Consider the following 72,089-nt stretch of genomic DNA (forward strand, 5'->3'; position numbering starts at 1 on the left):
TTTTTTCAACGGACCTCCAGACCCGGCGCATATTAGAGGCCCGACGCATATTAGAGGCCCGGCGCTTATTCAAATACCCTGTATTTTTAAAAGTGGGGATGAGTACAAAGCCTTCATTCTGTCCATCTGTCCAAAGGTCTATCTATACCCGGCGCTTATTAGAGACCCGGCGCTTATTTCTTAAAGCACTGCTTTATCCCCATCGGTTATTAGAGGCCGGCGCTTAATAGAGGAAATACGGTATTTAGATCTGTCAATATCCCATCAGAAATGCTCGGAATGGGAATATCATCAGACGTTTTTGGCACTCACTTGTACAGTGTAGAAGAAAATTAGTACAACTTTCAGAAAAGTTAAGTACATAAAAACGTCAAAGCCCTTATATACACCAGAGTTCTTCTATCAACGTGATAATAACTATATAATACATTGGCCACAGGAGCTGAGGGTTGAACATATGATTGTGCTATGTTCATTTTATGTTCACTGTTATGTTAATTTTAGATTGTGTAACAAAGAAAACAATGGCACGTGTAATGGATGATCATTATCGCTATAACTGACATAACGCTTTCAGTTCCTGCTTACAAACTCATAATTTCCGGTGGTGGATAAAAGCTGCTTCAGTTGGATGACCATCTCTATCCATCACACTGCTGACACTCGAGTTTTGTCAAGTAAAATGTGTATTCAATCTGAAGCTGTGTTTAGATCAAATTATTAAACCTTTTCAGCCAAGTAAATGAGCATCACGCATACGGGTTGGATTTGAATAATCTTCAGGTAACATGAGATCACATCCCAGGCCTATAGATGACTGTGTAATGGACAGGATGTTTATCTCATGAATAATCTAAGATACAGTTACAGGACAGTGAGCAACTAGAGAATTATATTGGCATTGAGTCACAGGGATATATCAGATGACAATAACATGCACATAGATTTACAAGCATCACAATGCTCAGAATATTCATAAGATACCGTCAGTTGCAGTGGAGTGAGACCATCAATACGTTTTGTGAGTTATGAATGCCTTATTATTTTGATCATACGAAACGCCAAACTACAGTTCCACACTTTGTGTTTGTCAGAGCACTCTAAACTTCAACAGAAATAAAAACGTTGTCGGAAATAATACAACGTCATAATCCATACCTAATAAAATACTGAATCTGATAAATTACTGTAAAGGAAACATAATTTCAACTTTGCTCCAACAAGTAATGCTATATCTGAAATGAAATGTCCCCACTGAGACCAGACAAAAGTGTGAAGCGAGGCGATCTTTTGCAGAAAAATGCATTTAACGATATTTTACACAATATTCTGCGAGCAGGAATCTAGTACCTTTAAAATCAGTAGTCGGGTAAAATCACTGTAATCAAAATATTGTAATGCCAATTGCCCTATGAACCAGTCACAAACGTCAGTCCACGTCTGGTAACTCAAAATTTAAAACTTGGATGTCTTTTCTATATTATCCATAAGCAGACATATGTTTGGAAAGGGAGTAGTTTTGGATTCCCCGTGGTGACTCCATGTTAGATGGGTCCGTGATTCCCCGTGGTGACTCCATGTTAGATGGGCCCTGATTCCCCGTGGTGTCTCCATGTTAGATGGGTCCTGATTCCCAGTGGTGACTTCCTGTTAGATGGGTCCCTGATTCCCCGTGGTGACTCCATGTTAGATGGGCTTTGATTCCCCGTGGTGTCTCCATGTTAGATGGGTCCTGATTCCCAGTGGTGACTTCCTGTTAGATGGGCCCCTGACCCCTATGGCTGTTGTGGTGACCCAGTGTTAGAAGGCCCCTCACCCCTATGCTTGTTGTGGTGACTCCATGTTAGATGGGCCCCTGTCCCCTTTGTCTGTTGTAGTGACTCCTTGTTAGATGGGCCCCTGACCCTTATACTTGTTGTGGTGACTCCATGTTAGATGGGCCCCTGACCCCTATGTCTGTTGTGGTGACTCCATGTTAGATGGGCCCCTGATCCCTATGCTTGTTGTGGTGACTCCATGTTAGATGGGCCCCTGACCCTATGCTTGTTGTGGTGACTCCATGTTAGATGGGCCCCTGACCCCTATGTCTGTTGTGGTGACTCCATGTTAGATGGGTCCGAGACCCTTATGTCTGTTGTGGTGACTCCATGTTAGATGGGCCCCTGACCCCTATGTCTGTTGTGGTGACTCCATGTTAGATGGGCCCCTGACCCTTATCTCCTTGTTAGATGGACCCCCTGACCCTTATATGTTAGACTCCATGTTAGGTGGGTCCCTGACCCCTATGTCTGTTGTGGTGACTCCATGTTAGATGGGCCCCTGACCCCTATGTCTGTTGTGGTGACTCCATGTTAGATGGGCCCCCTATGTCTGTTTGTCTGTTGTGGTGACTCCATGTTAGATGGGCCCCTGACCCTTATGCTTGTTGTGGTGACTCCATGTTAGATGGGCCCGTGACTCCATGTTAGATGGGCCCCTATGTCTGTTGTGGTGACTCCATGTTAGATGGGTCCCTGACCCCTATGTCTGTTGTGGTGACTCCATGTTAGATGGATCCGTGACCCCTACGTCTGTTGTGGTGACTCCATGTTAGATGGGCCCCTGACCCCTTTGTCTGTTGTGGTGACTCCATGTTAGATGGGCCCCTGACCCATTTGTCTGTTGTGGTGACTCCATGTTAGATGGGTCCGAGACCCCTATGTCTGTTGTGGTGACTTCATGTTAGAAGGGGCGGTGGGGTAGCCTAGTGGTTAAAGCGTTGGCTCGTCACGCCGAAGACCCGGGTTCGATTCCCCTGTTGGGCACACTGTGTTAAGCCCATTTCTGGTGTCCCCGCCGTGATATTGCTGGAATATTGCTAAAAGCGGCGTAAAACCCTAAACTCAGTCAGTCAGTCATGTTAGATGGGCCCCTGACCCTTTGTCTGTTGTGGTGACTTATGTTAGATGGGTCCCTGACCCCTATGTCTGTTGGGTGACTCCATGTTAGATGGGCGCCTGACCCCTATGCCTGTTGTGGTGACTCCATGTTAGATGGGTCCGAGACCCTTATGTCTGTTGCGGTGACTCCATGTTAGATGGGCCCCTGACCCCTATGTCTGTTGTGGTGACTCCATGTTAGATGGGCCCCTGACCCCTATGTCTGTTGTGGTGACTCCATGTTAGATGGGCCCCTGATCCTTATGCTTGTTGTGGTGACTCCATGTTAGATGGGCCCCTGACCCCTATGTCTGTTGTGGTGACTCCATGTTAGATGGGTCCCTGACCACAATTTCTGTTGTGGTGACTCCATGTTAGATGGGCCCTTGACCTCTATGTGAGTTGTGGTGACTTCTCCATGTTAGATGGACCCCTGACCCCTATGCCTGTTGTGGTGACTCCATGTTAGATGGGCCACTGACCCCTATGTCTGTTGTGGTGACTCCATGTTAGATGGGTCCGAGACCCTTATGTCTGTTGTGGTGACTCCATGTTAGATGGGCCCCTGACCCCTATGTCTGTTGTGGTGACTCCATGTTAGATGGGCCCCTGATCCCTATGCTTGTTGTGGTGACTCCATGTTAGATGGGCCCCTGACCCCTATGTCTGTTGTGGTGACTCCATGTTAGATGGGTCCGAGACCCCTATGTCTGTTGTGGTGACTCCATGTTAGATGGGCCCGTGACCCCTATGCTTGTTGTGGTGACTCCATGTTAGATGGGCCCCTGACCCCTATGCTTGATGTGGTGACTCCATGTTAGATGGGCCCCTGACCCCTATGTCTGTTGTGGTGACTCCATGTTAGATGGGCCCCTGACCCCTATGTTTGTTGTGGTGACTCCATGTTAGATGGGCCGGGAGCCCTATGCTTGTTTTGGGTGACTCCATGTTAGATGAGCCCCTGGGCCCTACGCTTGTTTTGGTGACTCCATGTTAGATGGGCACCTGACACCTATGCTTGATGTGGTGACTCCATGATGGGTCCTGACTCCTATGTTAGATGGGTGACTCCATGTTAGATGGGCCCCTGACCCCTATGCTTGTTGTGGTGACTCCATGTTAGATTGGTCCTATGTCCCCTGTGGTGACTCCATGTTGATGGTCCGACCCCTATGCAACTCCATTTAGATGGGCCCCTGTCCCCTATGTCTGTTGTAGTGACTCCTTGTTAGATGGCCCCCTGACCCTTATACTTGTTGTGGTGACTCCATGTTAGATGGGCCCCTGACCCCTATGTCTGTTGTGGTGACTCCATGTTAGATGGGCCCCTGACCCCTATATGCTTGTTGTGGTGACTCCATGTTAGATGGGCCCCTGATCCTTATGCTTGTTGTGGTGACTCCATGTTAGATGGGCCCCTGAACCCTATGTCTGTTGTGGTGACTCCATGTTAGATGGGTCCCTGACCCCTATGTCTGTTGTGGTGACTCCATGTTAGATGGGCCCCTGACCCCTATGTCTGTTGTGGTGACTCCATGTTAGATGGGTCCCTGACCCCTATGCCTGTTGTGGTGACTCCATGTTAGATGGGTCCCTGACCCCTATGTCTGTTGTGGTGACTCCATGTTAGATGGGAACCCCTGACCCCTATGTCTGTTGTGGTGACTCCATGTTAGATGGGTTAGATGGGACCCCTATGTCTGTTGTGGTGACTCCATGTTAGATGGGCCCCTGACCCTATGCTTGTTGTGGTGACTCCATGTTAGATGGGCCCCTGACCCCTATGCCTGTTGTGGTGACTCCATGTTAGATGGGCCCCTGACCCCTATGCTTGTTGTGGTGACTCCATGTTAGATGGGTCCCTGACCCCTATGTCTGTTGTGGTGACTCCATGTTAGATGGGCCCCTGACCCCTATGTCTGTTGTGGTGACTCCATGTTAGATGGGCCCCTGACCCCTATGCTTGTTGTGGTGACTCCATGTTAGATGGGTCCGAGACCCTTATGTCTGTTGTGGTGACTCCATGTTAGATGGGCCCCTGACCCCTATGTCTGTTGTGGTGACTCCATGTTAGATGGGCCCCTGACCCCTATGCCTGTTGTGGTGACTCCATGTTAGATGGGTCCGAGACCCCTATGTCTGTTGTGGTGACTCCATGTTAGATGGGCCCGTGACCCCTATGCTTGTTGTGGTGACTCCATGTTAGATGGGCCCCTGACCCCTATGCTTGTTGTGGTGACTCCATGTTAGATGGGCCCCTGACCCCTATGTCTGTTGTGGTGACTCCATGTTAGATGGGCCCCTGACCCCTATGTTTGTTGTGGTGACTGTGACTCCCCTATGTTAGATGGTTAGATGGGCCCCTGACCCCTATGCTTGTTTTGGTGACTCCATGTTAGATGGGCACCTGACCCCCTATGCTTGATGTGGTGACTCAATGTTAGATGGGTCCGAGACCCCTATGTCTGTTGTGGTGACTCCATGTTAGATGGGCCCGTGACCCCTATGCTTGTTATGGTGACTCCATGTTAGATGGGCCCCTGATCCCTATGCCTGTTGTGGTGACTCCATGTTAGATGGGCCCCTGACCCCTATGCTTGTTGTGGTGACTCCATGTTAGATGGGCCCCTGACCCCTATGCTTGTTGTGGTGACTCCATGTTAGATGGGCCCCATGTTAGATGACCCCCCATGCTTGTTGTGGTGACTCCATGTTAGATGGGCCCCTGACCCTATGCTTGTTGTGGTGACTCCATGTTAGATGGGCCCCTGACCCTATGCTTGTTGTGGTGACTCCATGTTAGATGGGCCCCTGACCCTATGTCTGTTGTGGTGACTCCATGTTAGATGGGCCCCTGACCCCTATGTCTGTTGTGGTGACTCCATGTTAGATGGGCCCCTGACCCCTATGTCTGTTGTGGTGACTCCATGTTAGATGGGCCCCTGACCCCTATGCTTGTTGTGGTGACTCCATGTTAGATGGGCCCCTGACCCCTATGCTTGTTGTGGTGTGTTGTGTGACTCCATGTTAGATGGGCCCCTGACCCTATGTCTGTTGTGGTGACTCCATGTTAGATGGGCCCCTGACCCCTATGTCTGTTGTGGTGACTCCATGTTAGATGGGCCCCTGACCCCTATGTCTGTTGTGGTGACTCCATGTTAGATGGGCCCCTGACCCTATGCTTGTTGTGGTGACTCCATGTTAGATGGGCCCCTGACCCCTATGTCTGTTGTGGTGACTCCATGTTAGATGGGCCCTGACCCCTATGTCTGTTGTGGTGACTCCATGTTAGATGGGCCCCTGACCCCTATGTCTTGTTGTGGTGACTCCATGTTAGATGGGCCCCTGACCCCTATGCCTGTTGTGGTGACTCCATGTTAGATGGGCCCCTGACCCCTATGTCTGTTGTGGTGACTCCATGTTAGATGGGCCCCTGACCCCTATGCCTGTTGTGGTGACTCCATGTTAGATGGGCCCCTGACCCCTATGTCTGTTGTGGTGACTCCATGTTAGATGGGCCCCTGACCCCTATGTCTGTTGTGGTGACTCCATGTTAGATGGGCCCCTGACCCCTATGTCTGTTGTGGTGACTCCATGTTAGATGGGCCCCTGACCCCTATGTCTGTTGTGGTGACTCCATGTTAGATGGGCCCCTGACCCTATGCTTGTTGTGGTGACTCCATGTTAGATGGGCCCCTGACCCCTATGCCTGTTGTGGTGACTCCATGTTAGATGGGCCCCTGACCCCTATGCTTGTTGTGGTGACTCCATGTTAGATGGGCCCCTGACCCCTATGTTGTGACTCCATGTTAGATGGGCCCGTGACCCCTATGTCTGTTGTGGTGACTCCATGTTAGATGGGCCCCTGACCCCTATGCTTGTTGTGGTGACTCCATGTTAGATGGGCCCCTGACCCCTATGCTTGTTGTGGTGACTCCATGTTAGATGGGCCCCTGACCCCTATGCTTGTTGTGGTGACTCCATGTTATGTTATGGGCCCCTGACCCCTATGTCTGTGGTGACTCCATGTTAGATGGGTCCCTGACCCCTATGTCTTGTGGTGACTCCATGGATGGGCCCCTGACCCCTATGCTTGTTGTGGTGACTCCATGTTAGATGGGCCCCTGACCCCTATGCCTGTTGTGGTGACTCCATGTTAGATGGGCTCCATCCATGTTAGATGGGCCCCTGACCCCTATGCTTGTTGTGGTGACTCCATGTTAGATGGGCCCCTGACCCCTATGCTTGTTGTGGTGACTCCATGTTAGATGGGTCCTGACCCCTATGTCTGTTGTGGTGACTCCATGTTAGATGGGCCCCTGACCCCTATGTCTGTTGTGGTGACTCCATGTTAGATGGGCCCCTGACCCCTATGTCTGTTGTGGTGACTCCATGTTAGATGGGCCCCTGACCCCTATGCCTGTTGTGGTGACTCCATGTTAGATGGGCCCCTGACCCCTATGTCTGTTGTGGTGACTCCATGTTAGATGGGCCCCTGACCCCTATGTCTGTTGTGGTGACTCCATGTTAGATGGGCCCCTGACCCCTATGCTTGTTGTGGTGACTCCATGTTAGATGGGCCCCTGACCCCTATGTCTGTTGTGGTGACTCCATGTTAGATGGGCCCCTGACCCCTATGTCTGTTGTGGTGACTCCATGTTAGATGGGCCCCTGACCCCTATGCCTGTTGTGGTGACTCCATGTTAGATGGGCCCCTGACCCCTATGTCTGTTGTGGTGACTCCATGTTAGATGGGTTGTGGTGACCCCCCCCTATGTGACCCCTATGCTTGTTGTGGTGACTCCATGTTAGATGGGCCCCTGACCCCTATGTCTGTTGTGGTGACTCCATGTTAGATGGGCCCCTGACCCCTATGCTGTTGTGGTGACTCCATGTTAGATGGGCCCCTGACCCTGACCCCTATGCTTGTTGTGGTGACTCCATGTTAGATGGGCCCCTGACCCCTATGTCTGTTGTGGTGACTCCATGTTAGATGGGCCCCTGACCCCTATGTCTGTTGTGGTGACTCCATGTTAGATGGGCCCCCCCTGACCTCCATGTTAGATTGGCCCCTGACCAATGACCTGACTGTTAGATGGGCTGACCCCTACCCCTGCTGTTGTTGTGGTGACTCCATGTTAGATGGGCCCCTGACCCCTATGCCTGTTGTGGTGACTCCATGTTAGATGGGCCCCTGACCCCTATGCATATATTGTGGTTGTTGTGGTGACTCCATGTTAGATGGGCCCCTGACCCCTATGTCTGTTGTGGTGACTCCATGTTAGATGGGCCCCTGACCCCTATGCTTGTTGTGGTGACTCCATGTTAGATGGGCCCCTGACCCCTATGCCTGTTGTGGTGACTCCATGTTAGATGGGCCCCTGACCCCTATGCTTGTTGTGGTGACTCCATGTTAGATGGGCCCCTGACCCCTATGTCTGTTGTGGTGACTCCATGTTAGATGGGCCCCTGACCCCTATGCTTGTTGTGGTGACTCCATGTTAGATGGGCCCCTGACCCCTATGCTGTTGTGGTGACTCCATGTTAGATGGGCCCGTGACTGACCCCTATGTGACTGTTGTGGTGACTCCATGTTAGATGGGCCCCTGACCCCTATGTCTGTTGTGTGGTGACTCCATGTTAGATGGGCCCCTGACCCCTATGCTTGTTGTGGTGACTCCATGTTAGATGGGCCCCTGACCCTATGTGTCTGTTGTGGTGACTCCATGTTAGATGGGTCCGAGACCCCTATGCTGTTGTGGTGACTCCATGTTAGATGGGCCCCTGACCCCTATGTCTGTTGTGGTGACTCCATGTTAGATGGGCCCCTGACCCCTATGTCTGTTGTGGTGACTCCATGTTAGATGGGCCCCTGACCCCTGTCTGTTGTGGTGACTCCATGTTAGATGGGCCCCTGACCCCTATGTCTGTTGTGTGGTGACTCCATGTTAGATGGGCCCCTGACCCCTATGTCTGTTGTGTGTGACTCCATGTTAGATGGGCCCCTGACCCCTATGTCTGTTGTGGTGACTCCATGTTAGATGGGCCCCTCTGACCCCCCCTATGCTTGTTGTGGTGACTCCATGTTAGATGGGCCCCTGACCCCTATGCTTGTTGTGGTGACTCCATGTTAGATGGGCCCCTGACCCCTATGTCTGTTGTGGTGACTCCATGTTAGATGGGCCCCTGACCCCTATGCTTGTTTGGTGACTCCATGTTAGATGGGCCCCTGACCCCTATGTCTGTTGTTGTGGTGACTCCATGTTAGAGATGGGCCCCTGACCCCTATGCTTGTGTGGTGACTCCATGTTAGATGGGCCCCTGACCCCTATGCTTGTTGTGGTGACTCCATGTTAGATGGGCCCCTGACCCCTATGTCTGTTGTGGTGACTCCATGTTAGATGGGCCCCTGACCCCTATGCTTGTTGTGGTGACTCCATGTTAGATGGGCCCCTGACCCCTATGTCTGTTGTGGTGACTCCATGTTAGATGGGCCCCTGACCCCTATGCTTGTTGTGGTGACTCCATGTTAGATGGGCCCCTGACCCCTATGTCTGTTGTGGTGACTCCATGTTAGATGGGCCCCTGACCCCTATGCCTGTTGTGGTGACTCCATGTTAGATGGGCCCTGACCCCTATGTCTGTTGTGGTGACTCCATGTTAGATGGGCCCCTGACCCCTATGCCTGTTGTGGTGACTCCATGTTAGATGGGTCCTGTTGACCCTGTTATGTCTGTTGTTGTTGTGACTCCATGTTAGATGGGACCCCTGACCCCTATGCTTTGTTGTCGTGACTCCATGTTAGATGGGCCCCTGACCCCTATGTCTGTTGTGCGGGAAACCAAAAGGATTAGGCGTCAAACAACATCTGGAATATTCCATTGTTTTTGTTGAACGCCGCATTATAATATTCCAGCTATATGATGGTGGTCTGTCTAGAGATTGACATCATGAGCATCGATCGATGTATGCAATTTTGATATGATGACATGTGACAACCAAGTCAGGGAGCCTGACCACCCGATCCCGTTAGTCGCCTTTTACGACAAGCATGGGTAGATCGATGTAAGAATCTGCATCGAAACGTCGCTTAAGGCAATAAACAAGAAGTTGTCATCCATAAAGTTGTATGTTTCATTTTTGACTCACCAACTTCTAGAATGCCGATCAAACAATTAGTATTGTTGCTCATATTGCATGCTTAGGTTGACATCCATAAATTCACCCTTTCACGTGGCACACTTCCAAATGCCCTTCAAAGACAAGTGGTTTACTGTTCTGGTACTGTACAGTACAGAAACGCATGTCTTGAATATTGAGTGAGTGAGTTAAAAGTTTACGTCGCATCGACATTATTTCAGCTTCTGCCATATAGCGACGAGACCATATCTCTACATATATAAGTCCGTTGTACAGGTCATATTCAAAGAAAGATGACCGATCACTGATTGAATACACATGCACAGATTGCAACGATTGTTGCATGACTTGTCGATGTCCTACTGTCCCATCAAACGGTCGATGTTTATATACTGCACCATCAAATGGTCGATGTACCGCCCCATCAAACGGTCGGTGCACTGTCCCATCAAGACAAGCATCGGTTGCTGAGACCACTGCTTATCACATTATTCATAGAAAGGCTTTCACTGGTTTCTTTGGTACGTGTCTCTGACCACGACACATTTGCATGGTCCCCTTTTACGACCAGCACAGGTTGTCGCGGGCTTATTCCCATAGGGTCAGTGTGTGAACATGGACACTACTGAAATTACTGTTTGTGTGTTTGTTTTTAACGATTTACTCAACAATATTTCAGGTTCATGGCGGGGACCTGCCGATAATGGAGTCTGGATCTGATAAACCAGTGATAGCTTATTAGCCGAATATGTTTTAGTAACTGTCATATATTAGGAATATAATAATTTGGTGAGTCACACAATTGTGCTACTGGAAAATTGGTCTGTTCGTAAATTTTAAGTTAGACGTTAGTTTCTGGACTCTTTTTGGGTTTAGGGATTAAACAGCGAAACAGGCCCCTTCGACGGGGAGCAGTCATTATGTTATTATGATATGCTTCAAAAATATATGGCTATTAACAATTTAAAAGCCCTTTCTTGCATTAAACCATTGTACTGTGGTTTATGTTATTAGAAGTGATTAATTGTATTAACATTTGCATAATTGTTTTCTGGTGAATTGGAAATGTGAAGAGTCGATAAAGAATGCTCCCTCGCACCTACCGGAAGTTCGTCATTGCCAAGGAGATTGTACACAAGCTCATCGCATCGCATCTTCTTGTCATTTTGATTCAATACATCGGTATGATTTCTTGATATTTTGAGATAATAGCACCTGCATTGTTTTCTTAATTGAAGATGCATTAATTTGGATGCGTAATGACTGATGCCTTTGATCCTAGTAATGATCAATGCATTATCGATAATTTTCTCACACCATTAGCATCACTGACACTGTCATCATCACTTCATTAGGCCAACGATGACCATTACAATCACGGAAACCTGTCTTAAGTGTTTTTTATAATTCTCATTTTTGTACAAGCAATGGAAATTCAAATACAAGAGCGGTGTCTGGATTACCGAACAAGAAGTAATTTCCGTATCTGTACTTTTCTCAAAATCATTCTCGTGACAACAACTTCTATGAGTATAGTTTGAGAGCGGAATTTCGTTTTCCAGCAAACATATCTTTTGACATCTTGAAAAAGACTAACAGGACAAATTTATGGATACCAGTACTTGATTATTATAATATTTCATTGCCACAGAAAGATTTAAATTTGGTTGGGTTACCTACGTAGCTGAGATAGACAGCGAGAAGGCATGTTTATTTTATCATTAATAAACATGATAAATATGTAGTGGTATAGTGATCTTAAAACTTCCAATCAATAACGCCTCTAGTTCTATTTCAAAGAAAATCTAAAAAGAGAACAAGGACAAATAATTCCATGTAAGGGAGGTAATCCTGACGATGTTACTTGGTGGGGATCTTGTAATGAAAACAAACATAAACAGGAGGACCTAGCTTTGTTTTTATAATAAGACTTGTTTTGTTCCAGACAGTGTGTCGGTGCACTGTGTAGGATGACGTGACCCAGAAGCAACAGTGCCATCATGGTTGAACAATATCAAGAGCAATACATGCTGGATCTCCTGCAGGACTTGAGGACCTCCAAACTCTACACAGATCTCCACAATGCAGCGCAGGTCTGCAGTATTACCTGTGTCAACAATAACTGTAACATAGTATTTGATTGTGTATGTTGTCAGATAGAACAAACTCTCTTTTAGGTTTTCATGACTGCTCTGGGCTTAATAGAGATGTTAATGCAGGTTTAAGAAAATGATTCATTTTGATTTCTCTTGAATGGGAGATAATTTCTATCCAAGAATATTCTTGGAATAAATAACATGTGACTCTAGTGTATGTGATGCAATAAATGACGCCTGCGTCATATGAGGTTTTTACTCCAACATTAATCTGCCATGCCCTGATACAACTGGAATATCATTCAAAGCTGCTTTAAGCTCAACCGATTTACTGAAATATTCTTTAGAAATATATTAATGTGAAAGTGTGAACATTTTAGTTCCTTTTTGACAAGTTTTACTTAAATTTTCTAAAAATGGCCACATAGATTTGTTTTGCTTTCAATTCAGCATCAGTTCTAAGCTTTCCTTTTTTCAGAAATTTAGGTTTAGCAATATATTTATTCTTTTCACAGACAGAAGCAGCCAAGGCAAGTCTCCGTATCTCAGACTTGAAAAAGGGTGTACAAGCTGGACTTGTACAGTCAGGTACTGAAGGGTTGTGCTCAACTAGTGTATGTAGGAGATTGCTGTTACATTTAGTGCTTAATGAAACTGTCACTCTCTGTTATTATGCCAATAAGCAATAAGTAGTGATACAAATCTGAGCTAACAGACTCATATAAAGGGGCCCTTGAACTAATGAACTTGCTATGATTGCCAATTTGACTCCCCATTTTGAGCAAAGAATTCTAAGCAATAGTCAAGTCAATCAGTTAATGCATGTCAGAACTGCACATGCATTTGAACTCCCCTATGTCCATAAGTGTATTTGAACTATGACATTGTTGACCACACTATTAAATCTTGTGATATCACCATGGAAACACCATTGTTTGGAGAAATTTATTGCTATTCATTAGCAGTTATTTTATCCAAACACGAGCTGAATTTGACGTTCTGGTGATTTCAATGATTGCATTGTTCGCGCTATATTGGGGGTGTATTTGCGCGATCGGAGAGCACAAGCAGTTTCATCAGCAGGGCAGATGCCCAGTCACTATCGTGAGAAGTTTTATTAACAGTTGAAATCCGGAAGTTAAGTTATATAGAAAGCAAACAAACATCAATAATATTTACCTGAGATCGTTGATATTATACCACTTCAGATGCAAAATCAATTGCCTTTCTAACAAAAAATAGCAAACGAAAATTCAGTAAGATCAGTCACCTGCTAGTAACAGGCAATATATAAATAGGAAGCCACGTGATCACAACAATCCCTCGCAGTGCGGAGCAAAACGTATGGCTCATCGTCGAATACCCATACAAAATCCCTGCATGTGGTGAGCGGCAATAGTTTTGCCGATACGATGTCATCGACACTATTTTTGTAGGAAACACTTGATATTTTGGGGTGAAATAAATGAATTTATCCTTTATCACTCAAGGTTAGTAAAATAAAAACTTTAAATGATATTACAGATAAAAATTATGTTTTTGTCTTACATCGTCAAAAAAACCTGACAACAGGATATATGTTCTCCTGAACCATAGACATGTTTATCAGAATGTGTGTAATTCCTGATGGGATCATCTCATAACAAGAACAGGTAGGAGGATAGACAAATATATGTGCATCTGCTGACTAACAAAGAAACAGAATCACAGATTAACATAATCCGGGATTCATACCCACAAAAAGGTGGCTGGCAAACCCCAAGGGACGCAACTCTGCACAGTTAGCCATCCTCATTATGGAAAAAGTAAACTTAAAATCCTACAGTCCTGAAAACAGTATTTGCCACTTTAAGTTGGCAAGAAATGAGTCATCTTGTTTTGTTCTTGTTGTTCCCAGGCTGGGACAGACGACTGCGCAATGCTGTATGTAAGTACATACAGACCCACCCCAAGGCCTCTCAGCCGCATACCCCCCCAGAACAGACCAAGGAACCCTTGGCTCACCTCAGGAAGGCACAGGTAGTCACCACAACTCAAAGTACTTGGAGAGATTTGTATCAGGTTCTGTTATTGTCAAATATTGTGTTAGATTTTATCTACATATTTTGTGTACCTGTGAAGATCCGGGTTAGAATTGGTCTTCAGCAACTCATGCTTGTCGTAAAAGCTGATTAACAGGATTGGGTGGTCAGGCTGGCAGACTTCTTTGACACATGTCATCGTATCCCAGTTGCGTAGGTGAATGCTCATGCTGTTGATCACTGGATTGTGGTCTAGACTCTATTATTTGCAGGCAGCTGGAATATTGCTGAGTGCAGCATTTAACAACAAACCATCCAACTACATATTTTGTTATGCGGTCTTTTACCTTCAAGTATTATATCATCAGACAGACAGCACTGAAACATCAAGTCAAATAGGATTTGTGTCATGTTATTTGGTTACTGTAGCCAAGTAATGCTCTGAAGCCAGATGCTAGATTTTCAAGCTTAGTCCTAGTGTATGATGAAGTAAGATATGATAGGAGAGGTGTTAACATGGTCGTTGTTTTCATGACAGCAAGCGTGGGAGAAGAAAATTCTGAAGAGCCTGAACAGTATGTGCACAGAGCTGAATATTCCACTTGCTAGAAGGGTAAGGGTGACTGCTGCTTATGATGATGATCATGGAAATGATGATGATGATTCCATACTTCCTGTTGACTTTGGGGCATGCTTAAGACACATGCAGAAGATTCTATTTTATGACAGAGAAAATGTGTGCATAAATTTCTTAAATGGATAGTCATTTGCAGTGTTCATAGATGTGTGTCTTTAGTCTTCCTAGTTCGGATGTGAAAGATAACACAGTAGGATCAAAAGTTGTTTTTGTATGACCTGGAATTGGATGCCCTGAGATGTGTCGTGATAGTACTTGTGACAGTGATGATGATTTTTATTCAGAAGCATGTACAATATGAATGACCCCCCTAAAATTTACGTACAAAGTAAGTGACCCTTCCCTGCATATCATGTACAAAATCAATGACCCCCCTCCCCTTTCCATAATTTTCAAGCATAATTTTTAGATATTTGTAAGTACAAAATGGCTGACCAGGAGTTGTAATTAGAATTGCTGATATGTATTTTTTATCAGCGCCCAGAGCGAGAGCAGCGTGAGATGTCATCCCGCTGGACCGAACTTGGTACTGATGGTCCAGGTAATTATTGTGAGTAGACATCTTGGATCTCAGCATGCTGGTTGCCGTGACTGTGTGCCACAGGTTGAAGTGAAGCAAGTGTAGGGATTGCTAAAGATAGACACAGTCAACTAGAGCTGAGTTGATGAAGCGTATGGTGCATCTGGTAGTAAAATGAGTGTAGACTCGGGACTGTGTAACTAAGCATGGACAGATAGACACAGTCAACTAGAGCTGAGTTGATGAAGCGTATGGTGCATCTGGTAGTGAAATAAGTGTAGACTCGGGACTGTGTAACTCAGCATGGACAAATAGACACAGTCAACTAGAGCTGAGTTGATGAAGCGTATGGTGCATCTGGTAGTGAAATAAGTGTAGACCTGGGACTGTGTAACTACAGCATGGACAGATAGACACAGTCAACTAGAGCTGAGTTGATGAAGCGTATGGTGCATCTTGTAGTGAATCATGTATAGACCTGGGACTGTGTAGCTACAGCATGGACAGAGAGACACAGTCAACTAAAGCTGATTTGATGAAGCGTATGGTACATCTGGTAGTGAAATGTGTTGACTCGGGACTGTGTAACTCAGCATGGACAGATAGACACAGTCAACTAGAGCTGAGTTGATGAAGCGTATGGTGCATCTTGTAGTGAATCATGTATAGACCTGGGACTGTGTAGCTCAGAATGGACAGAGAGACACAGTCAACTAAAGCTGAGTTGATGAAGCGTATGGTACATCTGGTAGTGAAATAAGTGTAGACTCAGCATGGACAATTTGTGTTTCCCCCACCATCCAGAGTTACCTCCCCTAGCATGCATGTGCGGTTAGTCAGAAGGACCCCTGCCCCAAATCTTTATTTCTTCTGCTGTCACTCCTACTGTCATTTCTGTATTGTTAACATCAAGAAATCCGACCTGGTACCCACCCAGGATCTGGTTTACTTCGAAACAAGATTCACAACACATGAGGGTCTTGTTTCTCTCTTTTATCAAGGTACAGGAGAAGGTGTTTTTGTTTGTCTCTTGTCCCCTGGCTAGAACATGGCACCAACTGCTGGGTCACATGTCGTCAACCATAAATGTGGTGTGGCATGCTCGGTTGAGGATGTGCCCTATACAGCAGGCATGTCCTCATATTGCCTACACCCCAATTCGCCTACACCTCTATCAAAACAAATTTATGGATGAGTGCAGATATCACAATCACCTTCATCCCTTTAAGATATAATGAACTCTTCCAACAAGACAACAGCAATAACTCACAAAAAGGAATGCGTAACCGTGTGGCAATATGAGGAAAGTGAATCATTTATGGGTTAGTGGACACTTCCATTTTACATAACATGGGTGTGGAAGTAAACTTTTGTAATTAGTGTAGGCCAAATGGGGTGTTGGCGAATGAGGCGTAGGCAATATGCGGGCAAACCCTACAGCAAGCTTTGGCAAGTCAGTGGGCTCTCTCAGGAGATCTTGAGAAGGTACTTGTAGTCCTGGAGTGGTTAGTTCTTTATCTCCAGAGGTGGATAGATGTCAGGAATCTTTCCAAGAGATCCCTTTGGTTATCACAGCTCTGGCTCAAACAGGATGCATACCTCACCAGCTGAGCGGAATTCCTGCAGCAGTTGTAGACACAATTCTGGCCTCAAGACGGGATTTGACAAATGTTTGGTGGAAGGATAGGTGGGCCCACTATGTGTGCTTGTGTGCACATAAGGGGGAATTCCAGATCCCTTTTCTGCTCAATTAGTCCAGGTATTGGTATTTCTTCAGTACTAATTTGGAAAAGGATTCAGCAGCCCTGACCATTTGAGGGTAGTTCATTCAATGGTGCTCTTCTAGGGCAGCACCCTATAGGGCAGCACTTCTTGTCTGGCAAAAGGGTCAGGGACATTCATGTGATGTCTGCCTATTCTGGCACAGACAGTGACAATGTGACAATCCAACCTATCAAACTTCCTACCCATACCCAGCCTTTCACAGTCCTTTGAGAGTTTACCTGTTGGATGTCCGTATTGCCCGCAAAGTCTACATCACACAAACTACTGGGATCTGCAAGATTTCCCATTTGTTTTGAGGGTTGTGAACGCTATATGATCATTAGGGACCGTTTATAATTTATGGCTAGGGGGAGTGATGATGATTGTTATGGAGAAGCATGTACAATGTGAATGACCCCCCCTAAAATTTATGTACAAAATCAATGACCCCCCCTCAGCTTCCCATAATTTCTAAGCATAATTTTAAACATGCTTTTATGTACAAAATTGCAGACCCCTAGTATGTGTATACAAAATTGATGATCCCCCATAGCTCCCCAGAACAAAATGGGTGACCCCCTAAAAATCATCATTTACCAACCCCCACCCCCAGCCATGAATTATGAATTGTCCCTTAACATGTCTTAAGATGGAAATTGCTACGAATCCTTTACATGTCACCACCTGTCATTCAGCGTGACCTGGTAAGTGTAATGACGAGTCAACGCTATACTTTTTGCTATTTTGTTTTTTTGTACGCTGACAGAATTTCCTCTGCCCCAAATCTTTATTTCTAGTCTTCTTTGGGGTAGGACCTCCGATCTCCAAGCTATTCTGATAAGCATGAGGAATAATGATTTGGGGCAGGGGGTGCTCCTGGGTACCCATGCATGCGTGGTAGGGGAGGTAACTCATGGTGGTGGTGTTTGGGGGTAGGTGGGTGGATGGATGTAGATCAGAAAACAAAAAGTTCTTATTTGTACAGTATTTTTTTTGTAAAACACAAAAAATGCCTAATTGTACCCTCATGACTACTGATACAAGTGATACAAGTTTTGATACTAAGAATTATAGTACAAACTCATTATCATTATTACATTCTCACAGATATTTTATCCTGCTGTTTCAGCATGGTATCAACACCTGAAATGGTGCTCTGTTGTAGTCGTATTTGTGTTTCAACTGATTTTCTTTCACTCCCGATTGGGAGTCAGTGAGTGAGTTTTGTTTTAGATCGCACTCAGCAATATTCCAGCTATATGGCGGCGGTCTGTAAATAATCGAGTCTGGACCAAACAATCCAGTGGTCAACAGCATGAGCATCGATCTGAGCAATTGGGAACCGGTGACATGTGTCAACCAAGCCAGCGAGCCCAATCCTGTTAGTCGCCTCTTACGACAAGCATGGGTTACTGAAGATTAATATTCTAATCCGGACCTTCACGGGTACACTCCGATTGGAATTTCCAAATAGAAATGCGAAATATATGAAGTGGATTCATTTTAGATCTGAATCCATCTGATTAGCACAAGAATGTGCTCAACTTATATTTGGATTGGATGGTCAGTGTTCACTCTGGGTTTACCTGAAGTGACAGCTTGAGTGGTGTTCCCAGATCTTATGGAGGCGGTGGCATAGCCTTGTGGTTAAAACGGTCGCTTGTCACGCTGAAGACCCGGTTTCGATTCCCCACATGGGTACAATGTGTGAAGCCCATTTCTGGTGTCCCCGGCCGTGATATTGCTGGAATATTGCTGAAAGCGATGTAAAACTAAAACTCACTCGCTCACTCACTCAGACCTTATGCAGAGATCGTCACGATATGGCTGAAATATCGACTGTGTGATGGAAAATATTACTCAGTCAGAGAGATATCACATCAAAGCATTTGATCTGAATAAGATTGGATTAACTCAGGTCAGATCATCCACGTAGTGGATTTAGTTATTTAGTTAATCTTATGTGTACAGTGGCCATTAGACCATTGTGATCACAGTGACCACTGTTAGGGTGAAGCTAGGAACGATGGTCAGATGCTGCACCAAGACTTGCTATGTAACTGTAGTAATGGTGGTTGTGTTCACTGTGAATTGCAGTGAAACGATCGAGTGGAGTTGTTTGAATTGTGCACCCATTGCTAAACTAACTGAAGAAAATCACACCCTGATATATGAATATATCTATCTATACAATCCGTACAGTCCATAACAACAGCAGTGGGAGAGTTTGCTCATGGATGCTTCTCCAATTACAGGTTTAGCTGTGTCATGCTCTACCTCAGTCCCCTATTCACTTAAAATGGATTCTTCCATCCTGTTCCCAAATTTGTTCTTTCTAATTTACTCTTGGTTAATTCAACATCAATTCTCTCTATGATATGTGATCTATATGTAGCTCATGATATAATTTGAATGTGTGAAAGGTTATGATGTTTCACGATATGCACCAATTTGTTGAAAATTGCACCGTTCTGTTTGATTAAAATGTTGCAGCCTTTCTCAAAGACATTTTCAACCCTGCCATTTTGTCAGCCTGTACACAAACTAATGTCCTTCTTTTTTGCGAGTGTCTTGTGTAAATTGAATGTAAAACCCAGTGGGTTAAATGGATCTGGGCCTCCTTTCACAAATCAAAGCACTTAGGTGATCGTAAGTCACTAAGGTAACCTTAGTGCAATGTTAAAGAATGGGAGTTAAGGTTAACCTTAGTAAAGGTTGCTTCATTAAAGGATAGAGGCGATGGAGCCTAGTGGTCAAAGCGTTAACCTTAGTAAAGGACCGGGTTGCTTCATTAAAGGATACTCTTGTTCACAGAAAATGTCAGTACATATTCCTAAAGTGGTATAATCCCAAGTCCTGTTGCAGTAGGTATGACTGACGTTAAGGCTTTGGAGAGGTGACTTCTATTCACCAACAATAGTACAAGGATGAAAAATTGTTACATGGTGTTCATGCTTACATTTACTTCATTGCATTTATTACAGGGTTAAATTGCAATGTAAGATTACTTCTGAATGTAATCACTAAATCTTTTAATACTAAAACAAATTTGTCAAAATATGGTTGTAGATTTGTTTTGTTTACTGTTCGTATTGACCCTGCACAGATCTGAGTCAGATTCGTCCGGTGTATGCACCCAAAGATTTCCTGGAGGTTGTCATCAGTCTCCAGAACCCCAACTATCAGACAAGTCCAGCACCAAGGTAGGAGGACCTCACACTGTAGAATTAAGATGTTTCATGGTCCTTTCGTCCAGACCAAGTTTCATTTTAATGACTTTATTGTTGCAACAGTAATAAAAATACAACCTAATGTGTTGTATGTTTTAGTTTGTGTACAAAGAACAGATCAACTTGAAACACTTGAAATATTTATTTGGAAAATGATACTTGTGTTTTTGACAACAAATATTCTTGTCCAACTCCATTTTATGATTAGGTGAAATTAGAAAATCACCACTAGAATAAAATAGTGAATAACAAATATCAATCTTTATTATGCTGATAATTATGCAATGAATGATCTTTTGGTATCTTGAGATGTTGGATTGTTTTTGAGATCATCTATGTTGAATTTTCAGCCTAGGCTTTTTAAACAAACAAATATAAAATGAGAGTTCTCATATGCTTCAACATTTATTTCACTGCATGGTTGCTTTTATGTTCTAAAATGTAAACTGAGCTTTGTTTGATCACAAAGCTTTGTCTGAAACATTCAGAAATAACAACCCCTCAGTATACACACATTGTTGATACACATGCAGGGTTTTGATATCAATAAACACCATGAACATCTTGTTGTATCATGGTTACAGTTTACTGTTACAGTCCCTTGGAGTATTTCTATCGACTTATAACAAATTCATATGTTGCATCAATTATGGCTCATCTAAAATACCCCTTCAGGTTTATACAAGCAGATGCATTAATGCTGAAACATTCTACTATCACTGTCTGGTTTTTGTTTCAGTTTCTACAACTTTTGGGGCATTATTCAAATTCCATTAAAAGTGAAGGAAATAAATGAACTGGTGAGTGACGGTTTGACAAAGTCCAAATTATTTTCATCCTAAATACTGATCTCAACTTACATAATAGTTGGTTTCCAAGCAAGAAAGACTTCATACATTACCAGTTATGACTAGGGTCATTGTACAACACCACACCATCAGGTAGTGGGTCATTGCACCCATGCTTGTCCAGGCTCAGTATCTTCAGGCATTTCTTCAGGTATATGGTTTACATTCATAGAATATCCCACACGGAATATATTCTTTACATACATAGTACAGGTAATTTTCAGTTTCATGCACAGGGAGAATTAACAGACAGCATTTGTTTCACCATAATAGTGATGAGCGTGGCATTTATCTAGAGGATGAAAAAATCAGTTTGCATGATAGCGGAGGACAGTATTCAATACAAGTCATGCAAGTTAATTTGCTACTTGTAGTTGAACAATATGTTTTGGGGAACATTTGATGAAGTTGTGAGTGTTCAACCAGGATGTTGTCTACATGTTTGTTTGCATGATAGCATAAGGCTGAACCCAGTAGTAAGTAGTCATAATGACACAACTTAATTCTTGGTTGGTAAGGTACACAATATGAACAATGGCAGTTGGAACAAGTTAATGGTCAACTGAATTCTATTTCTGTCTTGTACATATTTTCAAGCTTGTTACTGCCTCACCTGGTGATAGTTGATATTTGCCTCACCTGGTGACTGTTGATATTTGCCTCACCTGGTGACTGTTGATATTTGCCTCACCTGGTGACTGTTGATATTTGCCTCACCTGGTGACTGTTGATATTTGCCTCACCTGGTGATAGTTGATATTTGCCTCATGTGGTGACTGTTGATATTTGCTTCACCTGATATTTATTTGCTCACCTGGTGATAGTTGATATTTGCTGGTGACTGTTGATATTTGCCTCACCTGGTCATTGTTGATATTTGCCTCACCTGGTGACTGTTGATATTTACCTGGTCTTGTTGATATTTTGCCTGGTGACCGTTGATATTTGCCACCTGGTGACCTGGTCATTGTTGATATTTGCCTCACCTGGTCATTGTTGATATTTACCTCACCTGGTGACTGTTGATATTTACCTCACCTGGTGACCGTTGATATTTGCCTCACCTGGTCATTGTTGATATTTGCCTCACCTGGTCATTGTTGCCTCTGACAGAGACTGCAGTACAGCGACATGTCCATCAACCAGTGTCAGACCGGAGTGGACGACTACACTGACATCCCTGTGGAACTGTTTGAGCAGGACAGAGTCAAACTTGGCAAAACTGGTAAGCAATGTATGAAATGTGCATAACTGAGTCAAACTTGGCAAAAGTGGTAAGCAAAAATGTATGAAATGTGCTTAACTAAGTCAAACTGGGCAAAACTGGTAAGCGATGTATGAAATGTGCTTAACTGAGTCAAACTAGGCAAAACTGGTGAGCAATGTATGAAATGCAGAAATAGAGTTCTTCATACCCATCCTGCAGGACGTCCAGGTTAGAACGGGTCATCAGAGCCCTGTGCTTTCAAAGTCAGCAGTCTAACCCACTCAGCCACCATAGCTTCCACAAAAATTGATGCCAGACAGCTGGTAGTCTAGATCATGTACTTTGTGTGCTAGTGATGAGGTGCCTCACTCTCAGAGTGCGGGTTGGACTCCCAGAAGATACTCAACCCCTAACAGTACTAAAATCTGTGCTTTACTGAGAATGTGTAATCCCAAATCTAACACATGTTGTATGCATATCTACGTTTGAGCTTCAGTTTTAACAACTGACAGTATTTTGCTTTGCCTCCATATCTTGTGTTTCTGAATATTTGATGATGTGAGTATTTCTGCCTGTGTACAGTGATCAAAGCCAACCACGGACCTATAGCACAGGAGTATGCAAAGAAAGGCTGCCCTGTCAGTTTGCGGGGCGAGCTGTGGTGTCAGATGTTGGTGGTTGAGGTGGATGATGTGGTAAGTGGATTATAATAGCAGCCAAAATGGTGCGTCATCACTGTTGTTAAACAGAAAGGATATTTGAGGCAGTTTTACTAAGGCAATAAGATGTGATAACACTGATTTTTCATGAATTCATTCTCGGTGTGTTTCCTATATTTCCAACATTCTACTTGTAGATTAAGTCACACTCTTTCAAATTATCTTCCTCATACTGATTCTCATATTCAGTCATACTTAAGACACACACAATTCCCAAAATTCCCAATTTTGACCTGTGTATCATAAACCTTTTTTGCTTAAAGAGCATGAAACAAAATTAAACATAAATGTTTTAACATAACTACTTTCTACATCTATGTATATGACCCTTTACAAGTTACTTTTACTACGATTTGGCAGGTTTATCTTTTGTTTTTTCTGCCCTGTCAAATAATATATATAAAATACCTGAAATCACGTTTTTAATTGTTAAAGGGTAAGTGTTTGTTTCACCCAGAGATAAATTGTGGATTGTGAATTATTCTGAAACAAATTCAATAGTTGCATCGTAAATCTTTCTTGAAAGAAATGTAAATGCTTGATCAAGCATGATTACTGTAATCTAATGGCTCATAGAAGTGAATGGTGTTTGCATTATGGTGGGTGTTTTCACGATTCTCTCCTTGTAGGATGTGCTGTACTATGACCAACTGAAGGCCAATGTGCTGCAGCATGACCTGCTAGTGGACAACTTGTTATATAAGGTAAGTCTGGTGTGTAGGTCAGTCTGGGTGGACAACTTGTTATATAAGGTAAGTCTGATGTGTAGGTCAGTCATACCTGCTAGTGGACAACTTGTTATATAAGGTAAGTCTGATGTGAAGGTCAGTCATACCTGCTAGTGGACAACTTGTTATATAAGGTAAGTCTGGTGTGTAGGTCGGTCACCTGATAGTGGACAACTTGTTATATAAGGTAAGTCTGGTGTGTAGGTCAGTCATACCTGCTAGTGGACAACTTGTTATATAAGGTAAGTCTGATGTGTAGGTCAGTCACCTGATAGTGGACAACTTGTTATATAAGGTAAGTCTGGTGTGTAGGTCAGTCACCTTATAGTGGACAACTTGTTATATAAGGTAAGTCTGGTATGTAGGTGAGTCAGACCTGCTAGTGGACAACTTGTTATATAAGGTAAGTCTGGTGTGCAGGTGAGTCAGACCTGCTAGTGGACAACGTGTTATATAAGGTAAGTCTGGTGTGTAGGTCAGTCAGACCTGCTAGTGGACAACTTGTTATATAAGGTAAGTCTGGTGTGTAGGTCGGTCTGACCTGCTAGTGGACAACTTGTTATATAAGGTAAGTCTGGTGTGTAGGTGAGTCAGACCTGCTAGTGGACAACTTGTTATATAAGGTAAGTCTTGTATGTAGGTCAGTCTGCCCTGCTAGTGGACAACTTGTTATATAAGGTAAGTCTGGTGTGTAGGTCAGTCTGACCTTTTAGTAATCTTTTGGTATGTTATATTCCTGTGTGATAATCCCTGTGTACTGATGTATTACACTAAGTCTTTTGGTATGTTATATTCCTGTGTGATTATCCCTGTATACTGATGTATTACACTAAGTCTTTTGGTATGTTATGTTCCTGTGTGATTATCCCTGTATACTGATGTATTACACTAAGTCTTTTGGTATGTTATATTCCTGTGTGATTATCCCTGTATACTGATGTATTACACTAAGTGTTTTGGTATGTTATGTTCCTGTGTGATTATCCCTGTATACTGATGTATTACACTAAGTCTTTTGGTATGTTATGTTCCTGTGTGATTATCCCTGTATACTGATGTACTACACTAAGTTGTTTGGTATGTTATATTCCTGTGTGATTATCCCTGTATACTGATGTATTACACTAAGTGTTTTGGTATGTTATATTCCTGTGTGATTATCCCTGTATACTGTTATATAACACTAAGTCTTTTGGTATGTTATGTTCCTGTGTGATTATCCCTGTATACTGATGTATTGCACTAAGTCTGTTGGTATGTTATATTCCTGTGTGATTATCCCTGTGTACTGATGTATTGCACTTAGTCTGTTGGTATGTTATATTCCTGTGTGATTATTCCTATGTACTGATGTATTACACTAAGTCTTTGGTATGTTATATTCCTGTGTGATTATCCCTGTATACTGTTGTATAACACTAAGGCTTTTGGTATGTTATGTTCCTGTGTGATTATCCCTGTATACTGATGTATTACACTAAGTTGTTTGGTATGTTATGTTCCTGTGTGATTATCCCTGTATACTGATGTATTACACTAAGTCTTTTGGTATGTTATGTTCCTGTGTGATTATTCCTATGTACTGAAGTATTACAGTAAGTCTTTTGGTATGTTATGTCCCTGTGTGATTATCCCTGTATACTGTTGTATAACACTAAGTCTTTTGGTATGTTATGTCCCTGTGTGATTATTCCTATGTACTGATGTATTACACTAAGTCTTTGGTATGTTATATTCCTGTGTGATTATCCCTGTATACTGTTGTATAACACTAAGTCTTTTGGTATGTTATGTTCCTGTGTGATTATCCCTGTATACTGTTGTATAACACTAAGTCTTTGGTATGTTATGTTCCTGTGTGATTATCCCTGTATACTGATGTATTGCACTTAGTCTGTTGGTATGTTATATTCCTGTGTGATTATTCCTATGTACTGTTGTATAACACTAAGTCTTTTGGTATGTTATGTTCCTGTGTGATTATCCCTGTGTACTGATGTATTGCACTTAGTCTGTTGGTATGTTATTTTCCTGTGTGATTATTCCTATGTACTGTTGTATAACACTAAGTCTTTTGGTATGTTATGTTCCTGTGTGATTATCCCTGTGTACTGATGTATTGCACTTAGTCTGTTGGTTTGTTATATTCCTGTGTGATTATTCCTATGTACTGTTGTATAACACTAAGTCTTTTGGTATGTTATGTTCCTGTGTGATTATCCCTGTATACTGATGTATTGCACTAAGTCTTTTGGTATGTTATATTCCTGTGTGATTATCCCTGTGTACTGATGTATTGCACTTAGTCTGTTGGTATGTTATGTTCCTGTGTGATTATCCCTGTATACTGATGTATTACACTAAGTTGTTTGGTAAGTTATGTTCCTGTGTGATTATTCCTATGTATTGATTGATTACATTCTGTGTTTCAGGATGTGAAACTTACAGCTACAAATGATGACCAGTATTTTGTTTTTGAGGATTTCCTGTACCAGGCATGTAGCACACAGTTACTTGAGACCATTTGACACTTTGAAAGTGAACCACTAACAGTGTTGATGTTTGCTCTCTCTGCATGTTCCATGTAATATTGTTGTGTCATTGATCTGGACGAAAAGGTCCATGGTAAAAGTTGGAAATTGTTAACAATATTCACACATAATCTTCTTAAAGATGTTCTGTGATGGATTCATAGGAATGACACAGTTGAAGATCAGTGTTTCTAAAAGTGTATAGTATATTATTATTTGATGCAATATATAAATGAAAACAAGAAGAAACTATTTTGCAGTTAGTTGATAAGTGAGGTAATGCTCAAGGTTTTGCTGGCAAGGTCACTGCTTCCTGACTGCTTTGTATGTCAACCAAATCTTCAGGGACATGTTATATGTCCCAGTCGGACATGTTATATGTCCCAGTCCACCCAGCTGTGAATGGGTACCTCGCAATATTTCGATGTGCCTTGTGGCAGCAAGAGTTGTATGATCACCAGGAAGTTGAGATTGATATTAAGATGCCGTTGAGATTGACATCCAATGATCGAGGGCAAAAATACCAGCGCCTTGAGCATGCACTATTGCGTGGATATGTGAGCTATATAAATATCCAGTAATATATCTGATTTTGCCATCCACGAAGCAACATTTGTTATCAGGAAATAATGTTTGTTCAATAAATCTAGCCAGGAAATATACACTGAACTTGGCACTTTTTATAAAATGATTCCCTCGTAAAACTTCTCCATCCCAAAACTGCTTCACGTTGCTCCCTGCAGGTGCTGTTGCCGTTTTCCCGAGATACTCATGTCCTGAAGCACTTCCAGCAGAGCAGTGCCACTCCCCCAAAGTCGTATATCCGGGGAAAGCTAGGGATTGAGGAATTTGCTGTCTTCTACCCTCCTAATGGAGTCATCCCCTTCCATGGCTTTGCCATGTATGGTATGCCGTTCATTAACACTACTCTGCAGATATGCTTGCATTTTCATCTAAGTTTTATTCTCCAACTAATCAGTGATTGTGATATCTGTTTTATTGTCTCATCTGTACTTCAGCATCTCGGGCATTTCATCATGTCCTGTGTTTGAGTGTCTCCTTTATGTTTCGGTGTGTCTTTCTCCGTTTCCCCAATTCTCCTAATTTTTCAATTTCTCCTTCCCTGTTGTTTCAGTGTCTCCTCTGTGCTTCTTGTACAAGGAGCCAGTCAAGCTGTACTATGTCTTCCGGGAGCTCTACATGCAGTACTTCTTCCGTTTGCACAGTGTCTCCTCCCATCCAGAGGTAAGACTGCTTCTACACTTTGTTAATATTGAACATTGTCTTTGTTATTAGACCATATATATCAGTGTGATTCTACTTTGTATCTCGCCCCCAGCCCTTTTTAGCATTGCTGACTTGTACTGGCATTTAAAGTATCACTGTAGAACTAGAGAAATAGGTGCTTTTTGAATATTTCATTTCAGTGTGTACACATGTATAGCAATGCAGTCTGTTGTATACATGTTTATCTTATGCCTGGAGAGTACAACCCTTTAGTCCTAAGCACAATATTGCACAAATTTAGATCCGACTAGTGATCAGGCTAAGTAGCTTGAATCATTGTATGCCATCACACCCAGGTGTTGATTTTGTGTACAGGGTATCGTGGGGCTGAGTCAACTGTTTGAAAAGCTGCTACAAGAACAAGAACCACAACTCTTCTACCACCTCAAGTCTGTTGGCTGTCAGCCGTGAGTCATACCCGTGTCTTCAAATTGTCTTTAACAAGAACAGTCACAACAAGTCAGGTTTTCATAGGTCGCTGTTTTTATTTTACACATTCCATAGCAGATTTCTGTAAATAATCCAGCAGCATTTGTTTCCCACACTAGGCTTCTTAACAGCACAGGGGCAGTGGGGTAGCCTAATGGTTAAAGCATTGGCTCGTCACGCCGAAGACCCGGGTTCGAATCCCCACATGGGCACAATGTGTGAAGCCCATTTCTGCTGTCCCCCGCCGTGATGTTGCTGAAATATTGCTAAAAGCGGCGTAAAACCAAACTCAGTCAGTCAGTCAGTCTTAACAGCACTGAGTATTCCATCTAATTGTACTGGATATAGAGCTAAAAATGTCTAGACTGCATTAACAACAAAGTGAATATTCATTATTTACACATTTGATTCCTTTTCGAGGGATCACATCACCATTTATTTATTTAGGTAAAGAACTAGTTGCAGAAATGGTGCAAGCTCTGCAGTATTTCTGCCAGAGTAATTGATCTGTAGATCACTAGGAGTTCTGTATTTTCAACTGGAGATAGTGGACATGGTCAATCCATGAGGAACTTACCCACTGTTTTATTCACCTGCACTCACATTTGCACTAATTATTCTTCAACTCACTATAGATGCCCGCAGCAAAAGAACACAAAAGTGTTGTTAAAGTATTTCATCATAAGTCTGAGCCTTGTGGCTGTACTCTCCCCATGATATCATATTGAAGTGTATTGGGGCATGACTCTGCTGTACCTAGTGGGGATTCCTGGACAGAATATGTCCACAGCACCAGATACAGCCAACATTTACAGTCCGTTTGAGTCAGAAACGGACCGATGAATTGAAGATTTGATCATTGTACAAAATTGCCACATAAATATAAATAGTACACATGTTTATCATTTACTAATACCCAACAGCTTCCTTATATTTGAAAATTTTCCGGACTCCACCAAAAAAGTTCTTTAAGAAACTATCATTAAAATTTTGACACAGTTCACTATTTGTTACGAGGGAGGAGTGCAGAGAAAGGGACAGCCAGGTGTTAGAGAAGCACGTGCACAAGTGCCCACCAAGTTATTGATTCATTAGCCTGTGCTGTGCCGTCTCCATCCTTTCTCGCACACCTGGCTGTCCCTATCTCTGCACTCCTCCCTCGTAACAAATAGTGAACTGTGTCAAAATTTTAATGATAGTTTCTAAAAGATCTTTTTTGGTGGAGTCCGGAAAATTTTCAAATATAAGAAAGCTGTTGGGTATTAGTAAATGATGAACATGTGTACTATTTATATTTATGTGGCAATTTTTTACAATGATCAGATTTGCAATTCATCGGTCCGTTTCTGACTCAAACGGACTGTAATGGGGTACACTGTTATGACTCTTCTGTGGTTTTTCCTGTATCATGGATAGTGGCCTTCAGGCCAAGGTGATATAGTTGGGATATGGCTAATAGTATCATCATAAACTGACTCCTTCATTTCTTTATGGTGGTGTGAAGTGAAGGCCGCATTGCATTCAAGGGAAGTAACTCTTTCAGCCTTGTTTGCAGAGATTCAATAGCCGCACCTGACATACAATAATACTATTGTATAGTAATTGACTGGCATGATCATGGTGATAGTGAGAGGTCAGTGTGTCAGAGTCTGTTGACTGCTGTTACCTACCAGCACAGCGGTACTTCACAGGTGTCTCCAACTGCTATTGTTGTTCACTGATCTCTGTCCAGGCTGTCTGGAAATAAAGGGCCAAGATCTGTTTCTTAAATTCCTGGAAACAAATAATTTGCCCTCAAGTTTTACACAGATGTACAATAGTCAACATGACAAGCGTGAGTGTATTGTATAGCAGTGGATACCACGACATACAATGTATGCCTGTTGTAATTGTATTTACACCAGCCCAACATCCTGGCATTTGTTACCTTAAAAAGACTTTTATAAATGCTTTCATTTTTCAGACTGAAAATATCGTTCAAGTGGATGATGAGAGCATTTTCTGGTTTCCTGGCCAGTGAGCAGGTCTTGCTGCTGTGGGACAGGATCCTGGCATACCGTTCCTTGGAAATACTGCCTGGTACTGGGGACTCATTCACACCTGTTTTTGTCTATTATAAAAATATTTTTCATTCTTTCCTGCCATTAATGATATTTTTGCTTGCTCATTTGCGTGTTCATTTGTTGTTCTTAATGTTATCTTGAAGCAATTGTGGTTAAGATTTACTGATATGAAGGGAGACAACTTCTCCAGCTATATTTCATCCTGGTTTCTAGAATAGGCAGTGTCGCTTAGTGTAAAGATGCCATAAAACATACTTTACTGTATGTTGTTTTGTTAGCTTCATGTTGTATGAGTTCAGCTTTTTCAGTTGTTTGTTGATGTGTGTTGTTTTTGCATATGGATTTTATTGATACGACAAAACATGTTTGAGTATCATGAAAAAACTGGCGGCAACATGTCATAGAGTGGATTGAAAGAACGCTTGCAAAATCAAACTCATCCCTCAACATAATATCCCAGACTGCATTGATTCTTGCAATATAACACATGGGATTGGAATCTTTTTTCATTCCTAGTGGGTTTTTATAGAGAGATGTTTGATAGTGGGACATTGCATTACTTTAGTCAATACTTCATGTTCCATAAAAGCCATATTTCTGAATGGTTGCTTGGCATGGCAAGAGTAAACTCAAAGGAAGCTAACAGAACATTTGCACCAAATATTAAGATGTCTTCAGTTACACAGCAATGCTAATATATATTTTAATGCATATAGCCAGGTTGCCTGAATCACTCAACATCAATGGACAAAATTGTCTGAGCCATCAGTCTTCATTCTCTACTGGTTTCAGTTACTGTAGGCGATTCTGTTTTAAAATAAATTCCGGTGCAGATGTTCTGTTTGAATTAAACCATGTGCAGATTTTTGGTTAGAATTAATGCAAGTGCCGTTTTTTGGTTAGATTTACTGCTGGTTCCAATTTTGCTTAGAACTAATGCTGGAGCAGATGTTTGTATAATTAATGCTGGTGCACATTTTTAATGACATTGCCGATTTTGGTAAGAATTATTACCGGTGCCGAATTGTGGTTAGAATAAGTGCCTGTGCCGATTTTAGGTTAGAATGAATACCTGTGCTTATTATTGGTTGGGATTTATATCTGTGCAGATTCTTGGTCAGAATTAATACATGTGCAGATTGTTAGTTAGAATTGATGCCTATATGGGTCTTTGTTTAGAATTAGTCTGTAGCGACCTATGTTAGTCATAACAGGTGACCAGAAGGATCAGGTGGTCAGACAGTGACTTGGTTGATGGAATGAATCATTGTTCCAGGCTACAAGCTGCCAACATATAGATGGAATATTGCTCAGAACAGCAGAAAGCAAACACTAATCAAACCAGTGTTAACTCAGTATTCCCTGGAATTCACAATATCAAAACCCAGGAGCATAATTCAGGAACAAAAATATTGGAATCCAAATAGCATTTGATACTGTCAGGTAATGATTCAGTGTGTTCGGTGACCTTCCATCTGTCTCATGACCAGTGGAAATCTTTGCTTGTTTCAGTGTTATCCGTGGCCATCTTCTCGTTCCGTAAGACGAACCTGATGAAGGTGCAGACATTTAATGCTGCTGAGGTAGGTGTTGCTTGTAGATGTCTGGATTGACCTTTATCATTGGGAGACGGTTTTGTTTCCTTTTTCCAATAATATCTTGCGACATTTTGTTTGAGGTCCTATTAAAGTGTTAATGTCAGTCTGTGAGCTCTATTGACAGTGATTGAGATGTGGAATGATTGTGGTTTTAGTTCACCTTGCTATCGTTAATAAATAACATCTTCAAATACAATTTACATATGTGTATAGACGTGTATTATGTTGAATATGAAGGCCCTGTGATGGAAAAAGTTGTAGTACAAATGGTATGGTGTCAGTCCCAGGTGTGTATTATATGGAAGATGAAAGCCCTACATTGGAGATACCCTTGTATAGTGAGTGAGTGAGTGAGTTTGGTTTTACACCGCTTTTAGCAATATTCCAGCATTATCCCGGGGCGGGACACCTGACACTCTAAGTAGAAATGGTATCGTCTCAATCCTAAATGGTATCTGCTGTGTATTATATTGAGTATAGAGACTCTTCTATGGAGGTACTCTTGGTACAAGTGGTATCGTCTCAATCCTACATGGTATCTAAATGTGTATTTTATTGAGTATAGAGACACTTCTATGGAGGTACTCTTGGTACAAGTGGTATCGTCTCAATCCTAAATGGTATCTAAATGTGTATTTTATTGAGTATAGAGACCTTTTCTATGGAGGTATTCTTGGTACAAGTGGTATCGTCTCAATCCTAAATGGTATCTGCTGTGTATTTTATTGAGTATAGAGACTCTTCTATGGAGGTACTCTTGGTACAAGTGGTTTCGTCTCAATCCTAAATGGTATTTGCTGTGTATTATATTGAGTATAAAGACCCTACTATGGAGGTACTCTTGGTACAAGTGGTTTCGTCTCAATCCTAAATGGTATTTGCTGTGTATTATATTGAGTATAAAGACCCTACTATGGAGGTAATCTTGGTACAAGTGGTTTCATCTCAATCCTAAATGGTATTTGCTGTGTATTATATTGAGTATAAAGACCCTACTATGGAGGTAATCTTGGTACAAGTGGTCTCGTCTCAATCCTAAATGGTATCTGCTGTGTATTATATTGAGTATTAAGACCCTACCATGGAGGTACTCTTGGTACAAGTGGTATCGTCTCAATCCTAAATAGCCTTTATTATCAAGATTGATTAAAAGATATTCTGTAAAAGGTTGGTTGGTTCAGGCTAACATCTCTGGATCTTTCCTTTCCCTTTGAATATGTTCGTCAATTTGACAAGTGCCAATTGTGCACATATTATATTGGGAACTTTATGACCACGTGACATATGTTCCTTCTGAGAGCTGCAGGATTAATGGCACTCAATCACATGGAGTTCTTACCAGCCTTTTATCTATGATAAAAAGGTATGTGAGAAGAAAGTTTGTTGTGTCAGGTGAGCTACAGAGCCATCTTTGCGTAAAGATGAGAGGGAAGGAGTTGGTCGTTATTTGTGAGCAGGCTGATCATAAAATGTGGCAAGGGTTGTTTGAAAATAGAATGATGTAGGCTGTCATAAACCTGATCAAACGATACACCAGATTGACAACTTTAGAAGAAGCCACTTCAAACTTCTTGTTCAGAGCCTCTCATCCATAACAAGTCTCCTGTTTGGTGGCCAGAATCAGTGCCACACTTGTGGTAGACAATGATTTTGGTGAGTGATATGTAGTATTTCTGCTATATTTGTCTATATTTCAGGCGGTCCTGGCAGATCTGACGACATTGCAAGTTGTCCCACTCATCCAGCTTAGTCTTTTCTCTCAGTGATCAGCAGACAATCCCAGCTTGGCTCACTCCTGCCTTTAGGAAATGACTAACGGCAGTTTTGTCTCAGCACAAGATAGCCTTATCGCAATGTGAATATTTAGACAACAACCCCCAATTTATAAGGTATCTCAGATTAACTGTCACAGATTAGCAAACCAACGTGAATACATGAAGTAAGCCTCAAGGCCCTTTTGATGTCTTATAGCATTGATATTTCATAAATCTGAGTATCCTGGCTATATGTATGTATATAGCCCATTGCTTTTAAGAGAGAGAATGAAGAATACAGATGAAATGTCATCTTAGAACGAAAACCTAAATGCTGTTGACTGTTGACAGGTGATCACACGGATTCAAGTGTCCAATTATCATTTTGATTTGTCATACTGTACATGTGCAGGTATCAGAAGGCTATCACACTGAGTGTTTCTATCGGAGGTCTTCTGTACGATAATGTTACCAGTTGGTGAGGGATGTTCAAGGCTCAGCTGGTTGGAGGACAAGTGTAGCCACATTGATACAGTTGTTTCCGTGTAATATATTGAGAAAAATTCAATTATCACTAGTTGCTACTACTGCCAGTGTGAAAGATTGAAGCATGCAGAGACGCATATAAGAATCATTAATTATTCTGTGGTGACAGTTACAATGAAACGACATGGTTTTGAAGCGATTGAATCAAGGAATGAATGAATGAACAAATGAATGAACGAATGATTGAACCAACAAACAAACAAACAAACAAGCCAACGAATGAATGATGGTAGACATCTATAGGCAGTCTGACAAAAGTGAACATGGGAACTAAAACAAATTATTCCTTCACCATAAAGCTGTAGTCCAGTGGAGCTTGACTATTGTTATGGCTTCATTGTCAGTATGAGTCAAGAAGGATGAGGTTCGATAAAGGTTCTTTAGGTCCACAGGAAATGTCAGAATTCTAAAGTTTAATATCTGGACTTTGTTGAACATGAAAAAGGATGTAAAGGTTGAAATATAAGAAAATATGGCAAAAAGAATGAAAAAACTCGCAGCTACCAAGATGAGGACCTGATTGTACACATTATGTGAGAATCACACACAACTAGCAGACATTCAAGATATGTGTGTTAGACCAGAAACACCAAAAATTATTACTTGGACATGCTCATTATGACAACTAGTTAATTTTAGACCCCCATATTTATGAGGTTGGTTTTTTGGACCACCTCCATGGTCCAATGTATAGAACATCTACCTTGAGAAAGGGAGGTTCTGGATTTGATCTTGTGGACATCATGGCAAAAGATGGTGGTTCTTGTGATCCTTTCTGGCATTCAGCATTAGTGGGATAAAGCAATGGGACAGTGTGTGGGGTATCCATGTTGAACTATGTCACAATATTGCAGGGGTCCATCACTAAGAAACTAGCCTTTGGTCCAGAGTATTACTAATGGCTCCACAAAACATGTGCCTGCAGGTCTGTTTGATAGTGAACTATATTGAAAGCAACAATAATCCCGTTTCACCTGCTATCCGAAGCCTCTCTTAAATTCTGTTTGGAGCTGTTGTATTGACAGGGGGATGCAGTTTCAAACAGGGATGAGGAACTTGATACAACACATTTTAAGGAGGATTGATAGCACTTGGGAAGACCACTGTACAAAGGGGTACACACCTTGGTAGTTAGAAATACCATAATGCCCAAATACCAAATGTTTGATTCTGCGTGTACATCTGTGCATTTGTATGGTTGGCTGTGTTGAGAAACTGACATGTAATGAAGATGTAAATATATAATTTAGATATTTATTGATGCTTTTGATATTTGTTTTTGTCTTTACTGAATAAAGTTAAAAAGGTCACATCCTAGTGAACATTTTTAATAAGGAAACAAACCTGTGTACATTTTTATTGTTTGATGAACTAGTCACTAACTTGTGCTGTTGAGTGACTTCCTCTGGTTTCGGAGCAGTAGGGTAGCTTAGTGATTAAAGTATTTGCTAGTCTTGGGGCCGATTCTCAGTACAAAAAAATTGGCATATGTCATTTGTGTGCCCTCGCCATGATTTGCTGGAATATTGCTGACATCGGCATAAAACCGCAATCACTCACTTATGTGGTTCCTTGTCTTTCTTGGGGCAAATGAGACAAGAGGTCTATCATTGCGTCTGACTCCTCATGTAGCCTTGTGTAGAGGACATGGTGTGTGACTCACATGGGTCAATTTAAGAATCAGGTCTAAAATACATTAATTTCAATGCTTGCTCATAGTTGCAATTTCGTAAACTGTGTGAAAGAAAAGAGGCTACATTCCGAAGACGCCAGATGACTTTCATTCAAACTAGTTTCAAGTACCCTACACATTTTTCGTCTTTCCTCATCGTTCCATTACGTGTGAATACTTTCATGCCTGCCACATGTACCTTGCAGATTCCAAACTCTCACTTGTTCAGAGAGGATGAAAATATGTCCATCTCCACCTGCTTTTCTGCAGAGGAAAATCTGATAGCATTTTGACCTGTTGGAATGTTTCCTGTTAATGAAACAAAAGGTTACAACCACTTGAGATAACGTACATGGACCACATGAACGTAACGATACGTACACTGTTTTCCTCTGCAGTAATACAAAGTTGTAGAAATGGTCATACGATGCTATTCTCCTTTTCTGGCACTATAACCAGAATAGGTACAAAGAGTTTCTCCATAACTGCATACAACTCTTTGACAATGGGGGACGATGGGGTATCCTAATGGTTAAAGCGTTCGCCCGACACACTAGAGACCCGGGTTCGATTTCCCACATGGGTACAATGTGTGAAGCCCATTTCTGGTGTCCTCCGCCGTGATATTGCTGGATGAATGCTACAAGCGGCGTAAAACCAAACTCATTCACTCAATCTTTAAAAATGGAACAAATCCAGTGATTGTGCCACTCATACATTCTACAGAGAATGAAAGCACGTGTGTATCAGAACCTCTAGAACGCCGAGGATCAGTTATTGTTATCCATGGCGACAGGATTGGCACAAGACTCTTGAAACGGATGAAACGGCCATATTGATTTCAGAAACTATTTCATAAGTCGGAGTTGTCATACATCGTAGATTAAGATTTTCCTGTCAAGTCGATCTCGTCAAAAAGCTTTAACTTGGATGTAATCATTATGCCATTCCCAAACTAAATATTTCCAGGAAATGAAATCGCGCAGAATGCACCTTTGAAGCTGGTACTATAAAAATTATCGCAAGTTTTAATCCAAAAATGCAAAGAACATGGTTATTCCAGGCGTCATTTCCTTGGTATTTGATGAGAATAAACACGTTTAAATATGGTAGTGGTGTAAATTGTCATCAGCGTAACCGATATCGATGGTTCTCAAGTTTGCAATGGCAGTCAAACGTGGTAATGTATTCGATGGCGCTCTCAAAGACGACACTGACTGACGGGACTCACCGAAGAGTTTTCCTGAACCCAACGACGAGATTGAGATCCCACAATCAAGCAATCTCGTTCCCTAGAAGCTTCCCCCATTGTGCCAAGTTTCAAGAAGCCAGCATCAAACAACTTGTCCTTATAAATCAGCTCTCGGGTATTGTACGGAATTAATATCATTTACAAATCGGTTGATGTTTTGTGTGAAGGGCTTCTGAACATTTGGATATCATATCGACTCAGTTGAGGCATTGAGTGTCATATGACAGCTCAAAACAGAATACTGCACATTCTCGCGACCTCGACCTTTGGATACGAGAACGCGAGATTTCGACAACAGCACCATGAATCATTGAATACTTTGAAGGACCTTACGTGCTCTTATTCTCGCAGTTTTGGCCTATTTGGCGGGTTTCTCAAAGGTCGTGATCGCGAAACACCCCTTACAGTATTCCATTGCTGAATGATTCGTATTGCTGTCATTTTCTGTGAAGTGCCGCTTGTGTTTTATCCTCAACGGGAAGTGGTATTGTTACACTACCCCGTGCATCAAGGCAGCTTTGGAATATAAGTCTTAGAGTATTTACCACAAAAACCAATGGTTGACAGCATGAACAACGAACCATGCTGCTGAGTATGGTGCTACATAATCACTCTCTCATTTGTTCAGTATTTCTGTTTAATTTAGACAATTCACCAATATCTCCAATGGTGTACCCCTTGCTGGTTAGAGCCGAGAGTTGGGGATCAGGTGGTCAGGCTGTGTACCTTAACATCACATTGTTCCGAGGCTAATGACCTGATAACCGTGCAGATCCGGATTAGAATTGGCCTACAGCAACCCATGCATGCCGTAACAGGCGACTAACGTGATCGGGTGGTCAAGTTCACTGACGTGTTTGCATGACTTGATGTATGCCAATTGATTTTCATAATGATTATACAATGCAATTTAGAAAGTGGTCAAATGTAACATTACACTTTCTTAGTGTGCTGGCGATTAGGTGCCTGACTGTGAGGGTGCTGGTTCGAATCCCGGATGGGACTCAACCCAACAAAAGTACTAGAATCTGTACTTTACTAAGAAAGTGTAATCCCAAATATAACATATGTTAGATTTGCATAATGCCAGTCGGGGCGGTGGGGTACTTTAATAGTCACGTGGAAGCCCATCTCTCTCTGGTGTCCCCCGCCGTGATATTGCTGGAATACATGTATTGCTAAAGCGGCGTAAAACCACTCACTCACTCACAATGTCAATCACTGGATTGCCTGCCCAAGACTCAATTCTTGGCAGACCACAGTCACACAGCTAGAATATTGCTGAATGTGCCTCTAAGTACCATTCAGTTTGTCAGAGACTCTGATACTGACGCCATATTGCTGATGCGGCATCAAACACAGTTCACTCACTAACGCGTGCTGCCGTCGTTGGCGCAGTTCCTCTGGGCGAACTGAAGTCATCACTATTTCCTCCCAACAAAGGTGCATGCTTCCTTGCCATTGAACCTAATCTAAAACCCTGAAGAAATTAAATCCGCAGAATGAGGAAATGTCTTCAACTAGCAGGAACTTTTCATTAAACTGGACACCAGAATTTGATTGAGTGCTTCCCTGACAAGTGAAGAACTTCAAATCACTACGTCTTTACATGAAACATACAGTCGATTAAATGACAGGAAGTCATTTACACGTTCCTACAACAGCATTACGTGCATAGTTTCAAATTCTACGATCAGCCATTTCGATTTATATCTTACTTTTGTTTAGAATACTATTAGGCAAACGTGCTTGTTCTCTTTGCTTCTGTTTGACGGTCGGTCTGTTGATGAGATGAGAGTCTCTGCAGGACGTCATTTGACCATTTCCATGATATGTTTAGTGACAGAAACTCATTCAGTGATTATCATTAATGTGAAGTATTTTATAATAGTCTCCCGTTTCATACAGCAAAATAGTTTAATATCACAATAATCGTGTGGCTGAATCTCGCTGATCCTTTACTAAAGTATATGGATCATTACATCTTTTACCATTGTAAACAATTATTCAAATGAAATAAGAGTATTCATATTTGAAGGACTATCTTTAATGACACAGAATTCGATCTTTGGCATGAGAATATTTTCTAATATAGCAATAGAGGCTGCAAATGACGGACGCGAGGCATCAATGTACAACCGTTTCATTGATCGTTCATCCTGTTTCGTTCATTGATGCTCTGGATTCATTCACGAATTTAGACAGCCTCATCCACTGACAAAGTATAAAGGTTGGTGTGTGTGCGTGCGCGCATGTGTGTGTAATTGAGGTGGAGGATGTGGGGTTGCGTCGAGAATGTGTAACGTTGTGATATTGCTTCATATTATGCACGATAAGTCCTGACAAAATAATTATGGGCGCGGGTTAGCTTAGTGGTTAAAGCATTCGCTTGTCACACCGAATACCCGGGTTCGATTCCCCGTATATGTGTACAAAGTGTGAAGCTCATTTCTGGTGTCCCCCCAACGCTGGAATATTGCTAAAAGCGGCGTAAAACTAAACTCACTCACTCATTCTGACAAACCATTCACAACCTTCCTTCATTACCATTGATGTACAGGATAACAGCATTTCTAAGTAAACAGCTAGAATGATACCTTTATGGAAAAATGTCACCGGTACTTTCACAGAAAACACACACGTTATATGATTTGAGTATCTGTTTCGATGGTTTATCTAGGTTTTACCAATAAACCTACATGCTTGTCGACTTGCTTGCACGAAGACTTGTGACGATCTTCCTGCCCATGTGTACAAGAAATACTTCAAAGTTTACTTAGTTCATGTGCACGATGCGTATACCTTCTCAAGAAATGAAAACTATAAAAAATAGAAAAAGCAAGTTCTTCCAAAACTTGATTAAAAATATTGACTCCTGTTGAGTTTATTGTGGACGTTTCTGATATTGGAGAGAAAACACTGCACGAACACACAGTGTGGAATGCGAACTGCAGACGTAACTTCTGCCATAAACAGGCCCTCCGACACGAACGCTCGTTTGTTGTATTAGCCGTCCAGCATGCATTATCAACAAAGTTCTTGATAAAAACACAAGCATGTGAAATTTTGGTTTTACAACTGTTTGTTGGCATTGGTGATGAGGTTTGCCGTGGGAGGTAGGAGAGGGACTAAAAAGTGGGGCTCACAATCTATGTCGGTTTGAAAAGCGGTGCTGGAGACTGATTAAAACCATCAGAAAAATGTGTTATCTCAAACAATCCCGCTTCATTGTAGAATAGATGTAGTGGCGGTAACCGTATCGTATTTTGTCGTGTCTTGTAGCTACAGGCGGCACACCGTCTTTTCCTGAGAAATCCTATACCAAAACCAGCACCAAACTTAATATTGACCCGTAAAAGGTTTAGAATTGGCGTTCAGGAACCCATGCTTGTAGTAAGAGGCAACTAATGGGAGCGGGTGGTCAGGCACGCTGATTTGGCAGACGCCTGTCATCGGTTCCCAATTGCGCAGATCGATGCTCAAGATGTCAATCACTGGATTGTCTTGTCCAGGCTTGATTATTTACAGACCGCCGTCATATAGCTGGAATATTGCTGAGTACAGCGTTAAACAATAAGCAATCAAAACCTTAATATATATATGCTTCAGTATGTGATGTCGCAGCAAATGCTACATAATACATTACCCCAGATACGTGTTTCTAATACCAGTACTTATATTTTAGATCGTGCCACAACACGTACCGGACCAGTAACGATTATATATCGACCATTACCTTCTGACATGGAGGCTCAAAGACTCTCGATCGATGGGTCTAAGAAATTTACATGATCATAAACACATGTGCACATATCACGTATCTTAGGAAGCGACTCATGTAGAACCTTTCATGAGGCTTTTTATTAGCGTTACAGCAGACTTTTGTGTACAGTGTATTTCGAATCGGGAATCTTAGGAAAAGACTCTGGAACATAGTCGCGTGTCAAAATCCTCGTATATAGGGAACAGCACAGACACAGTTGCTGGAGTAGATGAAGATGGCGACGTCATCCCCACACGAAGCTGTTGTAGATAATTGGCCCAGGCTATCTATAGGGGACTTGTAATACTGATTACACCAACGTTTGTGGGTTTCCCCAGTGTGGCAAACGTCTGTAATCCGCATCCATTGGGATTTGTATTTTGCACTCCGCAATACTCCAGCTGCATGACAGCGATATGTAGATTTTAGGGTCAAGGCAATCCAGTTGTTGATAGATAACGAACCGAGGAGGCTCCATCAACCGAGTCTGATCACAATATGTAACTTACCAGCAGCGAAGTAGAATATTTCCTTTCATTTCCCTTGTTTAAACTTTTCCAGTCTTTGTACGCACAGAGTAGGCAACATCCAATGTCAGTAACTAAACATAGTTCAACAGTGACGCTTTACTGTCCAAAATCTTAGCATTAGGTTAATTATCTAGGCCTAACTTTTTAACAAGTCACATAAAGAGGGTCAAAGGGTTTTATATAGCATTTCCTACACCGTAAAAAGGTATATTCTGACTTGCAAGACGTCAACTGAGAAATGATATTTCTGGAAGATATTTTTTTCTCCCAAACTGACGTGCTTCAAGTAATGAACAGCTGAGCTGCTGATTGAATTAAGACGGGTAACTTGATTATAAATTTCCTTGGTGATGAAATATCTGAAAACAAATAGGATCATTGTCAGTCCTTTCTCAAATCAAAGCGTGAAACAAAGGTAAAAGAAAGTGTTGCGACAGAACGGTTTACCACATTGAAGAGTTAGCCTACTGAAATATATATTGGCAAATTTAACACTGAAGTGGGAACACAATGACGTTTTCAGATTTTTTGTATCAATCTATCACACCGCCAATGTGGTAGAAAGAAGTGTGAAACTCATTCCATTCTTTTTAAAAGAAAATGCTGTCTAAGATGTAACAAGTTTTTCTTACAAAAGAAAATCCTTTCCTTGTTTTGCTAATATCATCCCCGATTATCAAGTGCAGTATGTACAGGTTCTGTTTCAATAAATACCACTACTGCTTCCTTTCGGAAGTGACGTCATCGCCTCACGGGTTCGTATCTTCTTGAGCACAGTCATTCTCTCGCTACGTACAGTAAGAGCTTTATAAATCGGGCCACACCGCAGTTCTGGTGGCGAGTGTGCTGGCGGTATTTGTCACAATAGCGACATAATACACTGGTTGATGAAGGGTGTGCCAGTACGCAAAGACTAAACAGGAAACGGTAACTGATGTTATAAAATGATCGCAAATAAAAGGAACATGCTTTCCCACTGAATGACAGGTGAGCTTGTCGTCATTGTTGACTTATTATCTCGACTACACGGTTTGAGTAATTGAAAGTTTGCATGAATGATCTCAGCTATGAGTCTCTTATATGTGCAACGGATTTCCGATCAGACTTTCAACATGGCCGCCACGGCAGCCATGATATTGTTTTATTACCATCGGCTAATGCATTTGGTTTGATGAAACTGCGTTAAGTTATCGTGTTATCGTTGTGCAATAAAAGGTATCATGCTTTTTAGGCATATTTTGATTTTTGATCTATCTACCATCCGTCACCCTTATGTTCCCTTCTGTAAACACATTTTCGAATCTTCTCCGAAACTAAGCCGGTGAAACTTCTTGTGAATGTTCTCAACGTTGTTACTATACAGCTTGACCACTGAGTTCCGATCTGACCGCCAAAATGTATTTTTTTCTCATTATCAGGAATGCATCAGTAAGGAATGCAGCAGTGTTCTGCGGAATAACACGGCCGCCATTATTTCACCTCTGTCAGGTGAACAACAGAGGAGTGTGGCTCCAGTACGATATGGAAAAACCAGATCATGTACACAGCAAAACAATTTAGTGACGACAGACAGGAAACAGTAAAGTTTGTTTTCTGTCACATTCTTTCCCAATGACATCAAAATACCCATACAGTACATCTCAAAGCGCAGATGAGATCTTAGAGGTATCGTCAGATTTGACCACCAAGTCTAAGTGAAGGATACGTGGGCTCTTTATCTAATCAGAAGTCACATTTTCCAAAACGTTTCAGTTCAATTTCTTCTCAACCATCCCGAAGCGACAGGTTCGACCTATAGCAATGAGTAAAGACAACATTGTTACACACAAAAATTTCGAAGTAGAATATGAAGGTACCTTTGATTAAAATATATTTTACAAAAAGTCTGAAAGAGACTTGACTTGAACTATGGACCAGGTTTTGTCATTCGTGTTTGAGATCACATTAGCAGGTTCTAAATCATATGAATTAATCATTTTTTATCGGTATAAATATTCGATAATTCGTATTAAACAAAACAATAGTGTAAGTAATATAATCTCTGATTAAGAAGCTTCACTATTCTGCAATGACATTAAGTAATTTACGTTGTCATAAATCACATTTAGTTATCGTATTATCGCTTCCAATAAATCGGTCGGTCGACGTGAACGTAATAATCTCGGATAAACGTTTGAGTCGATAGCAGTCGCCCAGTCTGATTACTCTGTCGTGTTATTGCAGTAATCAACACAAATGTTAAGTATCGGGTATCACACATTATATCATTCCTCGCGGGCGGCGGTTCTCTTTGATGTTTTTGTTAAGCCGACAATCGTAATTTATCACTAATTCCTAATAGCCAAAAGCTTATAGGCCAATGATTGGATCGTTAATAAACTAATAGATCAATAAAGTTGTAATTGGTTAAACAAGTTTTGTTGAGATCTATAATTGTAACGGAAGAAACAAGCATATTTTCGTTTGAAGCGCACAGGGTGTAATAGCAAGGAGTTCGATTATGTAATATCAATTGTACGGAGTGTTTGAAGAAGCGCATTAACAATTTCAGCTTTTTGTTGAATTTAGTTGTTACCTAATAATTTTATACTTGCTTAATGACAGAAATGATACTAAAACTCCGAGAAAACACCCAGATGTATCGAATACCAATAACACCACATGAGCCATTGATAACCAGTTAATAAAATTTCAATATATATCTGTTTTTGCAACCACATTGTCAATAAAATTAACTGAAATGACAGTTTCAAGTTGATAATGTTGACGACTACTTAAATCGTGAATAGGGACAATTTTGCAGTATGACATTTACTCAATAAAACCAGAAATTGCTACTTCACTGGTTTACCATTCGTTTCAGTGACGCAGTGTTTATTGTTTCTGATGCATATGAAGCGGGTACAGTGTCTGCACTGCTGCCGTATGTTTATTTTGACATTTATGAAATGTTCGTGCTTCATTTGCCATTTGTAATTAAAGATCACATATGTCCATTTATATCAAATATGTACATAACGTTTGCCTCAGCCAGTTAAAATAGAACTTCCCTAATCAATTGTTGCATGCAAAGTTCGATTTGGTCGTATATTTGTTCAGTACTGAATAATGTCGGTTTTAAAAACTGATTACATATCATGCAGGTTTTACGAATTTAAAATATGAGCTGCATAGAATTCGACGTGAGCACCGCGTTTTGCGATAACCGGTGTTCTGAATGAAACAGTCGACATTACCACGCCATTCCTGCTGGAGGGCCTACACTCTTCAAAAACATAAAAACAACTCATAGGCGATTTTGTGAAGATTGGACTGATGCAGTTGCGGCAATACAAATATACTATCTCTTTCCAAAACAGCTTCAGCGCCAAAACGCGCATTGTTTTAGAGACGTTTGAAGAAATATTCGCCACGTCACGAAGAAAATATTGCAAGGCAAAATGCACGTACAAGTAAGTATAAAAGCATGCGGTATGGATCACTATAAAGGCAAACGTTGCGTTTAATTTTGTCGTTCGTTTTAGCCCGGAAAAGAGGAATTCATCATGCCACGACTGAGTGACGCCAATCGAAACATAGCCACAAGCCGCCTTAAAGCTGGGGAGTCGCAGTCTGAAGTTGCCCGACATTTCAACGTTCCTCAGAGCACCATATCTCGCCTTTTGGATCGTTTCCTGCAGAACATTTCCGCCCAGCAGGGTTGCCAGAGGTGACAAAAGTTCAAATTCCCTGATTTTTCCCTGACCAATATGATTTTTCTACTGATCAAACTTAGAAGAAAACAAATAAAATATTGGCCTACAACAGACCTTTCCACCCATTCTACTTAAGACAAAGTGAAATCTTAAGACAAAGTAATCAAATGTAATCAAACAAATATAGATATCCATCTAACATCAAGATGAAGTGTATGAAACAGAAATATTACATCAGACAAACTCTGACATAAGAGGTTTGAACATTGATACAATATATAAGCTTCAACATTAGAATTGAACAAACCAACAACTTGTCAGTGTCTCATGCTCAGATGTCTAACTGAAGATCAACACTGAAAGAAAGATTATCATGATAAACTCATCTTAACATTGGCAGCTAAAGAAACCAACTTTTTTTTATCTCAGCTTAATTAAGATATGTCTATATACCTGAGGAGCGTTGTGAACACTGATTAAGAATATACTAAACACTTCCAACAAATCAACTACTTAACTGGCAACACATACAATGTTCTGGGTAGTTTTGACTGGAATGTTTCTATTTTCATCAAATGACTACATCAACTTCAGTATTTTTCTGCAATTTCTGTTTGTTTCTTTGCTTCTTCAGTATCCTTTCTCTTTTGTTCCCCTTTGATTCTCAGAGCATTAACCTCCATTAGCAAATTCTATTTGTGATTCTTTTCTGCTTCTTCACACAACTTGTCTGCCTTCTCCAACAAAGTACTATCCTCCACCTCAAGCCTCCTTTCTTTCTTTTTACATTCTAGCACTTCACTCTGATGACGTTGCTTCTTATCCTGAACCTCGTTATCTTTTATCACCTTCTTCCGACGTTCCAAAAACATGGTGTACCTCTGTCTGGAAGGCCTACATGACTGCATCATCTCTTTCCCAAATGGTATTTCACGAGCTTCACAAGACATGTTCTTGAGGCCATCACATACATTTCTGTAAGCATTTACAGTGTCTTCTCTCGTGTTGCAGGTAGGAATGTCTTTGTATGCAGAGAACCCACGTTTCACTGCTGACTGACCATGGAATAAAAGCAAAACCAGTTTCACAACCCTCCACAGGTGACAGTAATTGTCATTTTCACCAATTAGCCCCAAATACACTTTGTCCAATCTTTCTTGTAACGTATAGTTCTTAAATTCCTCCTTGTGATGAGGGAATCATTCTCTTGTTTGACAGTATGACATTCAGTTGCTCTAAGTCTTTTCATTGAGAGCAACTTTTCAAGCAGTTTTTCAAATTTGGCAGCTGCACTTTTGGGGTGATTTACAATGAACTTGGGATTGAGTGCAGAGAGATATCTTGCTACTGAATACTTAAGCGGACATCGTTCGATGATCTTTTCAACCCAATTCTTGAGAAATATTTGGCACTGGGTAAAAAATTCAAGAACTTGAAGTGGTGACACCTTCTTTTCTTTTTCAAGCTTGTCAGTGATTGCACGAACAGCAAACCCAACTTCAGTCTTCTTTGGAGTCACCACATTCTCCTGCTTCTCAACAGCAACTTTTATCAACTTTTGGTCAGTATCTGCTGTTTTGAGGACATTTCTCTTCACAAACTTTGCCATTGACTATGGAAAAGGACTTGTAAATCCTCCGCCAGAACAAAAACACCTGGGATTAGTTTTTCAGTTGGTTACTTTTCCAAGAAGAGCATCAACATTCTTGCTTGGCCTGCAAAGAACTGAAGTTTGGCAGTGGTCAAAGGGTCCTGGACACTCTGTTGAATGCAAGTGAAGCACTGAATCTTAGGTATCTTGCTTTTGGGTCCACTCAATACCTTTTGAACATACTTGGCTACAGAAGACCACATTAGTATAGTCTTTTCTGCTACGGAGGCATCTTCCAAATATCTAGTTGAGTAGAATTTCAGAGGAAGTTGAGTGCAGCCACGTATTTTGGCAAAATCCTCAGCTCGCACATGTACAAGCAGTGAAGAGAACGAAGGAGAGTATCTATGTACCATGTGGCTTGAACACCTGTATTGAAAGCTCCATGCACAACATCCAGACTGCAGCGCAGCCAATGTTGACCAACACAGGTATATCTGGGTGATCATCTTCACGATGCTTCACAAGTTGATCATAAAATTTCCAGTTAGCAGATGGTCCATCCATGGAAACCTGAACCAAGTGTATTTAATCCAAAGATGAAAATCCATTCAGAAATTTAAAGAGGCAGACCTTCAGATCTTGTATGTCTGAATGCTTGAAAAATGTGGCTTTGCAACATCACTTTAAGAATTTGCAGTTACGGGTTTTCACTGTATCTCTGGTGACATCCGTCATACACATATAGTGTGAGGACTTCACAGTACATTTATCAAAAACACATTTAATACAGACATGAAACTCAAAATCATACAATCTGAAAAGAACTAAAAAACAGTCCTTCCATACACGTGTCGTTTTTAATATTATGAAGAAAGACAATTCTCGGAGTAAAAATTTCAGTTTTCCCTGACCAAATGCAATTTTCCCTGACTTTTTTCTAAAACTTCAATTTTCACTGACCGGTAACAAAATTCCGTGACCTTGAAAAAATATTTTCTTTCCTGACTCTTACCTGACCCATGGCAACCCTGGCCCAAGATCGCCCGAGAAGCGGCCGTCCAACAGTTGCAACCCAAGCCCAGGACTGCTACATCCGGGTTGTTCACTTGCATCATCGTCTTGCCACAGCCGCTGAGATTGCACATGCATCCATGGTTTGAGAAGAATTTCCGACCAAACTGTCAGGAATAGACTGCGTGAGGTGGAGATTCGACCAAGAAAGCCAGTTGTCGCCCCTGTTTTGAGAAATTTCCATCGGCCCAATCGCTTGCGGTGGTGTCATAGAATCCGGATCTGGAACCTTAGAAACTTGAGGCGACTCTGGTTCATGAAATTCTTCTTCACCGGCGAGATGGAAGACAGCGTGTTTACCGTCGGAGAAAGGAACGTTTTGCCCCTAATTGCATTCGACAGTCGAAAGATTCGGTGGAGAAAGTGTCATGGTGTGGGTTGTGACATCCAGCACACAAAGATCTGATTTAGGGGTGGTTCAGGGGAATTTGACAACAGATAGGTACATCAACGAAGTACTTGCACGTCACATGCTTCCGATTATGGACCGACAGAGGGAGTTGTTCCAGCATGAGAACAACGCAACGTCACAGTCCGCTACCTTGCCAATTCCAATGTCAATATCTTGCCATGGCCTTCCCGATCTAAATCCATAGAACACCTATGGGATGAACTCGATCGACGTGTCAAAACACGCCTCAGACACTTCCACAACTGGCCATCGCATTGCAGGAAGAGTGGGGAAGAAGAGCGACTTCGTCGACTTATACGGTCTGTGCCGAGACAGTACCGAGCAGTAATGGCTGCCAAATATTGCCATTCAAAGTACTGACTTTGACGCCATCTTGTGGACTCAAGTAAACAGAAAAACAACAATAAAGGCTGATGTTGCGTTGGCGAACTCTTTGTCTATAGACGTGTGATGGTTCAGCATTTTACTAATGAAATTACATGAAATAATTGCTCTTGAACTAATGCAATAAATTCTTCTAAAATGGCTTATGCGTTTCTGTATTCGAAGAGTGTATTAAGATAACGGAATACACCAAGGTGATCCAGAACTATACAGAGAATATATATTAGAACTGTTCACGTATGCTTATGGAAGCGCCTGCCCAGCTTAGTTAATGAAATATTACTGTATCTTCTACATAAGATTACCGATTTCCCCTGAGATAAATTAAGGGAAGTAATTTTCCGGCGTCAGCGCGTCACTTTAAATCCTGCGTGGCAGTCTTTTTCGCCAGTAAAAAAACGTTTTCATTAATTTCTCTCGCAATATGAAACAGACACCTTCATCATTTATAATAATAGTATGTGGTAATGTATTTGTAGTTATAATGAAAGAGTCAAATACCTAAGCTCTCCCTTAATCACTATATTTGGAAAATATTGAAACAAAACTACCTTCCTCCTCACATCTGAAGAACATGAGCCTGAGGAACGTTTACTTCCAACATGAGAACACACTCAACAAGTGTTGGAGTATAAACCGCTTTAAACTGCTTTGGTAACTATTTTTCTAGGAACATCTAGTCTACCTATGTACAACATATATTCACGTAAATACGATCGATGTTACACCGTAACATTAACATTGTCATAGGGATTTTATAGTATGAATAGGTTTAGGGGAGTTGAAAGCGCCCGGTGAACATGATTTCCTGACTGTTGCATAGAGTTAATACAGCGATATGTGTGGTGGTTAAGCAGCGTTGGGCGCGGAGAGTACTTGGATGGGTGACCGAGTTTGGCAGCTGCCCCACAACGAAACAATCATGACATATGTGGTCTCAGCCAAGGCAAGTGTGTTTGTTCATAAATTGCTTCTGTTCGCCCAGCAGTGAATGGGTACCCGGTGGGATAGGTAATATGACTGCAACTTGGGTTATCCGGAGTGTGAGCGCATTGAGCATGTACATGAACAGTCACTTTGTGAATAACCATTGATGTTATTTTATAACGTCGTGGCAATATCTATAACGTTTGCTGTTTTCATATCTGTCACATAACATGAATATATTTGCCTCAGTTAGTTAACTACCCCCATGGTGAAATGGACAGACCGTCTGTCCGGTCAGAAGACAGGTCGGTGGTACCACACCCAACGGAGTCATATCAAACACGTCAAAATAAGGTACTTTTGGTTATCATGCAACCATCATTAAAGGGCTAAACTGTAGGCCGTTAGGCTTGGAGTCACGATACTCTGACTGAGAGATCCATGGTATAACCGGCGTTCGTGTGGACCACTACATAACAAGCAGCTATATGTGCATGTGAAATAATCTTGAATGCGACATTAAACCCATTCCACCTCACAAACGTTGCTATGGGACCATACACAAGTATAACGCGCACGGCTTCACATAGCCGACACACACAACGGACTGGTCGTCCCGGCCTTCTATTGATACACCTAAATCGGCTTTCCTGGAGACATTCAGTTCCTCTTTATATCCTTTTGTGAATGGTTCGTTTTATATTCTAACAGCGATATGATATGAATGCGAGTGTGTTTTGTCTGTGAAGGGTAGTATATCCACATTGAGTACAACACTTACACACAACTTGCACACATGTATACGCAACGTGTGTCCACTTCGAGAACACTGGCGTCTACCAGCAGTGACGACTGTTCCATATTCGAAGGTATTATTTACTTATAATTTCACGTTTATGCACTGGGCCGAACTTTAAATGTATATTTGTAGTTTACGGTAATCGTTTAATGTAAAATAGGTAATACAATGCATGTACTAATCAGTTACTATGTGATCCATTCACTTGTCACGCCGAAGACCCTGGTTCGATTTCCCACACGGGCACAATGTGCCAAACCCATTTCTGGTGACCCCCGCCGTGATATTGCTAAACGCGACGTAAAACTTAACTCACCCACCCATATGATCTGTGGTGGTAGTAGTAGCAGCAGTAAAGGTAGTAATTGTTGTCGTAGTAGTAGTATTAGTAGTAAAGGTAGTAGTTGTAGTATTAGTAGTAGTAGTATTAGAAGTAAAGGTAGTAGTTGTAGTAGTCGTAGAAGCAGCAGTAGTAGTAGTAGTACTAAAGGTAGTAGTTGTAATAGTAGTAGTAGTAGTTGTAGTAGTCGTAGTAGCAGCAGTAGTAGTAGTAGTACTGAAGGTAGTAGTTGTAATAGTAGTAGTAGTAGTAGTAGTAGTAGCAGCAGTAGTAGTAGTAGTACTAAATGTAGTAGTTGTAATAGTAGTAGTAGTAGTAGTAGGAGTAGTCGTAGTAGCAGCAGTAGTAGTAGTAGTAGTACTAAAGGTAGTAGTTGTAATAGTAGTAGTAGTAGTAGTAGTAGTAGTAGCAGCAGTAGTAGTAGTAGTACTAAAGGTAGTAGTTGTAATAGTGGTAGTAGTAGTTGTAGTAGTCGTAGTAGCAGCAGTAGTAGTAGTAGTACTAAAGGTAGTAGTTGTAATAGTAGTAGTAGTAGTAGTTGTAGTAGTCGTAGTAGCAGCAGTAGTAGTAGTAGTAAAGGTAGTAGTTGTAATAGTAGTAGTAGTAGTTAGTAGTAGTAGTAGTAGCAGTAGTAGTAGTAGTAGTACTAAAGGTAGTAAAGGTAGTAGTAGTAGTAGTAGCGTAGTAGTAGTAGTAGTTGTAGTAGTCATAGTAGCAGCAGTAGTAGTATTAGTACTAAAGGTAGTAGTTGTAATAGTAGTTGTAGTAGTCGTAGTAGCAGCAGTAGTAGTAGTAGTAGTAGTAAAGGTAGTAGTTGTAATAGTGGTAGTAGTAGTAGTTGTAGTAGTAGTAGTAGTAGTAGTACTGTTTGTGGTTGTAGTAGTTGTAGTGCTAGTGTCTGTGGTTGTGGAATGAACCAGTGGAGGAACAATGCCTTTGTAATGTATAAACGGATGTTCATAGTCATTCTCCCTTGCCTTAGTTGACCGTCACTGAATCTATGTCAAGCCTTTGTAACTCGGACCCAGCAAATTAACCGTTTCCATATTCATAATGAAATGACCCTGACTTGATTCCAACTGTATTATTAGCAATGCTTGAATATAATCCTGCATTATTTTCAGTACAATATGAACCGACGGGCATTCAAAACGTGCATGTGGCTGTGTTGCAGTGGCCTAACATTGTCGTCCATCGTCTGTTACTTTGTTTACACAAACCATGCTTCACTGACGAAGTGGAAAAGCGTTCTTCTCGGGGAACCCCTCAACACAGCTATTCAGTTTGACCTCAACGCAAGCAGAGCCAAATCAATGTACAAACTTGCAGGAATTGCCCTCCGAGTCGACAACAACAACTGGGAATCCGCCACTGACGTCTGTTCTAACGGTATCGTCTTCCCATCTGGTATAATCAAGTCCCTGGCAGGGGAGGTAAGCGTGTTTTTCCACAACGAGAATGAACGCCGGTCCGTAATGCGCAACGTGAAAAAAGAACGGGACCTGGGTTCGGAGAAACCTGAACACACTTTCCGAGATCATGGAAAACCACAGAGACGCTCACTTCTTTGATATATATGCCGGTGTTGGTTTATATTCTCTACCTATAGTGAAACTGGGCAGAAAGGTTGCGGCCATTGAATACAGATATTCCTACGCCGAGAGGCTCTGCCGGGGTATAATTGCCGGTAGTTTTCAACATAAGGCATTTATAGTGAATAACTTCATCTCCCATGCACACAAATCTGTACCACTCAAAGGTGAACACATTAGTCAAAGGTCAAAGGTTGGGGGTGACATGTCGGGTCATGAATTCAGTAAAGTCTCATCGGTAAAGCTGAATTCCTTGCTTGACAGATTCAGTGTGGAATCAGTTGTGATACGAATCGACATGACCCCAGAAGACATCCCAGCTGTTCTAAATGCGGATGACTTTTTTGAATTAGGAAATGTTCTGTATGTTCTAATGGAATGGACATCCATATCCGGTTCACTTGAAACGCCGAAGCTGCTTGCCTTCATGGATAAATACGATTTGGTGCCGTGTTTAAATATTGCATGCAAAAAACCCTTAGCATCAGCCCAATCCCGCAAGTGGCCAGCCTATGTTCTGTGGAAGAAGAGAGAGTTGAGAATGAAAGCCCGTTCTTCCGTACCTGTCAAGACGTTACCTCGTGTTCGTACCGGTTAGAATTGATCCTCACTAACGCAATATTGGAATATTGCTGAGTGCGCGTAAATCTAAACTCACTCACTCACTCATGTTCGTACCAGAACTGTCATCACAGGTGCTGTAAGCTGATCGAAGCCATCTTTACTTTCATCACTTGTCACAGCCGCCATTGCAACATTCCTGGTACTTTTACACTTGTTCATTCTGGTAATGATACGATATATCATTTCATAACGGAACCTAGCAACAGGCAACAGTCCCCTCTATTCGTCTTCACCAACACGTGATGCAGGCTCACCATGACGTCACTGTCATCAATAGCCGACAGTAGTATGTGACTCACTTCAGTCCTTTATTCATCTCGGTGAGAATTTACTTTGAAAATAGTTCCCATAACATGATTGTCACGTGACGTTTTGTCTATGCGAATGGTGTTTTATATGCATACAATAAAAGAATATACCGGACAAATATTATTCACATCATGATCTGTGTAGTGTTCTATGGGTTCTTCACTGCATGACTTCTTGTTCCCAGGAGGAGAGACGACACAACTAAGTGTTGACGATAAGCCTTTTACTTCCCGAGTGACAGAGCATCCGGTACGCCACGCACATGCGCACTACATCACATTACATCACATGATGTATAATATTACTACGCTACAATCCATCTGTATGATGGGAAAGGAACTGGAGCGTATCATTTAATACAGTCTACGCACGAGTCGTAAAGATAGAGTTGTACGCCGTGTGGGTCCAAGTAATTCGTAAACCAAACATCTAATGTTATCTTTGTTTCAGAAACGAACGAATGGTACCTAATGCTAGTTCTATCATTTAGGTAATGAAATCAACACAAAACAACACCACTGCTTTGAAATTGATCATTCGTGTATACTGCATGATATGAATGTTGTATCAAAGACATCACGATCATATGTAGCCTTACAAAGTGCATTTACTCTTACGAGTTAAGTCTGAAGCTCAATATAACATCAAAAAAACTAGAAAGAATTGGTGAAATAATTTTTGATATCTCCTCAATTAACTGAGCCATAGGAGACACTCGCAACAAGTTCCTCATCAATAATTTTATTATGTTTTTATTTTCAGTACCATGCATGAACTGTTTTGCTTGCAATAAATCATGATCATAATCATGCTCCAATTCTAGACGTTAAGACGCGATCACACGTTTAATTAAATAGTATAACATTTTCTCAATACACCGTTTGAAATCACAATTATTTTTGTCACTTAAATATATATATATATATTTAGATTAAAATTTCCTGTCTTTTTTCAACCCGCGACTGAATTTAAAGTTAACTTGAGAGTAACACTGCAAAAGTAATAAGACATTATGAAATATGACAAAAAGGTGGTATTTATAATAATGTAAACTATATGTGACGCCGAATTTGGGGAGTTAGCCGTTTTAGAAGCTGTAACTGTCTTGACAAAATCACTTCTCAGAATTTGTACCGCGGACTTACTAATTCCTGGTTAAATGCATCGTGTAGGCAAACGCCACAGTCACACCTAAACACTCTCAATCCGTGGCACCTGTCACCGGGCTCGTCGTAATAACCTGACAGCCAAAATGAGTTTACCTACTCTTATTCATCTCAAACGTGTTGTGCCCAATCGCGATTGACGAACTTGGCCTTGATCGACCCTGCAATAAAAAAGCCAGCGTTCTGGTTCATCTAGAAATACAATGCACCAGTTAGATCGCTGGCTATGCTGCAGGAAAGTGGAATCAACTACAAATTAAACATGTTAATTAATTTGTCTTCGTGTAATCGTCCACCGCACAATCCACATTTTAGACTACCCTGGCGAAAAGCATGAATTTGTAACAGGCTGATTGTAACACTAAGACAGTCTTCGTGAAAATATCTGGAAGGTCCGGATTAGAATTGATCTTCAGTAACCCATGTTTGTCGTAAGAGGCGATTAACGGGATCGGGTGGTCAGGCTCGCTGACTTAGTTGACACATGTCATCGTATCTCAATTGCGTAGATCGATGCTCATGCTGTTGATCACTGGATTGTCTGGTCCAGACTCGATTATTTACAGACCGCCGTCATATAGCTGGACTACTGCCAAGTGCGGCGTAAAACAATAACCAACCAACCAGCATCGTTAAAAAAGAAAACTATCCTTAGCGCGAAAATACTCCGTGAACCTGGTGCCTGTGGCCCTATTCTAAGTGGAGACCCAAGGGGATTTGAACAAATAGGACGTCTGAATTCAAAGGACATTTTTATATCAAGTACATGATATTCATGTGGCTATTTGACTAAAGACGATTAAATGCATTGTCCTGACATAACCACATCTGCACCAAGGTCAACATCCACCTGTCTCGAACTGCAGTTCCTTAAACAATATTCTACAGTACCACGGGCTTTAAGTTAACGAGTTAATTTGTATTGCACGTTGTGACCCACAGTACATAAATACTTCAGAATAAGCCCAAACAATCAAACCCATACCCACTCACCCAAACCAAACAGTGTATTCATGAATTCTCACACCCGACGCATTTCTCCGGAAAGTTTCTTTTTGTTTTGAAAAAAAAATAACCACACGAATGCTGTTCAGGCGTTGACTTTTCTCATTAGATCTGTTTACCCAACCCACGCGTTAAACTAGTAGCCAAATTTAGCTGAATGCCCGGTGACCGAAGGTGATCGTCATGATGAAAACAAAAATGATTTCTATTGCGGCTGACAATTCGACGCTTTGAGTCCACTCCCATTTAGATCCCACTCACAGCTACAGTGTTCATTACTCCAGTAGCTATATTGGGATACGGATTCATATTTTCCCAACGAGTCTCTATTTCAATTCCGATCAACCCATCTCTTTTAATTTCGCAAAAGAGTACTTAACAGTCCAATGATGACAAGAGTTTTTACCATTTTCAAGTCATTAAACCAAATTTGAACAGCCATTATAGGACAATATTAATTGTGGATTCATATTTAGTTGTTGTCCATGTGTGCGTGAGTATGGTTTTATGCCACTTTTAGCAATAGTTCAGCAATATCACAGAGGGCTACACCAGAAATGGGATTCACACATTGTGCCCATGTGGGATATCGAACCTGCGTCTTCGGCGTGACGAGCGAACGCTTTAACCACTAGGATGCCCTACCGGCCCTGGTGCCCGTGAGTACTACTGACATCACAAACATATTTAAAGTATACTCTGTATATTATGAATATCAGTTTCAAACAGCTACTTTGTATGTTTGTCTTTGTCAGAAGCTATTCATCAGTTTCAGTTTTCTATTTGTAATCAAGTTAGCTAAAAGTGATTGAGGAAGGTTTTACGCCGTTTAAACAATGTTCAAGTAACATTACGACCGAGACAGCAGAGGAAGCCTCTACACCGAACGTATTCTGTATTAACAGTTGTGGTGCCTCAGCTGCACGAAGGTTGTCGTTATAAATAGATTTAGCATTTTAACATTAACTCAGCGCGTACAATACACGCCTGATAGATGAAACGACTATTCTGTTAATTAATTAGATGGTTGGTTTGTTTGTTGTTCAACGCCGCACATAGCAATATTCCATCAATATGGCGACGGTTTGTAAATAGTCGAATCTGGACCAGACAATCCAGTGATGCCTGAGCATCGGTCTACGCAATTGGAATACGGTGACATGTGTCAAGCAAGTCATCAAGCCTGACCACCCGATAGTATACAAGTTAATTATACTATTCACACTTCGCTAAGGATCAAATCATGGAGTCAACAGAAAACTATGATGTAGGGTCAAATTTGGTTTAATTATCTAAGCTTATTGTAAGCGTGGATCCTAGGTTTCAGTATGTCATTGCATCTTGTGGATCCCATACCTGCTATTGACATGTGTTGTTTATTTGTCAATGATTCGTTCCATGATTTGCAAAATGGTTGATTGGTGCCATGAAAACCATTTCTGTGGTTACTCATGTACCAAGTGCATAAGGTTAGATTAAAGTGGCAGTTTGCCTAAAGAGGGGTTACCACATTATTATTCAACCGGTTTTAAATGAATACAATTTCAAATTATAAAATTACGTTTAAGTAAAGTTGTGAATTTTCGTGATCCTGAGTAAAGTGTGAGTAGTATAGAAAATAATCATATCAAAATATTAAGTGTCTGTTCGAAATATAATTTTATGATTGGATGGCGAAATTTTAACATCATAAGATTGGGTGATACATTGTTATAGTGCATGAAGCCCATTTCTGTTTTCCGACGCACTGACGATGTTGGCACCGTGCTTTACGTGGCGAAAACTTCACAGACTCATTACTGTTTCCTGAGTTGATACTGAGAGAGATCATGTAATGGGTGGATGCGAGAAAGTGACCTTAATGTCGTATTCTTTGTTCTATTGAAAAAAACTCCATAGAATTACCCTGCCTGCTACAAAACGTCAAGGACTGTTTGTATTGTAACTTATATTTACGTCGGTTGGTATGGCCCAACGTGGGTTCGATGTATGGAATTATGGCACAGTTGAGTAGGAAATCAACTTTTTGCTCACACCATACGGAACTACTTTTTCCACAGGTCATACGAAACTCAGCGCTATTTTGAACATGACTTGCATGCGGATTATGTTGTCACGGCCATTTTTTGCCCTGCAAACTCCTTTGATCTTCCATGAGATGAAGGGAATCATCTCTCCCATCCCTAGTTGTTCCTGCCTGCCTCACCAGTCTTCTAACTCAAGATGCTTTTATTTGTCTTAATCTCACAGTCCAAGTTTAAACACCCCTTCATGGGACGGCCGATGTCCTCTTGTGTGTTTAATATGTGTGATGAATTTCTCTTATCAGTGAATATGACTGCCTGTGGGATGACTAACGGTCACGCAATGTGATTGGGTGGACACTCGGATACCTTGTGTTTCTTTTAACAATATGTATTAGCGGACGTTGTAGAACATAGGTTACATTGATTGAGCCATCAAATCACCACGGATTTCTCAGAAGCTGAACGTCTCGAACTGCGGGGGCTTACTTCCGGTGCCTCCGCACAGAATGTCCATTCATTCCGCAGAAACCGGAAGCACTGGATCTGTGCCATGTGTAGTCTTTCGTGAGAAAATGTCGTTATACAAGTCGCACACGCAGCTTGGTTGCATAATGAGAATTTCTGCTGCCGAAGGTCTGATCTACGCTTGACAAGTAAGTATCATGTCTAAATTAACGACACGAGTCCCTGACATAATAAAAATCATTGTTGACTAATTGACCCACATAATGTATTCAATGTAAGACTTGTAAAGTGTGCCCAATCTTCTATAATAATTTCAATTCCAAAACAGACAAGTGCTTGATGTTAATAGGTTCTCAAATACAATATAACTGTAAAAAACAGCAAGTAACCGAAGGAAGGTTGCTAAGTAACAATATGACTCGACATTTACTCATCAGCCGGGCGTCTCTTACATGTTTCGTTCGAGGTAAGCCTTGAGCGATTGCTGTATTTAGCTCCATTCTTAAAACTGGCTTTGGCACTACAACCCTTGAACTACCACGGTACAGAAATAACAGCCATCAGAAGTAACTTAACAACAGAACCTGTCTTGTATTTTGTATCTGGGTTATTGTCAAAGTGATTTTTATTCACTGTCTGTATGAACTATAAGTGGGGACAGTGGTAGCACAGTGTTCCAGGTCACTTCATTTCCCTGCCCTGTGTTACTTCGTGTTAGGATTAAATTATCGTAAGATGGATTTCAAGACTGGTTCCGGTTATGATTCGTGGTTCTTTCATCACCACACCAGCGGTCACAAAGTTGAAACTGTCGATAACATCTACATTTTGTGTAAACGCCGACATTAAGGTGTACAGATGATAAAACTGTCAAAGTTTTGTAAGAATAATAAAGGTTCCCTACAATCCAGTTGTGTAGTGGTTTAAGTGTACTGTGACGTCCATCGTCACCAGACACTTAAAATCGCAATTATGAAGTGGTTCCGGTGAATGGTCAGTAGTTAGGGGACCTGCAATTATGAATTGGATTACTTGTATAATAAACAGTTTTTATACTTACAATCCACCTGTGTCGTTGTTCTATTGCCAGCAGGACCTTACAATCCAACTATGAAGTGGTTGAGTTCTATTGTCAGCACCATGGTCCCTAGTTTGGTGATCTACCTTCAGTTGTTGGCGATCTATAGCCAGTTTTTATATTGTATTGTCCAAATAGCGCTATTAGTTTTAATTTTCCACACTAGTTTCAGTTGTAATTGTGATATTCAAGTTGTTTTACTGTGTTTCGTCGACAGGTTTTTATAACATACATCTATTCCATTTCAATGTCACATATGTTCTGGTCACGATATGGCTGTAATATTGCCGATGTGACGTTAAATAATAACTCACTCACTCACTCTACAACCTACAATCCAACTATGAAGTAGTTGAGGTCTATTGTCAGCAGATTGGGAACATACAATCCGACTATGAAGTGGTTGAGGTCTATTGTCAGCAGATTGGGAACCTACAATCCAAATATGAGCTCAACTGGATTAACATTGCAACTCTTTTCAAAATCGGGAGAGATCGTTTATGAATGGCGCGATTGCGTGCTTTGACGTAGGTGTATCTGTACTCTGCGCTGGCAAGGTACAACATGTGCATGCTGGAACTTTGTGGATCACATCTATCACCGCTAGAACCATGTTGAGGACTACAATAGGCGACAATCACCATTCATCCAGTTCTCCTTCACTACCTTTTCTGCAAACGGAAACTCAGATTAAGGATAGTTATAGTCTTTGGCTCTGCAAATGTTCTGTTCTGTTTTTTACATAATGATACAAAAGAGAAAATGAAATAACTCACGAATTCATTAGCAACAGTGCCTTTGAGCATTATTGGTTTTACATTATTTGAAACACTTCGTACGAGTATTAACTCGCAAGTTTCAATACGATCCCGTCAAAAATCTGCAGCCATCATTTCATGACTGGCTCCATCGCGTTTGTGCTTCAGCCTCATAGCAGATATGAAAGAAATATTGATATTAAATCAGTCTTCTGGTACTCGAGGCGTAAAATATTACATCACTTCATTATTCAAATTGCTCTGAGGTCTAATTGATGTATTTCTCGGTATTCTTGACAGTGCGCTTAGCGTTTGTATTGCAATACCAGCTATATCACACAACACCGAAACATATGAGTTGGGAGAGAATTGATAAATAAATTAAAATCATATACATCACTAGTTTTCTTTGGATATATATATATATATCACGAGTCTTGAAGAGAAATGATATACACATCACGGCAGTTGCTTTGGTGATACAGCGCCACCACAGCCACACAGCCACCGCCTCTGCTGCACATTAATAATTGTTTTTATTATTTTAAGTATTTAACAAGTCAATGTTGTTTGCGTATCAATTTGTATCTGTCAGTAGTTACCTCTTTGGCAATACATCCTCTAGTATGGATACTAGGTCAATGCTTTTTGCTATGACAGAAAACACATTTCAAAGTTAAACTACTTATGTAATATTTAAGGATGCACCACGTCGCCAGCAGTTAGAAAGTGGAACCCCCAATATGATATATGTTACATTTGTCCACTTTCAAAATGCCATTGTGTATCAATTTACAGTTGTCAGATGGATTCACAAAATGCGTAATCTTGATTACCCGTTGTATTTCCATGCTTGTGGGAGCCGCTGTGGCGGAGGGGCTCAGATCTCTTGACTATTTGGTGCCTGACTCTGATACTGTGGGTTCGAATCCCGAATGGTACACGAATCTGTACAGAAATCCCAAATCGCAAATAAATCATCGCACATTATAATCACAAATTGCTCATGTCGCTTTCTAAACGGCAGTGTGTATTCATTAAACTACTACTCAAGAAACGTGGGTTTGAACAAAAAGGGTTCAGTAATTTTCTTCAGATATCATTGAGGTCACACAACCTCGGATTGCCAAAGTCATGTGTCTGTTATATCACCAGTATACTTCATCTCTGCTAAATCGTTCTTGGCTGCCATCCACGGATACACTGATCGATTTCATAGGATGATAAAACATGAAGATTTAATCATGTTTGAGGTCGGAATATTCGACCATGTGATGACGCGAAGATGATTTTATTAGCCTAGCAACTCAAACTTGACCCATTCACGTCTTCTGTGATTTATAAGAATGTCAGAAGGAAATGAGCTTACTCATATCCACCCACAACCACAGCGCAGTGCATTACTACATATTAGGTGTGTTTGTGGCAATGTACTTGGCTTTCTATATGCAGCGAATGTATTCATTCGTACACTTGATTCTACCTATCTAGTTGCATGTATGACACACATATGCTGGAAAATATTTATGAGCTCATGAACATGTATCAGAACTTGTGTTGCTTACAATTTCCAAATTTAAAGGTAGATGTGCGGAAGAAGTTTCCAAATGTGACGTATCAACGACAAACAACTTCGTCTGGTGGAACATCATATTTTGAACAGTACCAAATGTTTCCGTGTTTGTTAACGCTTGACATGCCTTTACATGTATTTGTGACAGGTGGTATCAGCAGGACAGGATACGTCTTTCGCAAAAACCTTGTGTCATGACTATTGTATTTTGGTTCACATTAAACAAGATTACATGATACAGTCGGAATCGTACAATATCCGCTCTGCGTTAAGGGGAGATTTCTCACGAATGTGGGATTTAGGCGATGGTTGTGCCGCTTCTTCTATGCTCATGACGGGTATTTGATGTAAAGGCAAGGGTGCTGATCTGGCTTGCAGTTGCACGAACGGATACTGTTTAAAGTGGGGACTCAGTTCCATCATCTGGTACCCATGTTCCACCTCAGTCTGTACTTGTATTTCAAGGCTTGTACACGAGCGATTCACTGAATATGATCTTACTATTTTAGTTTGTATACAGTTTGAACGTAACAAGATACCCAACTGGATGAACGTTCGGGCTCTATCAGACCTTCGTGCTCGGATACTGCTGACTGCTGAGTCTGAATGCATGGCCACTCCTTCATATATAATATACTCTTATGTCTAACATCGCAGTGTATGTATGTTGTGCCACAGATGCGTCGGGGTATCATCAGAGCAGTGTATCATCGGGGGTATTATCAGACCGTCATGGTGCTACTATTTTGAAAAAGAAAAACTCCTAACGACAAAAGAAAAACCTTTAAGTCAAATCAAAACATGTCTTCATGTGTAGATACCTGTGAAGGTCCGGGTTAGAATATTGATCTTCAGCAGCCCATGCTTGTGGTAGGAGCTGCAATTCGGGCCTGTGTACCCAGGTTCACAGTCACAGGTGTAGTTGTTGACGTGGTCGACACAGGTACCGTGTTCACATGGGTTGGTTGCACAGTCGTCGATATCTACTAGTTAATCCATAACCGAAATGCACGACGTAGATTGGATTTAGCCATGGTTTATGCATGGTTATCAGTATACTTGGGCGCCCCTTCTATTCAACCCAGAAGTGCCCGTGAAGATCCGGGTTAGAATATTGATCTTCAGCAACCCATGCTTGTCGTAAGAGGCGAGTGACGGGATCCGGTGATCAGGCTCGCTGACTTGGTTGACACATGTCATCGGTTCCCAATTGCGCAGATCGATGCTCATGATGTTGATGACTGGATTGTCTGGTCCAGACTCGACTATTTACACACCGCCGCCATATAGCTGGAATATTGTTGAGTTCGGCGTAAAACTCAACTCACTCACTCACTTCCTGTGTAGATGTGCAAGAATACTGGCCGTAGATATGCACCACTTTAGCACTGTCATGATCATGACTGCGACCTTAGGATAATGTCACGTATAAAACACTCGGGATACCACAGTGTGCATCCTTGGGCGGACAATGCCCCAACTAATATTGTCTAACAGCCAACAGTCCTTTAGGGGCATATTTCGCTGAGGCCTCTTGTTCTGTCATCAGTTCGTGACGCCATGAATAACTGATACGTCATGGTATTTTACTACAGGGGTACAGATAAGCTGCGTATCTGCGTGAATTACGTGAAAACTCAATTCCTATTAAGTCGATTGCGTACAAGTACGCTTGAAGTTTGGTAAACACTCAATAAATTTGACCTAACAAGCGTACACACAAAAATATCAAATCTTAGCATGCGTACCGATGGATAGATAACTGAGGTATATTGAGAGGTTCTATTTCAACACATGAACTTGGTAACGTGCAGTCTTTCTTATCGTGTCCTATATTACAGATCCAAATATAAATAACAACCACGTAAACTAAGATTTAAACTTAATGGAAAATTAATGGAAAATGGCAAAATACCCAATTGAGTTTGAGTGAGGTGGGTATAATTTATTTGGTTACTCAAAGGAAAATTAGGATAACCAATTGAATGAACACAAGCAAGTACATAACTCAATGACCCAAAAGGCTATCTATCGCTCTGTTACTAGCATCAACATAACGTCTTTACACTTCAAGTGATAAACAAGCATGGTCTGTCGCTACGGAGTACGAATATGAATATGACGGATCTTGGGAATTTTGTGAAAAGACCAAACCTTCTTTTTTCCTTCAAACACGCCCGTATGAATTATATTCATTTCCTGACAAATCGTAATCTTGTGTGGCGGAAACAGGAAATCGTGTCGATAGCATTTTGCTGAGGAAACTGTGAAAAGACATCAATTGCAATGTGCAATGTAAAACTACAAGAACAACAAAAGTGCCATCGACTTGGTAATACTAGCCAGCCAATCCTCGAGGACAGCCAAAACCTTGCGTGGGCATTGTATGTGTTCTAAGAGAACCCACTCACCCTTCTTCTATCGTTTGCAAAACCTTCACTGGCAAACTTTTGCAGACACACGTGCAGTCTGTTTTAGGTGCCAGTTATAACAGGCAGCGTTAATCAGTTAATCAGCTAAACGTTGGTATCAAGCAGTTGCCAAATTCCCTAAGCCAGTTTATGGAAATTCTTCAACAGAATTGATCAAATAGCTATCAATTTCAGTTTGTTTTTGCCGTGTATAAATGCTTGTCCATTCAAATGGTGTCGATGACAGGGGAATCGATTCGCGTTTATTTCCAGCCTTTATTTCCATCATCAAACACGCCTCTGATCCGATGACATAAAATCCCAATGGCACACGCAATATCCCTACCTTTCTCCCTAGCAGAAAGGGATTGTGGAAAGTACAAAATTAATTATAACGGAAATACAAAGCTTGATATTTCATTAGCACCACACTGTGGAGACACTAGCATGGCCAGCCTGCCAATCATCACGCACTGTACTGTGTCCACGGCACTACACAAATCTGATTAACGCGAATTTGAAAGAACGAAAGATTGACTCAGGGATATTGAAAAGAAAACAATGTCCATTGACAAGAAGATCTTTTTGTGGAAATATTAATGTTTCTTTTATGTATCCTTTGGAGTTTGTTTTGAAAGAAAACGTGTTCCAGAAAACAGTGGAAAATAACCTCTGGTAATGGTTAAACAAAGAATATAAAGGCAAACTTCAGGGCAAAGGAACGAAAACACCCAAGTTGATAGTGCTTTAAAAAAACGAAACACTTTGTCGCTTGCCTGACAAGCTATGTCTTTAACCAGGAACAGAAAACACATTCCGTATCGAGATATAACCCTCACGTCATCCCAAGCACTTCTAGCGCTTCATATGACAAAAATGTCAAAAGTCGAAAATCGGTCCTAAAATGTTGGCTTCCTTTACAACCCTAAATGGAGTGCCATCTAAAAATAGTTCGGAGTCTTTATTATGTTCATTATGACACGAAGGAGAAAAGTGTCTACTTGTCCAAAATTCATCAAAAATATATAGTTGACAGTGGTGGTTATCAGCTATTGTTGCAGTATCGTGGGCTTGTGCCAAGGCTGTGCACAAATCCTGTAGTGAAAAAACCCTTCATTGTAGTGTTTATCTTTATCAGAATTCAAATTCATATTCACCTTTTCTTGTTGATTTTTTTTATTTCTGAAATTGTGAATTGTGATTTGATGAAGACGAATGTGTAGCTAAAGTTACAAATATATCAGTCAATGCATTGTGTCCATCTTAAAGTTGACGAACACCAAGATTTGTACCATTGCCTTTCTTTTTCTGTATCATGTTCCATACCTTCGTGATTGGGGCAATTGGATTAATGTTTGATACAAAATCCTTCGCCTATTTCGTTTAGTCTTGAAACTATTCATTTTAACATCATTTACACTATGCACTCTAGGTTGGCGGTGAAGTTGCTCCTCTGCCTATTCCTTCATTTCCTAGCCTGTTTACACCAGTCTGTAAACCATATTTTGCGAATGTGTTCAGTAGAGGACTTAGGAACAGTTATATCAACTATATTATTCATTTTATCAGAGAACCACTGAATAAAATCCGGGACATTAATTAACAAAAAGCCGCCTGAAATAATGATCAGTTTGCCTTATCAAAATTCCACCTTTTTGCAGTCATCAGTCGGATATACAACTGAGAGAACTGTGGGAAAACGGTCACTTCCACACATGTCATCATGGACCGACCATTCAAATTGATATTCATATATATAGATATTTGGATCTGAGAGTGAGAATACGTTCCCGTACCAGAATGTCATTATTAAATATGCATTAATAATTATTTGTACTGAAGTCTTGAAGGATTCCTCTCTGACATTGGTAGGAGCACTTCCCCATAGAGAGTTATATCCAATGGCATTTAGATCACTGATGATGATACAGGGTTTAGAGAACTGGTCGAAGAAATTCTGAAGATCAGACTGGTGAAGGGATGACGATAGAGATATGTACAAGGAGCAAAGAGTGAAAGTTATGTGTAAAGAAAGACGGACTACAACAGCGTGAAGGTTGCATAAAAGAGATGGCATGGATAACAGGAATATGGATAACAGACCAACAAAACAGAAGCACCATATTGGGTTTTATTTCCTGGAGGTGAATTAGGAATGGTATTCATTGTACTGACGAATATCCAGTTATCCTCATTTTAAGCCAATGGTTTGAAATCTTATGTAGACCATTACAATTGTTCCAAAGACCTATGCGTTTCCAGTGCATTAAGTTCATGAACCCGTTCATGGAGGTTGAACTGGAGACAGTGTACGCGTGAAAGCACCACTCCTACACCCTGCGTGAAGGAGTGATATCCATGTCAAGTGTTTCATACGGATTTTGAACCGCCAAAGAAGTTGGCAAAGAAGGCTCGTCTTAATTTTGAAGAGCACACTCTGTAGCTTTGATTTGACTGTCTTTTTTCCTACTTGTATTTCCTCAGTCTGGGAGGCTGACGAGCACTGAGTAATGAATATTGTTTGAGTAGTGTCACCAAAGGTTATGTGAGCTTCATGTACCCAAAATATCTCAGTGTGATGAAGAAGTTGAAAAGGAAGTAGTTTTTGTAACATACGCTGGATCAGAAGAAGAAACTGTAGCCGAATACATTAGACCCGATAGTAGGAACTAATATCTTTGCTTTACAGTATGAGACGTTATTTGTGCAATTTAGTTTTAGGATTTCCCTCTCATATTCAAGCTTTGGACAGGATTTAGATGATGTTACAGTATACAGCATTAATAACTTTCCTGCTTAAATGTTTCACAGAAGTAGCTCATTGGTCTTTCAACTCGGATATAATCTTTTCTTCTGTCTCTGACAATACATCTACACGTGTTCAAAGTCTCATGCACTGAGACAACAACGTGGTTGTTTAGGAACTGCTTTAATCCCAGCATATTGCCCGATTGTTGCCTCCGTACACATTCTATTATTCATGTTGTACGGTATACCTCTCGGCAGATATATTCGATACCCTTGGAGACGACAAGAGGGTTGATGTTTAAGCGACCCCCGATCAGTAGTTTCAATAACCCCAAACCTTGGACAAGAATCTTTCACGAAAGAAGATATATCCTTTATTTGTTTCAGATTAATCAGGTCATTTCAATACGCAATGTTCAATAATATTTATTTTTGTACATGTGAAATTATCAAAGAGACAATAACAACTGGGTTAGGTCACTGTGGCTTCTGTGCGTTTGTGCGACTTGGTCAGAGAAAAGGACAGACAACTCAAGTATATATTTCCATCCGAACAAAAGTCATATTTGTGGCAAGGAGGACGTTTTCTGTGAAAAGAGCAACGTAGGAAGTGAAAGTAATTGGTTTAGAAAAACATATTTCCGTCAGCTTGATTACAACCAACATAGTCACAATATGGCTCACATTTTGCCGATGTGACTATAAATCTTAAATCACTCACTCACTACAACCGACATACATCTTAACAAAGGGTATATCTATAGGCTACGTGAGGTGAGATGGTGTGTGTGAGTCTGTATCTTGCTGTTCTAGCATGGACAAAATACGGTTTTGTGGTGCCAGCCGACTTAGATACCATACCGCAGCCTTCCTTGTTTATTCACAAATATCCAACACCACACCACCACATCAGACATAACAACCCTTGAAAGGAAACCCCTTGAAGATCCGGGTAACTACTGGTCTTCAGCAACCCATGTTTGTGGTGAGATGTGACTAACGGGATCGGGTGGTCAGGCTCGCTGACTTGGTTAACATATGTCATCGTATTCCGACAATGTGATCGATGCTCATATTTTAGATTACTGGATTGTTTGGTCCAAACTCTGTTACTTACCGACCACCGCCGAATAGTTGGAATATTGCTGAGTGCGGCAACAAACAAACAAAACATGTTAAGAAAAACAAAACGAAATGGGATAAATATTCCGAAACAAGTATGACAACAATACCCTGTATCGAGAATATTCTGGTTCAAGCTAAACTGTGAATTTACAAGACAACAATTAATGTCTATGGCTGAAAAGAGATTGTTTTTTTATTTCGGATTTACTGGTTAATTTACGTCAGGCGCACCTGCCAGTTGCCCATCTACTGGAACAATCTCACTGTATCCTGACTTGGTGGTGGTGAGTGTTCCTTCTTGAACAGTGTATAAAATAACACTCACTGTCCTCGTTGAACATGCAACACGGAAGTGTATGGAATGTGTTTAGGTTTTGATTTAATTGTACTGTCTGGAGTCGGTACTTAACGCTGTGTCAGGGCCACGCGTGATCCAGTGTTCTGAAGCTCCGCTAGTCGCTAAGCAGAGTTGCCTTTCGTGGGCACGACAGACTCCAATTACTCCGACAATGTTTCTAGGTTTGCCAGCAACATAGCCGTGGTCATGGGTCTCGCTAAAGTGGTAAACGTCTGAAGATCTGAGATCTGATTCGGGTCAGGGTGACTTTTAAGTGAGTTGAAAAGGAGTTTGGTGAGGACACAGATGATGGGAATTGAAGTACAACATGTACAGTACAACCAGCAATTATTGAAATTTTGAAGATTGTAAATTTATAATGTTTTCACTCATTACTCACGTATTAAATGTGAATATTAGCAGACGATAACTCCAGATTCAAAGACAGGTGAACAGTTAGTATTTTGTCAAATCACCATGAGCAGCAATGCAGGCTTCAATGCGGCGGGCATACTACTGATCAAAGGAGTTAGAAAGTCGTGGTCCATGCTGTCCCAATATCGGACCACCTCTTCTTTCATTTCAACAATATTTGTCAGATTTATCGTATTGACACTTTCATTCATAAGTCCCCAAACATTTTCTATTGGATTTAGGTCAGGGCTATAGCTTGGCCAATCTAATAATGTCATATTTTGGGTCCGAAACCAGGCCTGTGAATGCTTTGAACGATGTTTTGGGTCGTTGTCCTGCTGGAAAATCCAAAAATGTCCATAGAACACGTGAGCAGATGGAAGTAATTGTCCCTCGAGAATATCTGTGTACCGCTCCCTGTTCATATTCCCTTCAAATACACAGAGGGGCGTTGCCCCTAACACAGATATACCACCCCACACGTTAAATTTAGGACTGTACTTTGGGCGCTGAAACAAAGGTTTTTCAGTTTGTTTGGTCCCGAATTTCAGTGTATTAGGAAACAGCCACACAAAACTTTCATCTAAGAAAATCACATTGTCCCAGTTAAAATTTCTATGCTGCAAGACCAGTTCAACCTTCGCTCCTTTTGTTCAGGTTTCATGATCGGTGATGGAATTCCTCGACTTTTCTGCCAACCCATTGCATGCAGTTCAGTTCTTATTGTCTCCTTACAGACAGCCACAGTTCCTCTATCAATCATATCCAGCCTTAAGTTTTCTAAACTCCTTCGTTTGTTTTTAGAAACAAGAATACCAAGCCGCCTCCTGTCACCGACAGTCAATTTCTGGGCCTAACTGCGCCTCCCTGGTGCTCAATGCCATATCCATTTGCAATATTTTTCAAAACACGATAAACAGTGGACAAAGAGATGCCTGTTCTACTTGCAATCACTTTAGCTGATCTGATGTCCTTTTTATAATACTCTAAAATCAACTTCCTCTTCTCTAAATCATTCATACTGAGGATCACTGAAAATGTCGTCTGCTAGCAAGTAAACAAAGGGGGATAACTCTTCACAAACTAATGAAAAAGGATTAACGACGTTGTGTCTCTTGAATAAAACCAAGCACTTGATAGCTGGTCAAGGTTGTTTTTACTAGAAATCCAATTAAACATATTCCTAAACTTCTCAATAATTTCTGGTCATACTATATGTGCCTTTTGTGCTTGTGGGTGATAAAAAGCATTTCCGTATTGGAGCTTGTGGGAAGTGTGGTGAGGATAGACGTGAGGGTTTGACGGCTATAGTGGGTGAGACGGAAGTGGTTGTTGACGTAGATGAATATAATGGGAGTGGGGGTCGGTGACGGGAATGAGGATTGTAAAGAGCCAGCGATTTGAAGGGTCATATTTTATTTAAAACCAATCTGCAGGGGTGTGACTGGTGATTCCGTTCAAGATGCCATGGGGGCAGCAGCAGATTACATGCTCTAAATACTTTCCCAGTAGCAGTAACTAGAAACCCAGCACAGCAGGTGTCTGCATGTAACGCCTTTACAAAAACACATTGTCAACAGTTTGTTTTATATATATGACCAGTATAACAGTTTGTAGCTTTCGTTCGTTTAATAAGTTTGACTCTTAAAACGAAACGCGGCATTCAAGATTGATGTTCCCGGGCGATGCGAGTTTTGACACGCTGTAACAGATACATATCCCATAAATATCCCCATCAGATAGGCCTCTGTTGGTGTTGTACTGGACGAGTGTATGTTAACAACATATTATTTATATGAATACATCGTATATTGCTTATCTAGAACAAACTCAATATCAAACTTCCTCGTAACGCGGAAACCCGTATCGTAAGTTATTATGAATAATATCTTTAAGATCCCATAAAACCCCTTGACTGATTCACTGTTTGATGGGGTTTGAGAGAAATCCTTGCACTGTATCTGTGTACCTTCCTAGACAAAAACAACCATGCACCAAAATCTGAGGTCAAGTTATATTTTTAGGTGACAGACATAAAACACGTCATCAATTCAGGCTAATAAATGTACTGACATGGGCGTATCAGATCGTCATTACTGGTGAGCATACACTGTATATATTATTCTATATTGAATAGAATCTTTTTTATTATGTATTTTACATTCAAAATTCAAACCGCATTTCTTTACATTCGCACAGTAGTGTGTATACATACCTTTGTTAAACCGACTGCGCATTTCTTTTCAGAACACAAAGCTGAGATTCTTGGAATCATGATATATTTTAAACATATTTTAGAATCATGAAAATGAATTGGGCACAAATGTTTACAACTCAGAACGTTATCTCTATCTAACGCCTATTTACGATTAACACATAAGTTATTGCATAGTTATTTTGGACACGTTCATATCGAAACATTGGACAAAGAGACAATGGCTGTCCTTGGAAAACAGAAATCACATCTGACCCACATATTCTTGTTCGATTGCTGGGAATCTCATCAGGTGATTGGCTTACGTACTTTCTTGTCCGTCTCATGAGTAATTCAGCGTGATCATACTAGTTACTGAGATTGCTGAGCTGGGTCGGCATGCAAGAGCAGATACAGATGAGAGCGTACTTGTGTGAACAGGACCGACGTGGGTCAAGATGCGAGACAATATACCGATGCATGCGTGTTTGATGCAAGAACATGTACCGATGCATGCGTGTTTGATGCGAGAACATGTACCGATGCATGCGTGTTTGATGCGAGAACATATACCGATGCATGCGTGTTTGATGCGAGAGCATGTACCGATGCATGCGTGTTGGATGCGAGAACATATACCGATGCATGCGTGTTTGATGCGAGAACATGTACCGATGCATGCGTGTTTGATGCGAGAACATGTACCGATGCATGCGTGTTGGATGCGAGAACATATACCGATGCATGCGTGTTGGATGCGAGAACATGGAGTGAGTGAGTGAGTTAATATTTAACGTCACATCGGCAATATCTCAGCCATATCGTGACGAAAACAATTTATACAATAAAAAGTAAAAATATTTTGAAGATTAAAACCTGTCGACGATGGACAGTGAACATACTAGATAATCACAGGTATGATATAAAACTAGCGAACAAAGCTAAAACATTCCAATTAAAGAAGACAATACAATATAAAACACGGGCTATAGATCACCATACTAGGAACCATGGGGACTTACATTACTTTTGCTACCTGCATGGACCCTAGCTGGATTTAGACCATCCCTTCAGCCGCTGGCGATTGTAGGATAATTTAGTCGAAATTTAAAAGAACAAAAATACTACGTTTAAAAACTTGGTACGTGAAAATTTTACTTTGAAAGTTTTGGGGACTTACGTACCCTCTCAGGAGGACAATAATATTTACGCTACTTCAACCCCCTTTGAGGGTACAGCCACTAACAATCTCAGTTACTAATCTAAACTACCAATAATAAAATCTGTATCTATTTACAAATCAGTTAACAAGTCTACTTTTTTTTTAAATGCAATAATTAAATGAGAACTTATATTACTAATATAAAAACATCCTTCATAGTTTGGAATTTGAAATAGATATCCCTTGTGATGGAATATTCAACACAGTCAAGCAGGACATGCTTGACCGTGATTCTTTCATCACAAGGGATACAAAACGGAGGATCCTCACCTTTTAATAGGTACTCATGCGTATATCTTGTGTGGCCAATACGACATCGTCGTATGATGACCTCTTCAAATCTGGACTGACAACCCAAGTAGGTGTAACCGATAGTTGGTTTTATTGCACGTCATTTATTGATACCTACTTGGGTGTCCCACTTCTTTTGCATCAGATCACGGACATAAGATCTGATAGCAGCTTTGTAATCAGAGTATGGGATCAGAAGTGGTGTCACAGATTTGTTGAGTGCTGCCTTAACAGCAAGATCGGCCATTGTGTTCCCAGAAATGCCAACGCGGCTG

The 72,089-nt window shown here is 41.2% G+C and overlaps 1 protein-coding gene across 3 annotated transcripts; it reads left to right on the forward strand.

The window, feature by feature from the left end:
• The first annotated feature begins 11,152 nt into the window (after nucleotides 1-11,152).
• On the forward strand, nucleotides 11,153-35,379 carry LOC124283071 (TBC1 domain family member 19-like). 3 transcript variants are annotated; one of them, XM_046719088.1, is made up of 18 exons: nucleotides 11,153-11,240; nucleotides 12,004-12,151; nucleotides 12,670-12,742; nucleotides 14,052-14,173; nucleotides 14,714-14,788; nucleotides 15,290-15,362; nucleotides 20,203-20,299; nucleotides 21,066-21,126; nucleotides 22,288-22,399; nucleotides 22,964-23,076; nucleotides 23,730-23,804; nucleotides 26,261-26,323; nucleotides 27,103-27,265; nucleotides 27,495-27,604; nucleotides 27,962-28,053; nucleotides 30,039-30,154; nucleotides 31,651-31,721; nucleotides 33,434-35,379. In XM_046719088.1, exons 2-18 carry the CDS (start codon nucleotides 12,059-12,061, stop codon nucleotides 33,500-33,502), a joined length of 1,578 nt encoding a protein of 525 aa, XP_046575044.1. In that variant the 5' UTR covers nucleotides 11,153-11,240; nucleotides 12,004-12,058; the 3' UTR covers nucleotides 33,503-35,379. The 3 variants fall into 3 exon arrangements, with proteins under 3 accessions (XP_046575044.1, XP_046575047.1, XP_046575046.1); XM_046719091.1 differs by having other exon boundaries at nucleotides 15,290-15,353; XM_046719090.1 differs by having other exon boundaries at nucleotides 11,171-11,240; nucleotides 12,008-12,151.
• Nucleotides 35,380-72,089: the final 36,710 nt, after the last annotated feature.

This window comes from Haliotis rubra, unplaced genomic scaffold (genome assembly GCF_003918875.1).
Source record: "Haliotis rubra isolate DU_JTF1 unplaced genomic scaffold, ASM391887v1 Scf31, whole genome shotgun sequence".
Lineage (NCBI taxonomy): Eukaryota > Metazoa > Mollusca > Gastropoda > Lepetellida > Haliotidae > Haliotis > Haliotis rubra.

What these genes read in the sequence shown, in the direction of transcription:
- LOC124283071 (XM_046719088.1), top strand. Translation starts at nt 12,059, where the DNA reads ATGGTTGAACAATATCAAGAGCAATACATGCTGGATCTCCTGCAGGAC. An exon ending in CTCACCTCAGGAAGGCACAG is followed by an intron (nt 14,174 to 14,713) that starts GTAGTCACCACA and finishes TTTTCATGACAG; the next exon opens with CAAGCGTGGGAGAAGAAAAT. An exon ending in TGATGGTCCAGGTAATTATT is followed by an intron (nt 15,363 to 20,202) that starts GTGAGTAGACAT and finishes GACCCTGCACAG; the next exon opens with ATCTGAGTCAGATTCGTCCG.